Genomic DNA, 72,089 nt, shown 5'->3' with positions numbered 1-72,089 from the left:
CATTTGGGTTCAGTTGGTGACTAATGAGCCCTGATCTTGACACGCATACATGACTGCAGACCAAGCTTTTCCCATTCACTATACTAGCAGTGCGCTTTCAAGCAGCACGCTTAAGTTCTTCATGAGAATATTTGCTCTCTCAAAAGTGTCGAGCCCCTCCTTAACCTGCTTCCTCCATCTGTGGCGATGACAGGCATTGCTCTCCCAGTCAGTCTCCTGCATATCACAGGCCCTTAATGAGAACTAGACACAGTCCTTAAATCGCAGGGGTCTCTTTCCACTAACAAGTTCCCTATAGAACATCTGTTTAGGGATCCTGCTATCCTTCATTCTAATAAGGTGTCCAGTCCAACGAAACTGGTGCTTATGCACTATGGCCTCAATACTCAAGATATCAGCTTTCCTCAGGACCTGTGTGTCTGTAGTTTTTAAGGTTCAGCCAACATTCAGAATGTGTCTTAGACATCTCTGATGGAAGCGTTCAAGAACCCTTTTATGACGTTTGTAAAGGGTCCATGTCTCACATGAGTAGAGGAGTGATTTCAGTACACTCGCACGGTACACAACAATTTTTGTTTGCCTTGTGATGCCATGCTGGGACCAGAGATGAGACTGAAGAGACCGGAAGGAATCAGTTGCTCTCTGCAGCCTGAAAGATATTTCATCATCCAGAGAGCAAGAACGGCTGAGTGTGCTGCCCAGGTAGACAAACTTCTCTACCACTTTCAGTATTGTTCCTTCAACCAAGGTAGCTGGTTCCACATATGGATTTCCTGGTGCAGGCTGGAATATTACAACAGTCTTGTCCAGACTAATGCTGAGTCCAAATGCCTTGCAAGAAGCAGAAATACGATTCCTAAGTATTTGCATGTCACCCACTGTATGAGTGACTAAGTCACAGTCATCTGCATAAATGGGGTCACGAATAAGAGACTGGAAAACTTTTGAATCGGCCGCAAATCAGCGCAGATTAATGAGGCAGCCAGAAGATCGATATCTGACATATATTCCCAGAGTGCTAACCTCAGGAAAAGCATGAGTAAAAGCAACAGCGAAGTACAAAGAAAATAGAGTTGAGACAAACAAGGATGTCACCCTGCTTGACACCATTCTCTACAGGAATGGGTCCCGCCATGCCACAACCAGCATTGACCCAAGCCTCCATCTCCATCTCTCTTTTCTCTCTCTACATTGATATATATATATATATATATATATATATAGAATGGCTAAACTGGCAAAATGACCATTCCGAAATATAGCAAATTATGTATATATATATTATATAATAATAACATACATATATACGCACGCACATATGTGAGTGTATTCTATATATATACTAGCAGTATCGCCCGGCGTTGCTCGGTTTGTAAGGGAAATTATATAAGCATTTTTAGAGATGTAAATTAATAGCCATCTCAATATGGCTAACCAGAAGGGGGAGGGGTGTTACTGTAGCTTTTTACGTTCTGAGATTTAATAATAAATTTTAGAGAGTTACTTCCCTTATATATGTCAAAAATGGATTAAAAATGGGAAAAATTGATGGTAAATTTTTTTTAAATCGTAGACTCATCGTAGACGCGCGCTAATACCCAGACGGTCTCGATATGAATCGACGATAATATACCCGGTTTTGGTTAAACTGCACCGCAAAATGTGGGAGTAGTTAGGAATCTAAATCGTAGGAGACAGACACACAACCTCACTTTTATATATAAAATTTCCTCTATTTACATAATTGAGGTCTCTTTCTTTCTTTGTTGTTATCTTACTGTTTTTACCAATATACATATATATATATATATAAAATATATATAGTTACAGAGATGTACTTGCATAGCAAGTGACTTGATCTGAGATCGTGTGCTGGAACGAAAACAGTTGCAGCGTTGAAGTGTTTATAAGCCATTTAAGAAACACACAAAAACCGTTAGATTCACTTCAACATTTAAATTAAATTTGTCAAAATATTTTCATCGCTTTGAGACCGCGACCTGTTAGCACGATATTTTTGTCAGTGAACAGGTCGCGGTCTCAAAGCGACGAAAATATTTGGCAAATTAATTTAAATGTTGAAGTGAATGTAACGGTTTTTGTGTGTTTCTTAAATGGCTTACAAACACCTTCCACGCTGCAATATATATATACAAACATAATATATATATATGTATGTATGTATGTATGTATGTGTGTATATGTGTATGCATGTATGTGTGTTGTGCGTGTCTGTGCTTGTGATTGTCCTCCACCACTGCTTGACAACGAATGTTGGTTTGTTTACATCCCTGTCACCTAGTGGTTTGACAAAGGAAACAGATAGAATAAGTACAATGCTTACAAAATAAAGAGTTGATTTATTAAACTACACTTCTTCAAGGCATTGCCCCAGCATGGCCACAGACCAATGGCTGGAAAAAGCAGAAGAATAAAAGAATACATTCTCTGCTTTGGTCTTATGTTCAAGGCTGAGAAAGCTTGAGTTTACATGAGAAGGCCTAACAGACCTGTAGAAACAGCAGCCAAATCTCCCTCAAATCACACCTTACTGTCTTATGTATGTATATATATATGAGCCAATGAGGGGGACCTCTACATGGTAGCTAGACCTGTAGAAATAGCAGCCAAATTTCCCCCAAATCACACCTTACTGTCTTATCTATGTATATGTATGTATGAGCCTATGAGGGAGACCCCTACATGGCAGCTAGACCTGGTAGAAATAGCAGCCAAATTTCCCCCAAATCACACCTTACTGTCTTATCTATGTATATATGTATGTATGAGCCTATGAGGGAGAGACCCCTACATGGCAGCTAGACATGGTAGAATAGCAGCCAATAGCAGCCAAATCTCCCTCGAATCACACCTTACTGTCTTATCTTTCTGCTACTACTTGATATAGGTGTTATATTCGTCGTAAAAAACTTTCCTGTCACCACACACGCACGCACACGCACACACACACATACACACGCACCTCACCACACACACACACACCACACGCGCGCACACCCACACCCCCCCACTCACAATCACACACACGCACGTTAGCTTACAATTTTATTTATATATTGCGTGTCTATGTGTTGAAAGAGGAAGTGGGAGGCAGAGTGAAAGAATCACTCACTACAGTAAGTCAATTACTTTCATTTTATTCGTTGCCCACTGTGTGTGTGCGTTTGCGTGTGGTGTAAACCAGACTAAGAAAAGCATTTGACACACACACACCAGAATGTGAGTTTTCTGTAAATTTTGCTTAATTGGAGTTTAAATTTTAAAACTGGACCTGGCATGACGCGATGCATTGTACTCTTAAAATGCAGGTAAATTGTAATTGAAGAAATGCTATATTGTAGATTTGTATAACTCCCAAAGGGAGGCAGATAAAATCTGCCTTTTATAATAAGAGATATATATTATAATATATATATATATATATATATACTATATATATATATATATATATATATATATAATATATATATATATATATATATATATTAATACATACATATATATATACCACATATGTGAGTGTATGTATATATATTATACATATATACATAAACACACACAACACATACATACACGTATAAGCGCAGGTGTGGCTCTGTGGTAAAAAGCTTGTTACCCAACTACATGGTTCGGGCTATTCAAAGCCATGTGAGAGGATTTGGAAGACGGAAACTGAAAGAAGCTCGTCGTGTATATCTATATATATATTATATATATATAATATATATTATAATACTACATATTTGTGTGCGTGCGTGTTTTGTGTGTGTGTGTGTGTGTGTGTTGTGTGTGTGTGTGTGTGTGTGTGTGCGCGTGTGTTTGCGTGGTGTGTGTGTGTGTGTGTGTGTGTGTGTGTGTGTGTGTGTGGTGCGTGCGTGCGTGCGTGTGTGTGTGTGTTTATCCCCCAGCCCCCGCTTCACCACCGATACTGGTGTGTTTACATGTCCGTAACTTAGCGGTTCAGCAAAAGCGACCAATAGAATAAGTAACTGGCTTTTAAAAATTAAGTACTGGGACCGATATATTCGACTGCAAATTCTTCAAGTTGGTGCCCCAGCATAGCTGCAATCTAATGATTGAAACAAGTAAATATACATACATACATACATACATACAAACATGCATATATATATGAGTGTGTGCGTGTGTATGTGTGCGTGTGTGTGTATGTATGTATGTATATGCACGTATATATATATATTATATATATATTATATAATATATATATATATATATACATATATATATTCACATGCAAACATGTATTTAGACGGAAAAATTTACTTAGATGCGTGCACACATTCATTTATATGTACATCTATCTTAATAATACTAAAACTCTAGAGATGTTAGCGTATCTCAGGAATAGTATATTTTATCGCAATATTTTGTTCGCATAATTATTTTCATACTTAACTTCGGAGTGCAGTACAAATTATTGTGATATCTGTACCTCTATTTATTAATGAAAACGATTAAATACAATTTTTGTTTGTTATTTCTTGACGAAAAAAAACATGACTTCCGTGACGTCAACACACATACAGAATACATACACATATAATTAATGTCATGCCGTGTCAATCAACACAAACACACGTCCGCTATCTGTGACATATACACACACATAGTCTTCCCGCTCGTTAAGAAGAATGACATCGACTTTTAGACGTACACAATATTTTAATCATTTAGAAATATTCTTAACTGAATGTGATTTCAAAAATGTAAGTTGTTTGTACAGTGAGTATTTATATTTTAGCATTCTTTAAACAGACAATATTTTTGTTTTTTATTTTTTCATTATTTTCAAGTGAATGGCGATCTTTCGCTTTTCATCTGGAGTTCGTTAATTTCCGTAAAACTGTTTTATATATTTACTTTTGTTTTAAAATGAAAGCGAGAGAAAGTGAAAGATGTATGCACGTGTATATGAAATGGACGTGTGTGTGTGTGAAAGAGAGAGCGAGAGAGAAAGAGAGAAAGAAAGAGAGAGAGAGAAAGAGAAAGAGAGAGTGAGTGAAGGAGTGTGTTGTCATGTATACGTACATACATCAATACATATGCGTATATCTTTGTATGTACGTGTGCATATGTGTGTGAGAGAGAGAGAGAGTGAGTGAGAGAATGAGTGAGTGAGTGAACGTGTGTGTTCTCAAGTATGTGTAAGTGGCTCTCTCTCTCTCTCTCTCTCTCTCTCTCTCTCTTTCTCACACACACACATGCACACACGTCCATTTCATATACACGTTCATACATCTTTCACCTTCTTCTCTCTTTCACTTTAAAACATAAGTAAATACATAAAAAAAACTTTTAGGAAAATTAACGAACAAAACCAGCTGATCTGAACGACAGTTCTGAGAGTCAAAACGAAAGATCACCCCAGGGGAATACTATTACAAAAATGGTTTGGAGTGCAATCAACGTATTTCAGTTCCAAAGATTTAGCTGCTATTTCTAGCACGCCCTGCTACCACGTAACAGCTATTTGCGAAATACTTGTTACGTGGTATCAGAGCATGCAAGAAATAGCGGTGAAATCTTTCTTTTTCTGGAGAAAGGAGCCGCTTACGCGTGATTTCGATGTCAGATTCGTTGAAAGCATGTGAAATAATTTACAAAAGAAAAAAAAAACACAAAACAAAATTCCGTTGCTGGGAAACTCAGACTTTGCAGTTGACCTAACGGGTCACGGGTAATCTAGTATAATATAAAAATTTTACACTTGTATCCATACATAACTCTCTCCTCATCTCTCTCTCCTCATCTCTCTCTCTCCTCATCTCTCTCTCCTCATCTCTCTCTCCTCATCTCTCTCTCCTCATCTCTCTCTCCTCATCTCTCTCTCCTCATCTCTCTCTCCTCATCTCTCTCTCTCCTCATCTCTCTCTCTCCTCATCTCTCTCTCCTCATCTCTCTCTCCTCATCTCTCTCTCCTCATCTCTCTCTCCTCATCTCTCTCTCCTCATCTCTCTCTCCTCATCTCTCTCTCCTCATCTCTCTCTCCTCATCCCTCTCTCCTCATCTCTCTCTCCTCATCCCTCTCTCCTCATCTCTCTCTCCTCATCTCTCTCTCCTCATCTCTCTCTCCTCATCTCTCCTCTCATCTCTCTCTCCTCATCCCTCTCTCCTCATCTCTCTCTCCTCATCTCTCTCTCCTCATCTCTCTCTCCTCATCTCTCTCTCCTCATCCTCTCTCTCTCTCTCATCTCTCTCTCCTCATCTCTCTCTCTCTCTCTCTCTCCTCATCTCTTCTCCTCATCTCTTCTTCCTCATCTCTCTCTCTCCTCATCTCTCTCTCCTCATCTCTCTCTCCTCATCTCTCTCTCCTCGTCTCTCTCTCCTCATTGCCTCTCTTTCTCTCTCTCTCCTTGCCTCTCTTTCTCTCTCTCTCTCTCTTTCCTGTCTCCCTCTCACTCTAGCCCTCACTCCCTCTCTCTCCTTCTCACTCTAGTCCTCTCTCTCTCCCTCTCTTAAGCTTTTGAAAAAGAGTCTTCAACTCGAAATATCAGGACTAATTAAATATTTCGATATCTTTTTTATTGTTATTTCTGATATATATAATGCTCTCTGCCTGCAATTACTTTCTTCTTCTACAACACACTGTTTTTCAAAATACATTATTCTAATTTACATATCAGCAGGTGTATTTCTTTTATAATATCAGTATTTAATTGTTAACATTGAACTTTTGAAAGATGCTACTAAACAACAGAACACCAGTATAAATGGCTTGGAAATTCAATTGTATACTGTTATATTAATTAGAGACACACAAAGTAGTTCTGAATAAAATATAAGTGTGTACAATCAAACAATTTCTGCAGCGTGTGTGTTTTTTCATCTCCGAGTGGACACAAACATGTTAAATATGACTGTATACATTTGTGTCACTGAACGCAGCTTGCTGTGCTTCTAATTAATAAATTCCGGTTTGGAAAAAAAGCTTTGTGCACATTCGTAAATGAATCATCTGCTGTTCTAATACAAGAACAATAAGTTCTTTGTAGCTGTAAACGACGACTCGGTATTCGTAGCTGATGACGCACAACAACGCAGGAACACATACAATTTTAGGATCCACTGACCTCATTCATAGCCTAATGATATATTTTTCACATATATAGTCTATGAGGAGAATTTTTCTGTGGAAACAATTTCTGCAGCGCTTGTCTTTCCATGTCCGAATGTACGCGAACATCTTAAATGCGATTGCCCACACTCATAGTTCATTCAACACAACTTAGAACGTCTCTAATTAAAGAATGGTTTATACCATCGTTTCCCAACCTGTGGTCCGCAAAGGTAGTACTGGGGGCCCATGAACTAAATTCAAATTTTCATATACATATATATATATATATATATATATATTATATATAAATCCTCAGACATAATATATACATACATACATACATACATACATACATACATACATACATACATAAGATAAGCATATTAAAAGGGGTCCGTTGGAAAGGGGGCCTTGATAGTGAAAGAGTTGGGAGCCACTGGTTTATGATATCATTTTTCTTTTGTCTTTAGTTTTGTTTTATATTAGGGCGTTTTTCTTTTTTCTTTTAATTTTATTTCATCAGAGGAAAGATCGGAATGTCCATCACGATGATATTCATACAGTTGGCGTTCATCTAGTTCAGTGGTTCCCATCCTTTTCACTACCAAGGACCCCTTTTATTTAAATTAGTTTTCCCACAGATCCCAGGATATTGAAAGGTGTGTCAGCTTAACATTCTGATGGACCCCTAGTACTACCTTTGCGCACCACACGTTGAGAACCACCGATCTAGTTTAAGGAACATTAATTTCCTTTTTTGTAACGGCACATTTTTCACTTGCTTTACATTATTTATGATTCAGGCGCGTGGAGGCGCAATGGCCCAGTGGTTAGGGCAGCGGACTCGCGGTCATAGGATCGTGGTTTCGATTCCCAGACCGGGCGTTGTGAGTGTTTATTGAGCGAAAACACCTAAAACCTCCACGAGGCTCTGGCAGGGGATGGTGGTGATCCCTGCTGTACTCTTTCACCACAACTTTCTCTCACACTTACTTCCTGTTTCTGTTGTACCTGTATTTCAAAGGGCCGACGTTGTCACTCTCTGTGTCACGCTGAATATCCCCGAGAACTACGTTAAGGGTACACGTGTCTGTGGAGTGCTCAGCCACTTGCACGTTAACTTCACGAGCAGGCTGTTCCGTTGATTTGGATCAACCGGAACCCTCATCGTCGTAACCGACGGAGTGCTTTCCATGATTCAGGCGCCTTTTGTATCATGTCTTAAACATAGAAATAACCCCATCATTTCCATTAAGCAAATAGTAAACAAATTGTGACACAAAAGACTATCTCAGAATCGTGAACTGCTCAATGACCAACAAATGCATAAAATTAATTTTTTTAGAAATTGTATGCGACCACCGGAGGACACCCCATTGATTCAGTTGCAGGCTGCGGCCCATCTTTTGATAACCCCACTGATGCGGCTACTGTTCCCGATGTAGAACCAGATCAGCCGTGATCAGGTAGTCCTATGGTATAGAAGCAGATGGCCAAACGGCCAGATGTTCCTATAGATTTGTTTGTTCTGCACATTTGTTTGTTCTGCTCAACTAAATGCGGTGCTCCAGCATGGCTGCAGTCAAATGACTGAAACAAGTAAAAGAGTAAAAAGAGTATATGAACAATGTCATACATACATACATACATACATACATACATACATACATACATACATGTACACGCATACATACATATATACATACATATACAAACATACATACATACATGCAGAAGAGAAACATACGTGTAGGTAGGCTTGCCTGTGTGGTGAAGAAGCTGCTTGTGTGGGGAAGAAGCTTTGCAACCACGTAGATTCAGGTTCAATCCCACAGTACGGCGGCACTTTGGGCAGGTTTTCTGTTATAGCCCCTGACCAACCAATGTTTTGTGGGTGAATTTAGTTGACGAAAACTGTGAGTGTGTGTGTGTGTGTGTGTGTGTGTGTGTGTGGTGTGTGTGTGTATGTGTGTGTGTGTGTGTATGTGCGTGCGTGCGTGTTTTTCTTTGTGTGAGCAATAGAGTCTGTGTCTTTGTGTTTGTCCCCACTATCACCTCATGACAACCGGTGTTGGTTTGTTTTTATCAGCCTAACCTAGCCGTTCGTCAAAAGAGACCGATAGATTAAGTACCCGACTTTAAAATAATTAGTGCTGAGGCGGAGGGCGATTTGTTTGACTAAACCCTTTTAGACCGTACTCCAGCATGGCCGGATTCAATTGACTAAAACGAATAAAAGAGAAAATATTTAAGTGCTAGTCCTTCATGAAATACCGTTTGAATATATTTCTTGAAGCCTTCACTTTGTAATAAATAGAATTCTTTTCAACTCTAGGCACAAGGTCCGAAATTTTCGGGGAGGGCGCCAGTCGATTAGATCGACCCCAGTACGCAACTGGTACTTAATCTATCGATCCCGAAAGGATGAAAGACAAAGTCGACCTCGGTGGAATTTGAACTCAGAACTTAAGGACAGACGAAATACCTATTTCTTTACTACCCACAAGGGGCTAAACACAGAGGGGACAAACAAGGACAGACAAACGGATTAAGTCGATTAGATCGACCCCCAGTGCGCAACTGATATTGTTTAGGTTCAAATTCTACTCCTGTATCTACTTCATGTACCGCAACTAGGTCCATCCATGCATTCTTTTATTCTTCTACTTGTTTTAGTCATTTGGCTGCGGCCATGCTGAAGCACCGCCTTTAGTCGAATAAATCGACCCTAGTACTTATTCTTTGTAATCCTAGTACTTATTCTACCGCTGGGTTACGGGGACGTAAACACACCAACATCGGTTGTCAAGCAATGGTTTCAGGGCGGGGACAAACACAGACACACAAACACACACACACACGCCGGGCTTCTTTCAGTTTCCGTTAACCAAGCCCACTCGCAAGGCTTTGTCCGGCCCGAGGCTATAGTAAAACGCTTGCCCAAAGTCCCACGTAGTGGGACTGACCTCGGAACTATGTGGTTGGGAATCAAGCATCTTACCACACAGCCTCACCTGATAGGGTTTGAAATATTTCAAATGTTGCTTACGCCAGCTGGTTAAATGTACAGTGTTTATTTTATTTATTTTTATTGTCTTAATCAGAAGACGGGAGACAGTGTCCCATGACCTTCTTCGGAGCTTCTGAAACTAGTGAGAAGACAGAGCATTATTTACTGTATATTCTGGAGACAAGGCAATGTCTCTCACCCTGCACAGAAACTCCGAGATTTGTGGGACGGAAGAAGAAGGTATTCTCAAACTGAAAATTTCATTAAAGGCTTCCAAAGTGCCTGTGATTGTTACTTAACTGGGTAATCTATTATATCCATTTCTTTACAACCCACAAGGGGCTAAACACAGAGAGGACAAACAAGGACAGACAAACGGATTAAGTCAATTATATTGACCCCAGTGCGTAACTGGTACTTATTTAATCGACCCCGAAAGGATGAAAGGCAAAGTCGACCTCGGCGGAATTTGAACTCAGAACGTAAACACAGACGAAATACTTATTTCTTTACTAACCACAAGGGGCTATTCACAGAGAGGTCAAACAAGAACAGACAAACGGATTAAGTCGAGTATATCGACTCCAGTGCGTAACTGGTGCTTTATTTATCGACCCTGAAAGGATGAAACGCAAAGTCGACCTCGACGGAATTTGAACTCAGAACGTAACGGCAGACGAAATACTGCTAAGCATTTCGCCCGGCGTGCTAACGTTTCTGCCAGCTCGCCGCCCTTTAACTATTATATCTGTAATCTATTATATCTGTCACCTATGTAGGCCGTGATGATATTTAAACTCAGAATCCACAAGGCTTGAATGAAAACAGCATGGTATCCAGTCCGACGTTCTAACAACTGCACCAATCTACTTTTTTTTTTATCAACCACAGAAGGATGAAAGTCGAATTTGACCTCAGTGAAATTTGAACTCAGAGAGCAGAAAGTCGCAGCAAAAAGTGGAATTCTATTTGACATTCTGTCGACTCTGCCACTTCGCCGCCAGTACTGTACTGGAAACTGGGCTCAAGTCAGTCAGTTGCCCGCTGACACTCGTTGACGCTATATCGAAGAGGCCAAGGAACAGAAGAAAGAAGACATGCACCCAACACCAGAGCTGAAGACACCTCCGAAAGGAGGGGTGCCCCGCCACGTCAAAACGGTAGAGGAGTAGGGGCCGAAACCTAGACGTGGTTCTTCCTGATAATGTCTTGAGCTAACTGGATCCTAAAAAGGAACTGTTGTGGTAGCAGACCACGAAACACGGTTGAAATTCCCCAATAGTATGTTCTCTGCCAAAAGCACCCAGGAACCAAGTGGTGATTTTTTTAAGACAACAAGTTAAGTTTATCAGCTAAAAATATAACAACGGTACCGCTACAATTGTCGGATTTTGTCTGTACATTCGGGTTATCCTATAAACGCATTTGTCGACATTTATAATCACAAATATTCTGAAAGGTTTTCACTAATTAGAAGATATACAAATCAATTTCATACTCTTTTAATTGTTTTAATCATTTGACTGTGGCCATGCTGGAACACCGCCTTTTAGTCGAGCAAATCGACCCCAGGACTTATTCTTTATAAGCCTAGTATTTATTCTATCGGTGTCTTTTGCCGAACCGCTAAGTTACGGGGACGTAAACACACCAGCATCGGTTATCAAGCGATGTTGGGGGAACAAACACACACACACAGACACACACACATACATATATATACATACACACATATATATATATATAACATACACACACACACACACACACACACATATATATATATATATATATATATATATATATATATATACGACGGGCTTCTTTCAGTTTCCGTCTACCAAATCCACTTACAAGGCTTTGATCGGCCCGAGGCTATAGTTGAAGACACTTGCCCAAGGTGCCATGCAGTGGGACTGAACCCGCAACTATGTGGTTCGTAAGCAAGCTACTTACTACACAGCCACTCCTACACCTATGTTTATCTCTTTTGAGAAAGGAAAACTCAATGCAAATATTATAGGAAGATGTGTCCTTTTTATCAAAAAAACATTCAAGAAATATTACTTATAAATAGCCTTTTCGCTACCATAGTTGCCAAATTTTTCGCTGACTGCATTCAATGTGTTAACGTTGCTCTGAACTAATAGAACAGTTTTTAGTGCAAGGGAAATAACTAGTGTCAACATTTTAATTATCTCCCTTGAATCCTGTACTATCGCACTTTCTCAACAAGTTATATTTTCTTTCGTTTTGGGATTTGGTTTGCAAGATTCTTTATATGAGTTCGTGTGTTGAAGCATATTTTGTTGTATCTGGGGAGAGTCATTTTCTTTTTTGTTCCTTATAATTTAACACACGCACCGGTAAAATTTCCACTTATTTCTAATTTTTATTTTCCTAAAATTTTCGTTGCATCTTGCAACCTTTTCAATAGTCTTGACTCTTTTTCATCTCGTTTATAATAAATAATATCAAATTTATTGTTAGACCACGAAGTTCCAATATCTACTAATAGATCAAAAGAGACCAGGACACATTGTGGATCTTTTCGGTTAGACCGGCAGTTTTTTTTTAATAATTTCCACGTAACTAAACACTTTTAAACTTCGTATACTGGTAGAATGTGTTTATAAAACACCTTTTTCTCTTGGCTCTATTGAGAAAATTCTACAGTTTGTAAGATATTTGTTGTTCTTTTTTTCTTCAATTTCTGCAATTTCAACCAATCAATGACGTCTATTGAGGTGAAAAACATCCAGTGCCGTATGAACATGTCCCTCATTTAAGAAACAGATTGGGTTTATTTACATTTCTGAAGAAAAAAGATACCCTTCCCTCTACTCCTAACCCTAACCCTAAAACAGACTGAAATGCAATAGATCGATACTAGGATCATAATTATGGGTGACAATTTCATATGACACCGCTAGAAAAAACTGCCGTTCAAACCGAAAAGATCCCACTTTGTAACCTCAGATAATGTTCTGTAGGTCCCTTCATAATGTCATGGATCAATAAAAGCTTTGCGAATGGAATTGTTTTGACGAAAATTGTCTTTAATACTGTCGGGTGCTTTGTACTATATATATATTCTTCGATATTAGACCTTATCTGTTGGAAAACATTCAGACCATTCTCATAGCATGTTATCCTTACATGCTAACCCTAACCCTAACAACTTCCTGTTGTCAACAAAAGCGGCCTCGATACTTATTCCCTCGTTTAGTTTCGGAAGCTCTGCAAAAGTCAGGTTAAATCATAATCTTAAAATTATTTTTATTATTATTGTTGTTGTTGTTGTTGAGTGAGTGAGAGAGCAGCACATGCCATCTAAGTGACACTGAGACACAAATATATGAAGCCCAGTATACCCAAGAACACAACACGCAGCCCGATTCGAACTCACAACATCGCGATCGTAAGCTCGACGCTCTAATCACTGAGCCATGCGCCTTCATGTCAATACAATAAGTTCCCTGGGCATGGATACATTGAAACTCCGACGTCTGGCAGCTGACTTGGCAGACACCCATAAAATTATTAACCATCTTACAAACAATAATTCTGAGCACCTTTTCAAACTCCACCCATCTAACACCCGTGGACGTATTTACAAAGTCAGAAAACAGCACAGCTCCCATGACTTCAGGAAACATTTTTTCATGCTGAGAGTTGCTGAAGCATGGAACAAACTGCCAGCATTAGTTGTTAGTTGTCGGAGCACTGCATCCTTCAAAATTTCCATGCTTTCTGAGATTCGCCAACACTACACCTGATCTTTCTCCCCTCCATACACACACGCAAGCATGTATCTGACTCATGCATTGTTCGCTTTCCAGTCATTTGTACATTACTGCATATACTCTGACAAATTGTGGTGCACCTGAGCACTGTATACAATAATTTCATTAGGCCAGTATAAATGGACAAATTCTCAGGTTTCGCCTGTGATGAAAAAAGGTTTTATAAAAGGAGAAAGGGGCTCTCTACCCTCCTTTTGACCAGGCTCCCGTTGGCTTTTATGGGGGTTTTTTTTCCACCAGGAATCTTTCGAAGCGCCTCCCCATATTGGGAGTTTTTCGTTGTTACATTATTTGATTGTTACACTGTTTTTACACGATTTTTTCACAAGCGGACAAAACCCTTTGTAACCTTTCGTCCTATTTTGTCCCTTTATGTTTCCTAATCATGTGTGTCAGCCCTTGTGGCCAATAAAAAAGAATTAATTATTATTATTATTATTATTATTATTATTATTATCATCATCATCATCATTTTTAATATTATTATTATTATTATTATTATCATCATCATTATTATTATTATTATTATTATTATTATTATTATTATCATTATTTTTATCATCATCATCATCATCATCATCATCATCATCATTATTATTATTATTATTATTATTATTATTGAAAAAAATCGTTGTTACACTGTTTTTACACGATTTTTTCACAAACGGACAAAACCCTTTGAAATCTTTCGTCCTATTTTGTCCCTTTATGTTTCCTAATCATGTGTGTCAGCCCTTGTGGCCAATAAAAAGAATTAATTATTATTATTATTATTTAAATTATTAAATTTTTTCTTTCAAGAAAGGTAACTCTTGCAATCTAAAGTAATTTTCGTGTCCGAGTCATAAAACACAAGTGATGTCCCCTTAATGAGAAGCCAAAACCGGACCGGAAGCTGTATGACAAATGTGTCTTCGTTTGTTATGAGAGAGAAGCATTTTGAAATTTTCTGAAAATGGCAACAACGACGGCGGCCAGTCCAACCTCTGAGAATAAAGTCAATGTGAATAGATATGATCGTCAGCTACGGTAAGACATTAATATCTTAATAGCTCCAAATTAAACAAAAGAACTTCCAACTGCCTTTATTTGTCTCACAGAGTATCAAATTATACTTTGGTAGCGGTTTCTTTATAGTATTGAAGTTTCAATTAAATATTTATCTTTTGCCAAACTTCATTGCTTACATATTTATTCTTGGTAATTAATGAGTTGTTGACATTATAGATTTCAAGTGAAAAATGTATATATGTATATATATATATATAGCTATACAAAAAATCTTGGTTTACATTTTTATTTAAGGATTGTATTGCGAAGAATTTACCTTTCGTTTTCGACTCTACCGGTGGAATGATTAGTTTAATGCTAGTAACACAGAATTCACTTAAATGTGATATGATGTAATAGATAGATTGTTAGGTAGACTTCTTTTTTTTATATACATTTTGGTCGAATCGGTCTCATCTTACTCCGAGTTTCGCCTGGAGCTGCACAATGTTTTAATTTCGACTATTGCGGCGAGCTGGCAGAAACGTTAACACGCCGGGCTAAATGCGTAGCCGTATTTCGTCTGCCGTTACGTTCTGAGTTCAAATTCCGCCGTGGTCGACTTTGCCTTTCATCCTTTCGTGATCGATAAATTAAGTACCAGTTATGCACCGGGGTCGATGTAATCGACTTAATCCGTTTGTCTGTCCTTTTTTGTCCCCTCTGTGTTTAGCCCCTTGTGGGTAGTAAAGAAATAGGTATTTCGTCTGCCGTTACGTTCTGAGTTCAAATTCCGCCGAGGTTTACTTTGCCTTTCATCCTTTCGGGATCGATAAATTAAGTACCAGTTACGCACTGGGGTCGATATAATCGACTTAATCCGTTTGTTTGTCCTCTCTGTGTTTAGCCCCTTGTGGGTAGTAAAGAAATAGGTATTTCGTGTGCTGTTACGTTCTGAGTTCAAATTCCGCCGAGGTCGACTTTGCGTTTCATCCCTTCGGGGTCGATAAATTAAGTACCAGTTACGCACTGGGGTCGATATAATCGACTTAATCCCTTTGTCTGTCCTTGTTTGTCCCCTCTGTGTTTAGCCCCTTGTGGGTAGTAAAGAAATAGTTATAGAGTACCGACAGTCACACTAAACTTGTGTGTGTGTGTAAATGACTTGCTGAGTAAGTCAATACATGCAAAATTCGAAGTCCTTGTCAACCTAGTATTTGTAATTTAATTCTGCTAAAGTGTTGAGCCCTTTGATTTGTAAATCTTCGTTGCTTATTATAACCCTAACATTAACACACTCATACATATGTATGTGTGTGTGATGATTTAACATCCAGTTCTCCATGCATGCATGGATCGGAGGAACTTGCTGAGCCGGATTTTCTACAGCTGGATGCCCCTCTAGTCATCAGCCTTTACCTGTTTCCGGTACTACTAGCGAACAGTGGGCCTGGTACGCGCAGTCGCGCATCCGTGCTAGCTAGTCGTAAGTAGTCGATCCTACAACGACTACCTAGCAAAGTAAATAAAACACAAAATAAATAATTTTTTTACACAAAGTAAATAACACAAAAGCACAAAGTAAGGATCAACTAGCCATGACTAGCTAGTGCGGATGTGCGAGTACGCGAGAGCGCGCACCGGGACCACTGTTCTCATGTAGTACCCCTGTTTCCAAGTAAGGTATTATTCCCCAAGACCAGACATGCTTTCATGAAAGATTGAAAACGAAGGACACCAATTGCGTGACAGTGACATTCATTTGCAACTAACACACACATATACAACAGGCTTCTTTCAGTTTCCATCTACCAAATCCACTCACAAGGCTTTAGTCAGCCTTCTTACCACACAACCACACCTGCACAGCCGTCCAACCCATGCCAGCATGGAAAGCAAATACTAAATGATGATGATCTGTGTGTGTGTGTGCATGTCTATGTGTTTTGCATGTGTATATATGGGTTTGTGGAGGCGCAATGGCCCAGTGGTTAGGGCAGCGGACTCCTGGTTGGAAGATCATGGTTTCGATTCCCAGACCAGACGTTGTGTGTGTTTACTGAGCGAAAACACCTAAAAGCTCCACGAGGCTCCGGCAGGGGGTAGTGGTGACCCCTGTTGTACTCTTTCACCACAACTTTCTCTCACTCTCTCTTCTTGTTTCTTGAGTAACGCTGCGATGGACTGGCATCCTGTTCAGCTGGGGGGAACATATATGCCACGGAAACCGGGCCCATGAACCTGGCTAGGCTTGAAAAGGGCAACGTTTATCGTTTTTATACAAGGGCTTGCTTACTAAACTGTTTGTATCTGTGCCCAAAAGTCAAGCTATCAACAATATAATTTGTGTTGTAATTAGTTTACCATATTCATATTTACTAAGTTCACACCTCTTGCTGTTTTCATTTACTTCCCATAACATGCTGGAGCATGCCTTTAGTCGAGCAAATTGACCCCAGGACTTATTCTTTGTAAGCCTAGTACTTGTTCTATCGGTCTCTTTTGCCGAACCGCTAAGTTATGGGGACGTAAACACACCAGCATCGGTTGTCAAGCGATGTTGGAGAGGACAAACACACACACAAATATATCATCATCAGCATCGGTTAACGTCCTCTTTCCATGCTGGCATGGGTAAACAGGCTTCTTTCAGTTTCTGTCTACCAAATCCACTCACAAGGCTTTAATCGGCCCGAGGCTATAGTAGAAGACACTTGCCCAAGGTGCCACGCAGGGAGACTGAACCCGGAACCATGTGGTTGGTAAGCAAGCTACTTACCACACAGCCGCTCAAAGCCATTTTAGGTATTTATTGACCCATTGGATAGCTACATAAATTGCTAGGGATCAATATTAACCACTTTACCAATCCCTGTCTTTGTAAATAGCACCATTCTGTCTTTGTAGTGGAGTGTATCTTTTGGATATAAATATATTCTTCATGGGAAATGTTGCTACTGAGACAGGTGGGGGTTATGTATTTTTTGTATATGTATTTTATTTCTGTTTTTTCTACATTTTTTGTTGTTTTATTTTATTCAGGTTATGGGGTGACCACGGCCAAGCATGTTTGGAAAATGCTAAAGTTTGTCTTATTAATGCAACTGCTACTGGAACAGAAATCCTGAAAAACCTTGTTTTACCAGGTTAGTTACCAGATCATGCTCAGGTTTTAAATGTAATAATGTGTGTGTGTGTTTTATATGGATTCTTGTTTCTGTTTTCATCTTCAACATCCTCTCCTCTTTCCATATGAAAGAGTTCACCCATATGACATGATCTGGATTGACCACTGGGCAATCCATTTTCACTATTAGCCCCTAACTAGCACTTTTCTGTTTCAATGACAAGAGTTCTAGTTGATCTAATCAACGGAACAGGCTCTTTTACTCATTCACTTGTTTCAGTCATTTGACTGTGGCCATGCTGGAGCATCGCTTTTAGTCGAGCAAATTGACCCCAGGACTTATTCTTTTAATCCTAGTACAAACCATCTCCATTCAGAATTTTAATCCTTTTGAATTAAAATCTTGGCACAATGTCAGCAATTTCAAGAAAGGGGGCTAAGTTAATTACATCAGCCCCAGTATTCTGCTGGTACTTATTTTATCAAACACCAAATGGTGGAGGTAGGCAGGCTCCAAAAGGGGTCTCTGGGAGTAGCGTCCCTGCCTTACTGACCTGGTTTTGCACCACAGGCCATGCTGGGGCACCACTTTGAAGGGTTTTAGACAAACAAATTGGTCCCAGGATTTTTTTTTTTTTTCCAGTGTGGGACTTATTCTATCGGTCTCTTTTTCCATATCACTAACTTACAAGGACATAAACAAACCAACACCTGGGGTGTGCAACAATCTAAAGAAATAGATGACTGGTAAAGGTTTAGGCAAGATTTTCAATTTGTAGTGTTTGATGTAAGGAACTCAGAGGTAACAAAAAAAAATAAGGGCTTAATGTCAAAAAAGGGTTTAAATGAAAGTGTGGGAGGTGGGAATATGTTATTTGTTATTTTATTAAATTATTACGTTGGCTTCATTTTACAGGAATTGGTTCTTTCACCATAGTTGATGGAGACAAAGTGACTGGCGCTGATGTTGGCAACAAGTATGTTTTGTCATGTTTTGTTTACTATTTTTATTGATGCCATTATGTTGTTGTTTGGCCCCAAATGAGGTCTTATTGAGCAAACCTGTGGTCAAGGATGTCCCAGCCATGATGATCCTGTCTTTTTTTTTTTTTTCAGACATTATCCAACGCACCCTTAACAGGGTCAATTTGTTCAACTAAAAGCTGGAGCACCACCTTTTAGTCGAACAAATTGACCCCCCAGGACTTATTCTTTGTAAACGTAATACTTATTCTATTGGTCTCTTTTGCCAAACTGCTAATTTACTGGGCTGTAAACACACCAACACCAGCATCAGTTGTTAAGCAGTGATAGGGAGACAAACACAAATACACTAACATACAGACACACACACACACACACACACACACATATATATATATATACAGCAGGCTTCTTTCAGTTTCCATCTTCCAAATCCACTCACAAGGCTTTGGACGGCCCGAAGCTATAGTAGAAGGCAGGCACTTGCCCAAGGTGCCACACAGTGGGACTGAACCTGGAACCATGTGGTTGGTAAGCAAGCTTCTTACCACACAACCATGCAAGATATATATATTTAACTATTTGCCATTGTGTTTAACCCAGTCATCACAGGAACGACTCTGGTGAGACTGCATGGTGGAGGTGTTCATCGTGTGGATGATAGAATGGTACTTATTGCAACTGGTACTTATTTCATTGTAATTGACTTACCACCTTCCCACAAAATTTCAGGTTTTGTGCCTCTCGTAGGAAAAATTATTATCATTAACTATCTTATATTTATTGACTCAGTCGGGATATAATTTGTACTTATCTATCGTCTTTCCTTTATCTTTTCAGCTTCTTCCTTGCTAAAGACACAATTGGCCAGGTATGTTTGTGACATCATCATCATTTAACATCAGCCTTCCATGCTGGCATGGGTTGGATGGTTTGACAGGAGCTGGTCAGGCAGAAGCCTGCGCCAGATTTCTGTGTCTGTTTTGGCAGGGTTTTTTTTATGATTGGAAGCCCTTCCTAGGACCAACCACCCAGCATCACTCAGTTTCACTTTGTTTTCTTTTTAATAATCACCACATTCCGTAGGTAGAATACAAATTCTGACTGGCTATTCAGCTTTTTTCTATTCATCATCATCATCATCTCGTTTAACGTCCGCTTTCCATGCTAGCATGGGTTAGACGATTTTGACTGAGGGCTGGCGAACCAAATGGCTGCACCAGGCTCCAATCTTGATTTGGCAGAGTTTCTACAGCTGGATGCCCTTCCTAATGCCAACCACTCCGAGAGTGTAGTGGGTGCTTTTTACGTGCCACCGGCATGGGGGCCAGTCATGCGGTACTGGCAATGACCTCGCTCGAATCTTTTGACACATGCCACCAGCACAGGTGCCAGTAAGGCGATGTTGGTAACAATCACGCTCGAACGGTGCCCTTTTATGTGCCACTGGCACAGAAGCTGGTTAGCCACTCTGTCAACGATCACGCTCATATGGTGCTCTTTGCACCCTACTAGCACAGGCACAAGTGCCAGTAAGGCAACGCTGGTAACGATCACACTCGAATGGTGCCCTTTTACATGCCACTGGCACAGAAGCCAGTTAGCCACTCTGTCAATGATCACACTCATATGGTGCTCTTTGCACTCCGCTAGTACGGATGCCAGTCATTGAATGTGATTTTGATTTCACTTGCCTCAACAGGTCTTCGCAAGCACAGGTCTTGTTGTTTATTGTTTTTGGACAATGTAAAGCCAGCTGGTGTTTATATTACACACCTTTTTGGGGGGAGTACATCATTCAGCAACTGCCTGTTACTCAAACAGCCGTCAAGCCATCACAGACAAATGATGTACATCAGTCTGAAGGTCAAGTGTTACATGTAATGTCTACATTGAGATAGAAAGGCATGAGTAAAATTGTGCTTCGTTATCAACAAAATATTTGCTATTTACCGAATTTCACACTGAATTCCATGCATTAAATCAGCATTTTCATAATGAGTTGGAAATCATTCATGTTTCATATTTCATAATTAATATTTATTGTATAACTAGCAGCTAAGCCCGGTTTCACCCGGTCTGTTTGGATGATGTGGCTGTGATCGTTTTCGGTTAGGCATAATCTATAACAGCGTTTGTCAACCTTATCATTTCGGGTCCCCTGTTTCGATTGGAGCCTCCAGCTATGAGAAAATTCCCTGACCCCCACCCTGTCAGAAAACAGCTTCTAAGCAACTGATTGTTTTAATGACAGAAGAAAGAGGGAAATTCCATTAGAAAAAGTTTTGATCGATTTTCTCGATTAGTATGGGGGTTAGGAAAAAAATACAAACTGCATTCCAATCTATGCACCTGTCTCCACATGTGTGCCATTTTTCACTCGAATCCACCCAGTCGTTTGGCTGTGAACCTCAAGATAAGAAAGAATACAACAATCGCCCATGTCCAATTTGTATTATAGATTAACACGGATGACAGATTCCTGTTATATTGTTTTTATTACAGCTATCTTTAAACACAGCCTCTATTATTTTATTATTTTCCTTGAATTTCAGTCTCGTGCACATGTAGCAACAAATCTGTTGATGGAACTAAATGAAGAGGTCAGCGGGGATTACGTGGAAGAGGTAAATATCTCTTTGTTCTCATTAATTACCACTAGCACTATGACCTGGCAACGCCTGGTCATAGTGCTAGTGCATACATATACAGCTGTGTGCGTGCGCACATACACGCCAGTACTATCCAAACCTCCAACCAATCACATATAGCTAGCTGGCATTCAATTGGCGTATCAAGTTTCGGGCATTTTGATTGGGTTTTGGATAGAAAATTCACAAAAAAGTCACTCCTATTGATTTTTTTAATGGCTTTGCGGGGTGACTGGGGAAATGTAAAGATGTGCACGACCACCCTTGGATGGTTTTTGAATGACTATAGAAAGTGCGAGCCCTCTAACTGAAAAATTGTGAAATTTGTATAAAGGACACGCGCACACACACACACACATTTTGCCGTTTATATATTTGGAGATTTCTTGCTCATCAAACATATGGATATTCTAATAATTACCTGTATAGCATTTGTGATATATTGACAGACACTGAAATTATAGAAAATATCACTAAATTTTAACCACCTTTCAAAATGCTTGTAGAACTTTTATGAATTAATAGCGCCTGATAGTTTCTACTTTGAGACTTCCAGAGTCAATGGTCGTGCTCAAGGGTAGCATATTGTTCTTGACGCTATGCAAATTTGGTTGGTCTGCACCCTAAAGGTAGCATTCTGTCTATTTGTCCACTGTGTTTCTTGTTGAGTATGAGACATTTATATTTGTATGTATTTTCTCATTTGGATTTTGCAAGTCTTTTAACAAAAACAATGTAAAAGTTAGTGACATCTGCACTGAAAGTATTACTGCTCTGATAGTTAAAAGCAATAGTGACAAAGATACAGACAATATTATTATTATGGCTGGGTTCCACCCTGGGCCAAATGAGGGATTTGGTTTAACCTTGTAAGAAACATACAAGGATAAACCAAATCCCTCGTTTGAAAGCTGCTACAGCAAAGTTATACCCTGTCCATTCAATGGGAAGTCCATAATGTACCATGTATAACAGTCACTAGTGTTGTAAGTTAAGACATCATTAATCAATGGTTATAAGAAAAATTACTTTGGTCTTACAGTAAGTACATTCAGAAACAAAAGTTTGTCCTCACCATCCTAGTATATCTGATGTGTGAAGGAGAAAGGATTCATCAACCAAAAGATATCTCAGTTTGTTGTGGAGACTGTTGTTCCTGTATCAAAGGATCAAAAACATCGTGCCAACTGTCATCATCATCATCATCATCATCGCTTAACGTCCATTTTCCATGCTAGCATGGGTTGGACGGTTCAGCTGGGGTCTGGGAAGCCAGGAGGCTGCACCAGGCTCCAGTCTGATCTGGCAGTGGTTCTACAGCTGGATGCCCTTCCTAACGCCAACCACTCCGTGGGTGTTTTTTTACGTGCCACTGGCACAGGGGACTGACAAACGGCCACGATTGATTGGTGTTTTTACGTGTCACCGACATGGATGCCAGTCAGGCAGTGCTGGCTTCTGCCACGTTCGGACAGTGCTTTTTACGTATCCCTTGCCAAAAAATATACCTTTAAGCCTCTGCTGGAGCATTGAACAAAAATGATGTCAAAGTGTAGCCATTAGAAGAAGCATCTTTAAAAGAACTTACAAATGCGAACTTGAAAACATCTTGCCCATGATGACATCTAACTGTGCCAGATGTCATTATGGACAAGACAACAATCACAGAAGTAATTCTTACCAAACCATAACATTGATCAACAAATTACTACCCACCTCCACAGACCGAGGGGGCTGGCAGAATCGTTAGCACTCCGGGCGAAATGCTTGGTGATATTTTGTCTGTCTTCACATTCTGGGTCCAAATTCCCCCAAGGTCAACTTGGCCTTTCATCCTTTCGAGATCGATAAATTAAGTACCAGTTACACACTGGGGTCGATGTAATTGACATAATCTTTTTGCCTGTCCTTGTTTGTGCCCGTTATGTTTAGCCCCTTGTGGGCAATAAAGAAATAAGATTATATTATATATTTATTTAATTAATTTCTTTATCTTATAGTCACCAGAAAAGCTTTTGGAGAGTAATCCAGAATTTTTTAACCGGTTTACTCTTGTTGTGGCAACAAATCTACATGAAAAGTAAGTTGTTTTTCTTGGTTTTGTTTTTGTTTTTAACTCTTTTTCGCAGACCATTTTAGCTATCATTGCTGTCTTTCTTTACCTGATTATTACTGCTTTTGTCTCCTCTGATGAGTTGTAGTGCACCTGAGCACAATAAACTTATTATTTTCTTTTACTCTTTTATTTGTTTCAGTCATTTGACTGCAGCCATGCTGGAGCACCGCCTTTGTAAGCCTAGTACTTATTCTATCGGTCTCTTTTGCCAAACCGCTAAGTTACGGGGATGTAAACACACCAGCATCGGTTGTCAAGCAATGTTGGGGGGAACAAACACATCATCATCATCATTTAACATCCGCTTTCCATGCTAGCATGGGTTGGACGATTTGACTTAGGTCTGGTGAACAAGACTCCAATCTGATCTGGCAGAGTTTCTACAGCCGAATGCCCTTCCTAACGCCAACCACTCTGAGAGTGTAGTGGGTGCTTTTACGTGCCACCGGCATGAGGGCCAGTTTGATGGTACTGGCAACGGCCACGCCTAAATGGTACTTACAAACACACACACATATATATACATATATACGACGGGCTTCTTTCAGTTTCTGTCTAGCAAATCCACTCACAAGGCTTTGGTCGGCCCAAGGCTATAGCAGAAGACACTTACCCAAGGTGCCACGCAGTGGGACTGAACCCGGAACCATGTGGTTGGTAAGCAAGCTACTTACCACACAGCCACTCCTGTGCCTTAGAAGGTAAAGTTGGAATTAGACTGCCGTGACCAGGATTAATAATAGTTTATGAAATGAGCTGGCAGAATCATCAGCACACCTGACAAAATGCTTTATGGCATTTCTTCCAACTCTTTATGTCCTGAGTTCAAATTCTGCTGAGGTCAACTTTTCAGTTTCGCCAGCCCTCAGTCAAACCATCCAACCCATGCCAGCATGAAAAGTGGACGTTAAACGACGACAATGATGATGTTGGTGAAAATAAGTACCAGTTGAGCATTGGTGGGGTCAATGTAATCAGCTAGCTCCCTCTCTCCAAATTTCAAGCCTATAGTAGAACAGTTGTTATTATTGTTGTTTACACTTCAAAACACAGATAGCATTTTCAAAGTGTTATTGTTTAGTCCCAGGTTACATTGATGTGAATAAATATTTTAGGCTTAGTCCATTAGTAAACATATAGTACTATTAAAAGCACAATTCGAGCATGGTCGATGCCAGTACCAGTGCTGCCTGACTGGCCCCCGTGCTGGTGGCAGACAAAAACCATCCGCTACGCTCTCAGAGTGGTTGGCGTTTGGAAGAGCATCCAGCTATAGAAACCGTTGCCAGATCGAATTGGAGTCTGGTGCAGCCTTCTGGTTTGCCAGTCGTCAGTCAGACTGTCCAACCCATGCCAGCAGGGAAAGTGGACGTTAAATGATGATGATTATTTACTTATAGGTGCAGGAGTGGCTGTGTGATAAGAAAAGTCTGCGAGCTGGCAGAAACATTACATTCTGAGTTCAAATTCTGCTGAGGTCAACTTTGCCTTTCATCCTTTCGGGGTCGATAAATAAAGTAACAGTTATGCACTGGGTCGATGTAATCGACTTAATCCCTTTGTTTGTTCTTGTTTGTCCCTTCTATGTTTAGCCCCTTGTGGGCAATAAAGAAATAAGAAACTTGCTTCCCAACCACATGGTTCTGGGTTCAGTCCCACTGCATGGATCGGCAAAAATGATCAATAGAATAAGCACTGGGCTTACAAAGAATAAGTCCTGGGGTCGATTTGTTCAACTAAAGGCAGTGTTCCGGCATGGCCACAGTCTGATTTCTAAAACAAGTGTTTGACTAAAGGCTGTGCTCCAGCATGGCCGCAGTCAGATGACTGAAACAAGTAAAAGAGTAAAAGAATATGTTAAGGGACAGAATCAGAACCAGTCTGAGATCAAATTCCGCCAAGGCTGGCTTTGCTTTTTTGCCTTTCAGGGTTGATAAAATAAGTACCAGTGGAACACTGGGGTCCATGTTATTGACTTATCCCCTCCCCAACATTGCTGGCCTTGTGTCAAAATCTGAAACCATTATTTACTTATATGTTGTTTTGTTTTAATTTTTACAGGCCACTCTTGCAGCTTGCGGCTAACCTCCGAGAAGCTGATATCCCCCTCTTAATCTGTCGGTCCTACGGCTTTATAGGTTATGCTCGGATTGTTGCGGCAGATCACACAAGTAATTATATTTATTTTCATCGTTGTCCTATTATTTCTATTCTTAGGAGCAGGTGTAGCTGTGTGGTTAAGAAGCTTGCTTCCCAACCATGTGGTCTCAGGTTCAGTCCCACCGCTTGGTACTTTGGGCAAATGTCTTCCACATGGCCCCAGGTAGATTTGATTAAGCACTGGACAGAAGTCTTGAGGCATTTTATTGCCAAGGTGACTGAAACACACACATACATTTTTTATGAGAGTTTTCTATTAATTTTTTTCTAAGTCCACTCACAAGGCTCAGATGAATCCCTTATTATAATAGAAGACACCCAAAGTGCTGTGCAGTGATATTGAACTTGAAACCATGTGTTTAGAAACCAAACTTCTTAACGACACAGATATGCCTACAACCAGTGAGTTCTGCACTGGGCTTCACTTTAATTTTCTTCCCTCCCTTGGTTCGTAAAATTAGTATGAATGTAATGCTGGTGAGAGGTGTGGATTATTAAATTCATTTAGCCCCTAGCCTTCAATCTGGGGGCTTGTGTGTTTGAAATTGCTGCTGTTGTTGTTCTTGTTAAGCAACAAGACGAGTAAGGGTGATTAGGTGATGGTCTAGGGCTTAGGGGCAGGAGACCCCATCCCTTGGAAAAAAAAAACTTTGGTCATCTTGTAGTCGAGGGCTCTTCATTGACGCCTGACACCTGGGAGGTGATCCTCAAAGTTGCTGGAAATGGAGATCTCCAGGTCCAAATTCTTGGATGGCTGTTGTTGTGTCAGTCAGTAGAAGAAACAGTGTAGGGCCAAGCCAAATACTTTTCTGGTTTTTAGTTAAATAACCTCATGTTGTTTGCTCAAACTCCACTCAGGTAAACTTAGCCTAACATCATCGTCATTGTCGTTTAACATCCGCTCACCATGCTGGCATGAGTTGGATAGCTTGACTGGAAACTAGTAAGCTGGGGTGTGAGGGCTGCACCAGGTTCTGATCTGATTTGGCAAGGCCTCTACGGTTGGATGCCTGTCCTAATGCCAACCACTCCAAGAGTATAGTGAGTGCCACAACTACGGTCTCACTTGGCTTCACAGGTCAACACAAGCACAGTATATCTATTTCCTTACTACCCACAAGGGGCCAAACACTGAGAGGACAAACAAGGACATTTCTTTACTACCCACAAGGGGCCAAACACAGGGAGGACAGACAAATGGATCAAGTCGATTATATCGATCCCAGGTGCATAACTGGTACTTAATTTATCAACCCCAAAAGGATGAAAGGCAAAGTCGACCTCGGCAGAATTTGAACTCAGAACGTAACGGCAGACGAAATACGGCTACGCATTTCGCCCGGCGTGCTAACGTTTCTGCCAGCTCGCCGCCTTTAAAGCACAGTATATTGCCAAGGGTCTTGGTCACCTGTCACTGCCTCCATGAGGCCCAATGCATGAACGGTGCTTTTTACATGCCACCAGCAGGCACTGGCATTGCCCACGACAACAATTTCACTCAGTACAACAGGTCTTCACAAGCACAGCATATCACCCAACGATTGAAAGGGGTTTTTAAAGGGCCAGTTATGCGACACTGGCATCGGCCACAACTAAGTTCTCACTTGATTTAATGTCACTGCCTCCATGAAGCCCAATGCACAAACGCTGCTTTTTACGTGACACTGGCAACGATCTTTCTATAGACAATAAAACAAATAGCAACCAATCAAGTACTAAAGGGTTGAGTCACTCAACTTCATCCCTTAACCGTTTAGCATTTGGACTACTCTGACAAATGTAAGGCTTTTGAATTCACATTTGTTTTGAATTAATCAGACGTTATCTTGAAGCTTTGAAATTTGGTGATGTGATTGTTTATTTTTAGAATGACATTGTAGGATTTGAACATAAAACATGATGTCATGGTTAAGAGCATGGGCTACTAACCCCAAGATTCTGAGTTCGATTCCAAGCAATGGCCTGAATAATAATAATAATTAATAATAATAATAATAATAATAATAACAACAACAACATCAAAAAATAGCTTAGGAATGAGAACCCAGGTTCAAAATTTTCCCAAGACACCTGATGAAGGCTGGAGGGTATATCAGCCGAAACGTTGTGTTAACAACAAACAAGATGAGGGCAAATATCCGTCAAATGTAAATAATGTATATTTGGGTCTGATTGTAGGATTTGAACAGATTTGGTGATGTGATTGTTTATTTTTAGAATGATATTGTAAGATTTGAACATAAAACATGACGTAGTGGTTAAGAGCGCAGGCTACTAACCTCAAGATTCTGAGTTCGATTCCAAGCAGTGACTTGAATAATAATAATGATAATAACATTGAAAAATACCTTAGGAATGAGAACCCAGGTTTGAAATTTCCCCAAGACACCTGATGAAGGCTGGAGGGTATATCAGCCGAAACGTTGTGTTAACAACAAACAAGTTGAGGACAAATATCCGTCAATTGTAAATAATATATATTTGGGTTTGATTGTAGGATTTGAACAGATTTGGTGATGTGATTGTTTATTTTTAGAATGATATTGTAGGATTTGAACATAAAACATATTTGGACCCGATTTGGCCAGTTTAAACACTAAAGGGTTAAACTTATAAATGCGTGACCCCTGTATCAATGCAAAAGACAATTATTGGAGTTTATAGCTTTTTTGTTTTGTTTTTTTCTTTCAGTTATTGAATCCCACCCTGATAATTCTCATGAAGATCTCCGACTGGACTGTCCATTCCCTGGGCTGATTGATTTCTGTGATAAGTTAAATTTGAACGACATGGATAAAAAAGTAAATAAAACTTTTCTTTGTCTAAACTCCCCCAAAAAAATGTTTCTCCTTACTCCTTTCATTATTCTGTTTATCTCCTAACATGTTGCTGCCTATCACTCTCTCACTTCCATTACTTGCTCACCTACTGCCTTACTCCTCCTATCAATCTCTCTCTTCCAGTCTCACTCATGCTCTCTCTTTCGTTTGTCACATTTATCTTGAATGGATAGAGACCACTTAAGAGTAAAGGTAACTCTTTAGTTTTGCCGCGAACAGGGCAACGCCTCCAGTGCTGGGGCCATAACAAAATGTACTCATTTCATACTCTAAAGTGGTTGGTGATAGGAAGAGCACCCAGCCATAAAAACTTTGCCAAAACTGGAACATCCAAGATCTGGTCATCTAACCTGTTCCAAGAGGGTGGTGGCTCTGAATAAGAACTGACAAAAGCCATTGACAATATGTCCAATCCATGCCAGCATGGAAAGCAGAGGCACAAAATATCATTGATGGTGATGTGTATTTTATATATCATCATCATCATCTCATGTCTGTTTTTCATACTGTTGTGGGTTGGATGGTTTGAGAAGATCAGGCAGACTGCAGCCCTGCATAGAGCTCCAGTGTCAGGGTTTGTTATTTGTTATGGTTTCTAATTTTGCCAATGGTTATGAGACCTGCTTTGCAACCACATGATTTTGGGTTCAGTCCCACTGCACAACACCTTGAGCAAGTGTTTTCTGCTATATCCCCAGACTGACCAATACTGTGTGAGTGGATTTGTTGGGCAGAAACTGTGTGGAAGCCTGCCATATATATGTATATATATCAGTATATTTGTATGTGTGTGTGTGTGTTTGCATTTGTGTCTGTCACCTGCCATTGTTTGACAACCAGTGTTGGTTTGTTTACATCCCCATAACATAGTGGTTCAACAAAACTGACTGATGAAATAATTACCACTTTAAAATAAGTATGGAGGAGGATTTATTTGACTAAACTCTTCAAAGTGGTGCCCCAGCATGGCCACAGTCCACTCACTGAAACAAGTAAAAAAAATGGCAAAATAAAATTTTCTATGCAGTGGCTGTGTGGTAAGTAGCTTGCTTACCAACCACATGGTTCCGGATTCAACCCCACTGCATGGCACCTTGAGCAAGTGTCTTCTACTATATCCTTGGGCTAATCAAAGTCTTGTGAGTGGATTTGGTGGATGGAAACTGAAAGAAGCCCATCGTATATATGTATATATATATATATTATATATATATATATATATAATATATATATATACGAGGGTGAGTCAAAAAGTAATGCCATTTTTTTTAGGACAGGTATAATTACCAACACAGGAGTATGTATCAAACATCAGAACGAAGCTGGTCTTCTGTGGATCACATCCCTACTTCTCAACATAGTCACCGTTTCTCTCAATAGCAATGTTCCACCTTCGAATGAGAACATGTATCCTTGCCCCATAAAATTCTGTTGACTGTGCTTTGAGCCACTTCTTCACTACAGTTTTCACTTCCTCGTCACTGGACTATCATCTCTTCGGCCCCATGAAAGAAGGTTTGAGAAGCAGTGACAAGGAAGTGAAAACTGTAGTGAAGATGTGGCTCAAACAACAGTCAACAGAAATTTACAGGGCAGGGATACATGCTCTAATTCAAAGGTAAGACATTGCTACTGAGAGAAATGGTGACTACGTTGAGTAGTAGGGATGTGATCCACAGAGGACCAGCTTCATTTTGATGTATGATACATGTTCCTGTGTTGGTAATTATACCTGTCTTAGGCAAAATGGCATTACTTTTTGACTCACCCTCATATATGTGTGTGTGTGTGTGTGTGTGTGTGTGTGCTTGGTTCTACTTCACTTCATTTTTTATTTGATAATCGATTAACTATTCAACCAATTGACTGATCAGTTGTTTGCTTAATCATTTAGTCAGTCAGTCACTCGGGTTTATCAAAGTCCTTTCATTGCCATTCACAATCTCGTTAATAACATGCCGTCTCTACTCATTATTTTCATTATTTGCCAGGAACACAGTCATGTACCTTGGTTGGTCATCATATATAAATATTTGCAGAAATGGAAAGAAGAGGTCAGTAAGTTTTAAAATATTTATCTTATCAAACAGTTATCCTCATGTAACAAATAGCTTTCTGTCATATTTACTTCATGTAACCATAGCAACCCATGTTGCATAAGATGTAGCCTATCTATATGTTGTGTAAGATGAATCTTCATGGAATAGTTACTTGAGTTTTTTTGGTGGAGTTTTTTTGCTCAGAAAATTATATAACTTCTAACTAGCTTGTCACCTTGCTAAACCCCTTTTGTTATCCACTTGCTGTTACTTCAATGTTGATTATAATGGCCGCAAGAAACACAGGCAGGGCTACATGGTTAAGAAGCTTACTGCCCAAACATGTTATCATGGGTTGGACGATTGGAGAGTTAATGATATCAAATTCAAAAACTGACATCCGTGCAAGTGGAGTGCTAAGAGTACCAAACGAGTGAGATCGTTGCCAGAGCAACAAGCTGCCAGATCAGATTGGAGTCTGGTTCACCAGCCCACAGTCAAATCGTCCAACCCATGCTAGCATTAAACAATGATGACGACGGCGGCGGCTGATGATGATGATGAGGAGGAAGACAAAATCTCTGGAAGGAGTTGAAACCTACATACAGTTGCTCCCTCTTTTTATATCAACTTATATATTGTACAGAGAAATTGTTTACAATCATTGAAACACAGTATTGGCTAAAAAAGAAGCCTACAAATATGTTCTAGGTTACATTAAAACAATGAAAGACCTTCAACATATCATTAATTTCTTGTTTGCTCAAGATTAAATATATTATCATGTATAAAAATTTAAATATATTTCAGGAAATGTATCAACAAGGTAAGAGTTTTTTTTTTTTCTGCTTCAATTGATTAATGTATTTGTAATAAAATTTTGAAATTAATATTCTTTTATCCTCAGCATAATGGCGAACCACCTAAAAATTACAAAGAGAAAACCCTTATGAAAGAAACGATCAGAAATGGTAAGTAAAAATTTATTTGATTGGCAAAGTTTAATTAACGATATAACTGGCATTAGGAAGGGCATCAAGCAGTAGAAACTCTGCCAGATCAAGATTGAAGCCTGGTTGCGTCATCTGGTTCGCCAGCCCTCAGTCAAATCATCCAACCCATGCTAGCATGGAAAGCGGACGTTAAACGATGATAATTAGCATTCTGGATGTAGTTGTTTGAGAGTTGGAACTGATAAGAAAGAGTATGTATCATCATACAGGTCAGCTGTCTTGCTGATGTAAATATCTCTTCGAAACTCAGAAAGAAAGAAGATACCTGTAGACATCATCATCATCATCATCATCATCGTTTAGCGTCCATTTTCCATGCTAGCATGGGTTGGACGGTTCTACTGGGGTCTGTGAAGCCAGAAGGCTTCATCAGGCCCAGTCAAATCTGGCAGTGTTTCTACGGCTGGATGCCCTTCCTAACGCCAACCACTCCGTGAGTGTAGTGGGTGCTTTTTACGTGCCACCCGCACAGGTGCCAGACAGAGCTGGCAAACGGCCACGAACGGATGGTGCTTTTTATGTGCCACCGGCACAAGGGCCAGGCGAGGCTGGCAACGGACACGAAACGGGGCGGTGCTGGCAACGGTCGCGAAACGGAAGGTTCTCTTACATGCCACCAGCACTGGTAACACATCTGCAATTTCCATTGATCGATTTCCATTCTGATCCTCACTTGCCTCAACGGGTCTTCACAAGTAGAGTTTCGACATGCCACCGGCACTGGTAACACATCTGCAATTTCCATTGATCGATTTCCATTTCTGATCCTCACTTGCCTCAACGGGTCTTCACAAGTAGAGTATCGACATGCCACCGGCACTGGTAACACATCTGCAATTTCCATTGATCGATTTCGATTCTGATCCTCAGTTGCCTCGACAGGTCTTCACAAGTAGAGTTTTGTGTCCCAAGAAGGGAAGGTATGCATACGTAGGCTGGCTCCATCCCAAGTAGAAGGCCATCTGCACCAAAACCTCCAACTCCTATATCATCATCGTTTAACATCCACCTTTTATGCTGGCATGAGTGGAATGGTTTGACAGGAGCCAGCCAGACAGAAGCCTGCACCTGACCTCTGTGTCTGTTTTGGCACAGTTTTTAAAACTGGATGCCCTTCCTTACACCAACCACCCAGGAGAGTGAACCAAATGCTTTTTACATAACACAAGCACAGACGAGGTATCCAGATTATAAATTAACATGTATACCATCAGTGCTCTTGGTTTTGTGAATAAATGTCTAAATGATGATCTGGATAAGCTGGGGTCTCCAGACAAAGAAATCAACCAACAAACTCACACATCTGTAAGTGGAACAATTAAAATATGTAAAACTTTTCTCTAGTTCAAAATGTGATTCTGTCTTTGTTATCTACATTACAATAATGGAGCTTTGAATCTTTGTTAGAAACCAGTTCCTTCCTCACAGAATGACTTCAGATTGAAAATAAAAGAGAACATGTATAGCTACTTTATAAATAATCTTTTCTACTATAGGCACAAGGCCTGAAATTATGGGGGAGGGGCCTAGTCGATTACATCGACCCCATTGCTTCATTGGTACTTAATTTATCGATCACGAAAGGATGAAAGGCAAAGTCGACCTTGGAGGAATTTGAACTCAGAACATACCGACAGGCGAAATGCTGCAAGCATTTCATCCAGCATGCTAACAATTTTGCCTGCTCACTGCCTTGCTACTTTATAAATAATGGCAACCATTCAGATGGGCCTCTGTTGCAGCTTTATGCTGTGGTGATAAAACTGTCAGCTATCACTCGGCCTTGAACTTTTGTCTGATACATAAGCTTATTCACTCTACAGAAGTAGTGCATTTAAAATTTTTGTCTACCTGCACCAGCTTCACATAGCAGCCCCAGCCCATCCAAAGTACCTTGGTTTGCAGGGCGGCCTGCTGTGCTTGAGGAGACCTATTGAATCAAGTACATCAACATCAAAATCAAATGGAAATTGTAGTTGTGATACCCGTGCCAGTGACACGTAAAAAGCACCATCCGAATGTGGCCGATGCCAGCCCCGCCTTGACTGGCTTCCGTGCCGGTGGCACGTAAAAAGCACCAACCGATCGTGGCCATTGCCAGCCTCCCCTGGCACCTGCGCTGGTGGCACGTAAAAAGCACCCACTATACTCATGGAATGGTTGGTGTTAGGAAGGGCATCCAGCTGTAGAAACACTGCCAGATCAGACTGGAGCCTGGTGCAGCCTCCTGGCTTCCCAGACCCCAGCCAAACCGTCCAACCCATGCTAGCACGGAAAACGGACGTTAAACAATGATGATGATGTACACACACACACACACACACACACACATCCTGCCTTTTATATATACAGATGGCAACCATTCAGATAGGCCTCTGTTGCAGCTTTATGCTGTGGTGATAAAACTGTCAGCTATCACTCGGCCTTGAACTTTTGTTTTATGCATAAGCTTATTCACTCTACAGAATTAGTGCATTTTAAATTTTTGTCTACAATCATTTGTTGATTACATTATAATATACTAGCAGTATCGCCCGGTGTTGCTCGGGTTTGTAAGGGAAATAACTATATAAGCATTTTTAGAGAGTTATAGCCAAAAAATAGCAAAAAAATTATGGTAATTTTTTTTTTAAATCGTTGACTTATCGTAGATATTTTTAGAGAGTTACTTCCCTTATATAATAGCGAAAAAATGCATTGAAATGGAAAAAAATTATGGTAAATTTTTTTTTAAATCGTAGACTCATCGTAGACGTGCGCTAATACCCAGAAGGGCTCGATATGAATCACAACTATAAGATACCCAGTTTTGGTTAAACTGCACCACAAAATGTGGGAGTAGTTAGGAATCTAAATCGTAGGAGACAGACACACAACTTGACTTTTATATATAAAGATATTGTTTTGGTTTAAAGGTGTTTTAATAAATGAAAATGGAAATCCCGAAGAAGAGCAGAATTTTGATGAGGCAGTTGAAAACTTGAACACATCCTTAGTGAGGACTCATGTGAGTATATATATTATGATGTTTGAATTGATGTAGCTTCATTGCCCTCTCTTCTATTTACCTTGAATGATTGAATACATGATAGAGTGGATGGGGGCTCTAACTCTGTGAGGTACAAAGCAGCCTTACTAGTGTTGGTGCTATGATGCAATGCATCCAGTACATTCTGTGAAGTGGTTGGTGAACAGAGTAAATCTGGGGTCAAGTCGAACCCTTGGTCTTGTTGAGGACAGGACAACCTCTTTTGTTCTGGTACAGTCTGTGAAGTGGATGATGACATGAAGTGCACCAAATAGTAAAAAATGAGCTGAAAGTTATACATATGAGACATGAGCCTCTGACCCATCAAGGAGTGTGGTTGGTTAGTCCACATCACTCTGTAGGGAACATAGGGCTGGCTCCCTGATTTCTCTGGCATATATACGTTCCTCCTTTTTTTCCAGCTGAGTGGAACTGGAGCAACATGAAATGAAGTGTTTTACTCAAGAACGCAATGCATCGCCCAGTCAAGAATTGAAACTGCAATCTTACGATCATGAGTAAGATCATGACCCTAGATTCAGACTGTGACAACTCATTCAACCAATGCCAGCATGGAATTACTTTTTCTTTCTTTTTTTTTATTAATGACTGTGTGGTAAGTAGCTTGCTTACCAACCACATGGTTCCGGGTTCAGTCCCACTGCATGGCACATTGGGCAAGTGTCTTCTACTATAGCCTTGGGCTGACCAAAACCTTGTGAGTGGATTTGGTAGACAGAAACTGAAAGGAAGCCGTCATATATATGTATATATATGTATATATATATATATATATATATATATATATATATATATATATATATATATATATATATATGTGTGTGTGTGTGTGTGTCTGTGTTTGTCCCCGTAACTTAGTGGTTCAGCAAAAAGAGACCGATAGAATAAGTACTAGACTTACAAAGAATAGGTCCTGGGGTTGATTTGCTCGACTAAAGGCAGTGCTCCAGCATGGCCACAGTCAAATGACTGAAACGAGTAAAAAGAGTGTAAGAAAGGCAGTGCCCATGACTTATAACAGTGCCTCCAAGTACAAAGTAAATAGGGTCCTAAAAGCATATTGTTTAATTCTATACCCCTGCACCCAATCTCTCCCTGTCAAGCCTTCCCCACAACTCATCTGCCTAATACCCATCCCTCCATCATTCTCCTAACTACACTACTATTTACTCAGCTGCTGTAATCATTCCTCCCCACCTTTGTACTGCTAATTAATTACCCTTCTCCTTGGAACCACTTCCACTTCTCAACCTATACTGCATTCTCAGTATTATCCCTTACCACTTCATCTTCCATTGAACACCCCTTTTCTTTGAACCCTTCATTATGGACCATCATCACCCTCTGCACCCACCTATTTTTATTCGTCCCTCTCTATATACACCCCTACATACTTCTGACCTCCATCTCTGCCACTGTGCTTCCCTCCCTTATCCGCACCCAAACGCTTCACATCTTTTTCCTCATTTATTATAATTTTACTATACTGTTGCTTTCCACCACCACCCTTTATGTAATGCCACTTATCACCTCCTCCTCCTCCTCCTCCCTGAACCATTCCTATTTTCGTTTACCTCCCCACCCAAACTGAGATTCATCATTGACCACAGATCCACCTGTGTTAACCATTCACTGCATTCACCTCTGTCCCATCTCGGCAGCCCTGGAAAATTTGTGTCCGTAACGATTCGCAGCTCTCGAGTTGATCCATACCTACCATCTGCAGCAGGTCTCCAAGGTGTATAGCCTCTCGTCGATAGCGCCAATGTAGGTAAGGGAAGTCGGCAAAATGGATCCATACCTTCGGAAGAAGGATTGGCTCCGAGGACCGGATCAGTTGGGCTGTGTGTTGCCACGTCGCCGTACACTTGGCGTCACACTGCCAGGTGCCAGAACACATCTTCACGCGAAGCAGCGGACTAGTACGGGGCTGTAGCGTTGGCGTCGGCCTCACAAACCTACTCATCCATCCAGCATCAATCTTCTGTTCCTCTTCTTTCTCTTACCCATCTTCTTGTGCCTTGAGGATACACTCTAACATCTCATTTCCACCATCTTGTATCCCTTTCTAATTGAAGGAGCCATGTACAGCAAGATGCCAATTCCTGTCCTTCTGTCATACTTTAACCCCCTGACACCTGACACAAAGCCACCTCCCTCAACATTGCATTCTTTCTCAGTCGAGGTGTCATCTCTTGTGACTTGGTTCTGTTACTAGTGACAGTGCCACAAAACATGTCACCTTGTTCTCTCTGTAAAGTGGCTGGCATTATGAAGGGCACCCTGCCGATGAAACCATACCAAATCAAATATTGGTACACAACACAGTCCTCCAGCTCATTGGATCCTATTAAACTGCCTAAGAATTCCATCTGTCCTATTAGCATGGACCAATGGAATTCACTGAAGCAGATTTTGCATGGCTGGGATGCCTTTCCTGTCACCAACCTTTACCTCTTTCCAAGCAAGATAATATTTTACCATAGTTAGACTTGCTTTTCATGAAACACTGGAAACAAACAACATTGCTTGTGTGATGATGATGCTCGTTTACAACCATCACATGTGTGTTACATAGACATATCATCATCATCTTCTATGCATGCATGGGTAAGGGACCACCTCAAATGTAGGAGACCACTTCAGGCTACTGAGTCTGTTTTGGCAGGATTTTTACGGCTGGATGCCCTTCCAAATGCCAACCACTTTGCCAACTGATGGCACATAAAAAGCACCCTCTACACTCTGGGAGTGGTTGGCGTTAGGAAGGGCATCTGGCTGTAGAAATTCTGCCAGATCAAGATTGGAGCCTGGTGCAGCCATCTGGTTCGCCAGCCCTCAGTCAAAATCGTCCAACCCATGCTAGCATGGAAAGCAGTCATTAAACGATGATGATTTACAGTGTGGGCTGGATACTTTTTACGTGGCACCAGCACTGGCAGGGTAACCAAGTAAGTAACAAGACAAGGAATTTTGAGAGAAGTCAGAGCATTTGAGGAGGGAACTCATGTCAGAGCATGAAAGGTTAGAGTATGACAGAGAGGCAGAAACAGATGTCTTGCTATAGCAGAGGGGCCATTGGAAGAGGTGATCCAGTATCAGATGATGACGGTTAGAGTGTAACAGAGAAATAGAGGCAGAAACAAGTATCTTGCTATAGAGGAAATACATGGTTACCCAGTGAGGGAGAAAGAGAGATGATGATGATAGTATAAGACTCTTTCTGTCTACCAAATTCATTCACAGACTTTGTTAGGTCCAGGGCTATACTAGGAGACATTTGCCGAATCTTTTCGGTTTGAACGGCAGTTTTTTCTAGCAGTGTCATATGAAATTGTCACCCATAATTATGACCCTAGTATCGATCTATTGCATTTCAATCTGTTTTAGGGTTAGGGTGGGGGGAAGGGTATCTTTTTTTCTTCACAAATGTAAATAAACTCAATCTGTTTCTTAAACAAAGGACATATTCATACGGCACAGAATGTTTTTACCTCAATAGACATCATTGATTGGTTGAAATTGCAGAAATTGAAGAAGAAAAAAACAACAAATATCTTACAAACTATAGAATTTTCTCAATAAAGCCAAGAGAAAAAGATGTTTTATAAACACATTCTACCAGTATACGAAGTTTAAAAGTGTTTAGTTACCTAGAAATTATTTTTTTTAAACTGCCGTTCAAACTGAAAAGATCCCATTTGCCAAAGATGCCACACTGTAGGACTGAACCCAAGACCAAATGGTTGGGAAACAAGCTTCTAAGTCACACAGCCACACCAACACCTATATTATATCTTATGTATATGTTTTTCATTGTCCCTTATTTATGTTTTTTTTGTTCTTTGCCAGATCCCTGAAACTGTACAGAAGATTTTCAACGATCCATCTTGCACACAGATGCATGCAGATGTAAGATTATTTTTATTGTTTTTTTTTATTTTAGAAAGTTATTTAACCCTTGGTCAGCTCTGATGGAGCAGACATATAATCAGAAACGTTCCAAGTGGCACTGGATTAACCATTAAGTAAAATAAGCTCATGCTTAAGGTATTAAGAGAAGGGGTGGTGCCACAGAAATGGTAAATGGTCTACAGCACAAAAGAAATCACTTTAAACTTAATAAAATAATATTCAAAGTGGTTTATATGATTGGAAATATAATTTCAAAGTGTTCATGGTGTCATGGGGAGGATCTGATCAAAGACTTTGCAATTAATAAAATAGGAGAAAACTTTTCAAATATAAATAAAGATGGTAAATAAATATTATTTTCCATCTTACTGTTAATTTTTGTTTCATTTTAAAAAATAAAATTAATTTTATGTTTATAATTGTTTATTTTTTGAATTACATACACATGGGGTCACTAAAATCTTTTAAGTGCTTAGGTCACTAAAATCTTTTAAGTGTCGAAGAGTATCCACTCCAGAAGTTATAATGCCGGAGATGGTGGAGGTGGTGGCAGAGTGATGACAGCATTGTAGTAATTTAAACTTGTTGAAAATATATTTTTTTTTAAGAGGCATCTCAGAAATATTTTATTTGTGCTTTATTTTGTTTCTTTTCAATTTTGAAGAGCAAAAACTTCTGGATCATGCTGCACGCCATGAAAGAATTTACTGAGAACGAAGGCAAAAGTAAGTCAGTTCCTTTGTCTCCATTACTACTTATTGACATTAGTTTCAATATATAAAATAATGAGCAAAATGCCCCTTCCCCCCCGTCCAATGGACGGTGCTGAGTTGTCAAACATTTAAACCAAATTTTCTCAAAACAACTTGTCCGATCGTCCCATAGACCTCCCCTTTGAGAAACACTGATTTAACCTAAATTTGAGACACCAGCAAAAGAAGAAATAAAGATAGACTTTTTTTCAATTCCAAGAAAAACGATTTTACAAATGCACGTTCCCACGGCTTTATCGATCGCATTCTCACCTGGAATCGATTTTTGTAATGTTTTCAAGACTTATACATGCCCTGATACTATCGGTATCTACATATCAAATTTGAGCGCAATCGGATGGAAGATGCCCGAGATCCTAGAAAACACACACACAGACAGACAGACGACGGATTTTATATAATAGATTTCTCAATATTACTACATATATATACAACCATTTCTTACTCTCTCCTCACATTCTTATAACCCCTATCTCACTCCTCTCCCCTACTAATCAACCATCTCTATCATATCTTACCCCTTGAGGGTCTGCTCTAGCAACTTATCACATATCTTCCTCCCAGCTGTTCTCAACCACGCTTCTATAATGCAGGGTAGCTATGTACCTTTTCTGTAGCAAGACACATTTGCTTGTCCCTCTATCATACTTTAACTCCCAGCATCTGGCATAAAGCTACCTCTTCTCCCTCTAAAATATACTCTTCCTTCCACCACCTGTCCCATTTTTTCCCAAGCATTGTGTATCAAGTCTACATTGGCCAGTGTGCCTTTCATTTTTAAGGTACAAAGGCATTAAAAAAGGACATCCAGCTGTAGAAACCTTACCAAAACAGACATTGGGGCGTGGTGCAGTCCTGCAGCACAGTAGCTCCTGTCAAACTGCCCAATGCATGCCAGCATCGAAAATGAAAAATGGACATTAGACAATGATGATAATGTATCTAATAAAACCATTGTTTTGTATTTGTTCACTTGAGAATTTGGTCGATATTTCTATTTTACAGGTGCTCTACCTTTGAGAGGTACGATTCCTGATATGACAGCAGATTCTAACCGTTATATTCAGTTGCAGAACATCTACAGAGAGCAAGCACATAAAGATGTTACTAATATCCTCCATCGTGTCCAGAACATTCTGCAGAAAATTGGAAAGGTCATTATCAGTTTTTTCAGGGGTTTTTTTTCTTAGTTTTGTTTTGTTTTTTCTTGTGTATTGGAGTTAATGTCATATTACTTTTTCACTCTTGAACTTTATATTTACCATATTTTAACATGTATAAGGAACCCTTTTTTGTCAAAAATTCAGTTAAAAAAATATGGGAGTTTCTTATACATGGATAGTATTATGATCCCTTGCAAAACCTTTTTTCCAAATTTTAAGCCCCAAAAATTAGAGGGTTCCTTATACATGTTAAAATATGATACTTTTGGTGGGGGGACAAACACTGACACACAAACATATATATATATATATATATACGACAAGCTTCTTTCAGTTTCTGTCTCTGAAATCCACTCACAAGGCTTTGGTTGGCCCAAGGCTATAGTAGAAGACACTTGCCCAAGATGCCACACAGTGAGATTGAACCTGGAACCATGTGGTTGAAAAGCAAGCTTCTTATTACACAACCATGACTGTGCCTATATGTTTAAACATACATTACACTTGAACTTTGTATTTACCATATTTTAATATGTATAAGAAACCCTTTTTTGTCAAAAATTCGGTTAAAAAAAATATGGGAGTTTCTTATACATGGATAGTATTATGATCCCTTACAAAACCTTTTTTCCAAATTTTAAGCCCCAAAAATTAGGGGGCTCCTTATACACGTTAAAATACGATACTTTTTGTTTTGTGAACTTCTTCAAGTGAAAGCATGTGGTATAGTTTGGGTGTTGGTTTCAGTCATTAGGATGTGGGTTCAATTCTCAGGTCAGGCAGTGTTTTATGTCCTTGAGCAAAACATTTGATTTCATTTTGTTTCAGTTGAATTTAAACCACACTTCTTCTTTTTTAATCTCTTTAATAAATGTTTATCTTTTTCTTTCCTTTTGTAGCCATATTGCAGCATCACTGAACAAGATGTAAAATTATTTTGTAAGTATTTAAAAATACTTTGCTCATCTCTGTCTACTTCGACTCTCAGCAAATAATTTTTTCTTTCATTTGTTTTCCACTTCCATTTTTGTGTGCTTGCATGGATTAGATGAACATATTAGTGAGGCCTTTCCTGTCACTCACCCTTACATTTTTTTCCAAGTAAGGAATATCTTATTCCACATGTTTTCAAAAGTGCACAGCCAGCAGACTACCTATCAACCAGGAGAATAACAGCAATGTCACTGCCTGTAGTTGGATCAATTTTCATCATCATCATCATCATGGTTTAACGTCCACTTTCCATGCTAGCATGGGTTGGACGATTTGACTGGGGACTGGCGAACCAGACGGCTGCACCAGGCCTCAATCTTGATCTGGCATAGTTTCTACGGCTGGATGCCCTTTCTAATGCCAACCACTCTGAGAGTGGCACATAAAAAGCACGTTTTGAGTGCTGGGCCTCATGGAGGCAATGATCAGAACCTTTAGCATTATGTAGTGCTTGAGAAGTTGGACGATGATGATGATGATGAATTATTACATGTATTTGTGATGGATTTGGCCTTATTGATGTTGCTTCTCTGAATTAGACAAACAAATATAAGTATCTTTATAATACCCTTAATGACCAACCTATCACTGTAAATGTTTCAGGTAAAAACGGAAGCTTTTTACGAGTGATTCACTGCAGAAGTTTGGCAGAAGAATATGATCCCAAAAGTGCACAGATTCAAGAAGGTATCAAAATTATTAACATTTTTAACTAAGCAAAAAACTTTTTTGTTTTCTTTAAGGCTAGAAGAGATATCTGCTCTTAATCTTTAATCCTTTTGACATCAGCCCGGCTTAGACTATCCTTGGTTTGATGAAAAAATTTTCCTAGTTTAAAGGGATCTTAATTAAGAGTCGCCATGATAGATCGTTAGCCACTACACACATTTTTTTCTCTCCTTGTTTTTTCTGTGTCCCTTTCTGTAGAAGAGCGGAGGCTCGAAACGTAAAAGACTTTTTCTATTCCTGAGCGTTATACTAATACATCTGTTTGTTTTGTACACCACCTGTCTTCGGCTTTAAATATATATATATATATATATATATATATATATATATATATGGAGCCTGGTGCAACCATCTGGTTCGCCAGCCCTCAATCAAAATCGTCCAACCCATGCTAGCATGAAAAGTGCACGTTAAACGATGATGATGATATATATATATAGGGAGAGTTTACAAAAAAAATACAAAAGCCGAAGACAGGTGGTGTACAAAACAAACAGATGTATTAGTATAACGCTCAGGAATAGAAAAAGTCTTTTATGTTTCGAGCTTACGCTCTTCTACAGAAAAGGACACAGAAAAAATAAGGAGAGAAAAAAATGTGTGTAGTGGCTAACGATCTATCATGGCGACGTGGCATATGGTTGTTCTTGTATTGGGTGTGCTGCCACATGCGATAACAAAAGTTTTGCACTGAGATTTGAGATTAAATTAACAAGGAGGGTTGATATTTATAATGACTTTGCCCCTGACATTTGTATGTATTTCCAGGACTCCAGCTTGGAGATGAAGAAGACAGTGATATCGTGTTTTATCTCATGCTGCGAGCTGCCGAACGTTTCTTTGAAGAGTACAGCCGCTACCCAGGCTGGTATGATGATCAAGTAGAAGGGGACGTTTTTAAATTAAAGGTAATATTTGCTATATTAATTAATTAGTCACTTTTCACTTGTTAATCATATTCTGTATTTAATTTCAGCCTTTACAACTTTCTCACATTTATTATCATCTCCTTCCTTTCTTATTGTTAAAGTCATCCCAGTGTGGGATCCACTTCATGTTCAAGGGATCTGCAAGAAATACAAGTCAAATTCCATCAATTCAGACTTTATCATCTTTAAAAACAAAGAGACACATCATCATCATTATCATCAACTTCCTCATTGTTTAACTCTTTCGCTACCAACCTGGTTGGAGCCAGCTCTGGCTCTCAGTACAAATGTCTTGTTTTCATAAGTTTTGAATTAAAATCTTCCACCAAACCTTGGTCACAATTAATGCTCCTAACACTAGCTTAATGATAACTAGAGGTTGTTGCCAGTGCTGCTGGACTGGCTCCTTCGCAGGTGGCACGTAAAAAAACACCATTTCAGCGTGGCCGTTGCCAGTACCGCCTGACTGGCCCTCGTGCCGGTGGCACATAAAAGCACCCACTACATTCTCGGAGTGATTGGCGTTAGGAAGAGCATCCAGCTGTAGAAACTCTGCCAGATCAAGATTGGAGCCTGGTGCAACCATCTAGTTCACCTGTCCTCAGTCAAATCGTCCAACCCATGCTAGCATGGAAAGCGGGCGTTAAACGATGATGATGAAGTTATTTTACTAAATTCTTTGTAATATTTAAAGTAATTGAAAGAAACACAGAGCATCACAAAATAAATACAGTAACAAAAGGGTTAATATCTGCTTCTCCAGTCTTGCATGGGTCTTATACAAGAGTATGTTGGGGCAGAGCTTTTGACAGCCAGATGCCATGTTCCTAACACTAATCCCCACTTGTTTCCAAGCAAGGTAATGGTCTCCCGGTCTATCGAATAACAAACAACCTGGACATGTCTTATGCACAGAACTGGAAGCAAGTGACACCATATACTCTCTTTTACTCTTTTACTTGTTTCAGTCACGTAACTGTGGTTATGCTGGAGCACCGCCTTTAGTCGAGCAAATCGACCCCGGGACTTATTCTTTGTAAGCCTAGTACTTATTCTATCGGTCTCTTTTGCCGAACCGCTAAGTGACGGGCACGTAAACACACCAGCATCGGTTGTCAAACAATGCTAGGGGGACAAATACAGACACACAAACACACACACACACACACATATATATATATATATATATATATATATATATATATATTATATATATATATATATATATATATACATATATACGACGGGCTTCTTTCAGTTTCTGTCTACCAAATCCACTCACAAGGCATTGGTCGGCCCGGGGCTATAGCAGAAGACACTTGCCCAAGATGCCACACAGTGGGACTGAACCTAGAACCATGTGGTTGGTTAGCAAGCTACTTACCACACAGCCACTCCTGTGCCATATGACTACAAAAGATCGGATGGACACAGCTGGAATGTTTTTTATCATTAGTTTACTCAGTCAATGACTCACACAATGACTTTATGCTGATTGATTACCAAACAGACCGATTGCCTGAAACAATTGTGTTTTGCTCATGATGTCCGATTGCATATCCCAGGGTTCCATTTCAAATCCCTCACTACAAGATCAAGGGCAGATAAATTGTTAGAATTGTTTGAGCATCAAATAAAATGCCTTGCAATATTTTTTCCAGTTCTTTACATTTTACATTAAAATCCCACAGAGGTCAACTTTACCCTTCTTCCCTCTGAGGTTCATAAAATAAGGTACCAGTCAAGTACTGGGGTTCAATGCTGTCTACTAAACCGCTTCTCTCCAAAATTGCTGATTTTGTCCCAGAATTAGAAACATTTATTATTATTCTAACTTACGTTTTTTTTTATTTAATTTTGTTCCAGACACACGTTAGCAAGCTCCTCATGGAATTAGGCCTCTCATCTACTTTGATCAAAGATGATTATATTCACGAAATGTAAGTCAATCAATTATTTTTACCTGTCAAAACGATTCCATCAAATAACAAATGGTTGCATGTTCTACAGTGGAGAAGTCAAATCTTTTACTTGTTTCAGTCATTTGGTTGCGGCCATGCTGGAGCACTGCCTTTAGTTGAGCAAACCGACCCCAGGATTTATTCTTTGGAAGCCTAATACTTATTCTATTGGTTTCTGTTGAAATCAACTGCTTTTGTTTCATTTAATTTTTAAGATAATGAAGAATTATTATATTTACTCATGTATAAATCACACCCCTAATTTGGGGTCAAATCTTGATACAAAATACTTTTAGCTCTGCCCTCCCACCAGTTTTCCAGTTAAAATCAACTATATAATAATATACAATTTATAGATGAGTTAATACAGTAAGTAAAACATATACGTGTGTGTATATGTTTGTGTGTCTGTGCTTGTCCCCGCAACATCGCTTGACAACCGATGCTGGTGTGTTTACGTCCCCGTAACTTAGCGGTTAAACAAAAGAGACCGATAGAATAAGTACTAGGCTTCCAAAGAATAAGTCCTGGGGTCGATTTGCTCGATTAGAGGCGGTGCTCCAGCATGGCCGCAGTCAAATGACTGAAAAGAGTAAAAGAGTGTGGCTATGTTCCTTTTTTTTACTTTCTTTCAGTTTAGTTTTATTCTTCTTATTAATCATAATGTTTCTTATTTTTCTAATTATTTAGGTGCCGCTACGGTGCATCAGAGCTGCATTCTATTGCTGCATACATGGGTGGAGTAATGTCTCAAGAAGCCATCAAAATAATTACTGGACAATTCGTGCCTTTCAACAATACTCTGATATATAATGCTATGAAACAGTGCACCACCACACTAGAGTTATGAGTTATTACCAATATCAGGTCTGAATAATATTACACACACATACACCACGTATATACATATGCACTCATACAAACTAACAGCTTTAAATTTTATACAGTACAAAAAAAAAATTTTTTGAACACATAAAATTTAGAATATTTAAAGCCAGAGCTTTTCAGCCCAATGCAACTATTTTGAAAGGTGATACATATATGAATGAACTCAATCAGGTTATTCTTAATAAATTAAAAATATATTTTTAAGTTGATGATTAATGTTGATATAAACTCACATGCATACACACATACAACAATTAAAACTATCAACTAGTTTATGAATTACTATGTAATATTTCTTTGCAAATATTTTAAATTCTTCTTCATTGAAGTACATGGCAAACAGTGTTATCTACTTCACACTTAACGATGTATTTTGCTTTGGATTTTTCACCATTTTACATTCCTACATCTTGATTTTCTCATGCTTAGATTAATTAAATAAATTGCTTCATCCGTTTAGCCATCTGCCTTGTAATTTTTTTTTGTGTGTGAGTGGAGAAAAATATATTCAAGGAAACTAGTTCTATGTTTTGAATTCTTAAATTTTGTGATGTAACATTCATCATCATCATCATCATCGTTTAACATCCGTTTTCCATGCTAGCATGGCCTGGATGGTTCGACTGGGGTCTGGGAAGCCAGGAGGCTGCACCAGGCTCCAGTCTGATTTGGCAGTGTTTCTACAGCTGGATGCCCTTCCTAATGCCAACCACTCAGTGAGTGTAGTGGGTGCTTTTTACGTGCCAGGTGAGGCTAGCAACGGCCACAATTGGTTGGTGCTTTTTATGTGCCACCGGCACGGAGGCCAGTTGGGGTGGCGCTGGCAACGGCCACGTTCAGATGGTTCTTTTACGTGCCAGTTCTTTTACGTGCCAGTTCTTTTACGTGCCACTGGCACTGGTATCACAACATTGTTGTTTAAAAATACAATAACTTTTAGATTTTTGATTGAATGTGTAAAGGCATGGGCATGGCTGTGTGGTTAGGAAGCTTGCTTCCTGCTCACATGGTTTCAGGTTCAATCCCACTGTGTGGCAACTTGGGCAAGAGTCTTCTGCTGACCAAAACTTTGCAATTGAATTCAGTAGGCAGAAGTTACCACTGAGTGTGTAAGTACTTGTGCCACCTAACAGAGAGTGTAACTTCATAGTCAATTATATATATATATATATATATATATATATATATATATATGCCAGGAGCGTAACCAGCCCACTTATGCATACCTTTTCCTTCTTTGGACACTAAACTCTGCTTGCGAAGACCTGTTGAGGCAAGTGAAATCAAATCAAAATCAAATTTGATGACTGGCATCCATGCTAGCGGGGTGCAAAGAGCACCGTACGAGTGTGATTGTTGACAGAGCGGCTAACCAGCTTCCATGCCAGTGGCACATAAAAGGCATCATTTGAGTGTGATCATTACCAGCATCGCCTTACTGGCGCTTGTGCCCGTGCTAGTAGGGTGCCAAGAGCACCATCCGAGCGTGATCGTTGCCAGAGCAGCCAACTGGCTTCCGTGCCGGTGGCACGTAAAAGGGCACCATTCAGGCATGATCATTACCAACATCACCTTACTGCCACCTGAGCCGGTGGCATGTGTAAAAAGATTTGAGCAAGGTCATTGCCAGTACCACCTGACTGGCCCCCGTGCCAGTGGCATGTAAAAAGCACCCACTACACTCTCGGAGTGGTTGGTGTTAGGAAGGGCATCCAGCTGTAGAAACTCTGCCAGATAAAGATTGGAGCCTGGTGCAGCCGTCTGGTTTGCCAGCCCTCAGTCAAAATCGTCCAATCCATGCTAGCATGGAAAGCGGACGTTAAACGATGATGATATATATATATGTGCACATATAGACACTCACATATACACATATCTCTCTATGATAATAGCTGATATAAAGGTTGGTTGGTTGATTTCTCCAGTTATACTTTACATTGTATAGAGTGAAGTACAGAGACAGTTAATGTAAGTGGGGCTGGATGAGTGCACATACTATGCTTAAAGGAATGCTAGACACACACACACATGTATGCATGGTAAGAAAGAAAGAATCAGAGACAACTGAGAAGTAGGAAGGGAGGAAGTACATAACAGTAGTTTTGGGGCAATTTTTCAAATGTGAAATTTGTTTTATTGAGCTTTATTTTAAGGTAATAAACAATTTTCTTTTGAAACTTAGAATTAACTTCATAATTTTGTATAATCACTACGAAATTTGTATGTAAGCCATATTTCTTGATATTATGTCACAAAGTATTTTTGAAACTTTACCTGTCATTTGATAGTCAACCCTCTTGTATATATATATATATATATATATAATGTTGTTGATGACTTACAACTGTGGAACTGTGGTGCTTAACCCTTTCGTTACCAAGCCAACCGAAAAAATCTTGGCTCAAATGACCAGCCCAGCCAAAGCCAGCCAAGTGAACCTAATTGATATTTAAATGTGAAAACACTTGATTTCATTTTGTAAATAGTCAAGTTACAGTATCTGACATTGATGTGATATCTGAGCTGTACGAAGTTTGGGAGATTTTTTTTCCACATTTTTTCTTTGGTGATTTTTTTTTCAACTTTTAAAATAGATAACAGTTTCATGCTATTAAGCTGTGATTCTGATTTTGAGTTCTTTTCAACAGAAAATATGGAGAAATCAAGCAAATGTAAGCTTGTTTGAAGTGATTACTACGGAAGCAAACTGAGGAAAAAGATAGCTTGTGGTTTACCTGTATTTACCTGTAATTAGAGTCACTTTGAGACAAAAGTTATGCAATAGAATTGATTAAGAACCTTTTCTTCAATTGTGTTCCAGAAATCACATTAATATGTCAATAAATAAAGTAGTTACAGTTTAATGAAACCAGTCTAAATTTGTGATTTTAGAATTTAATTGAAACTCATAAGGGGTGTGTTTTGCTTAGAAATATAGTAACGAAAGGGTTAATCCATATGTCAGGACATGTATAATTCTTCGGGTTCTGCAAGTGGTGCCCTGAAAATGGATTCTTCTTCCATTATCCTGATCTTCACTCTTTGTGGATCAAATCTTTCTCCATTATAATCACTTGTCATGAAACAAGCCCTTGCCTTCATCAGGGACGCATTCACAGCAAACAGATTGTCATAAAGAATGCCCCCTAAAATTCCACCGAAAATGGGTCCCAGCCAGTATATCTGCACCAAAAAGAAAAAAGAAAGAGAGAATTAAATTTTTAAATCTTTAAAATGTTTCCGCTTCAAAGCTACTGTCGATATTTATTTCCAAACAACAAAGTCTCTTACTCCATGTTTACCTTTTTGATTGAACCAGGAACAAAATATACAGGTGCAATATTGATTTTTCTAGAACCTTTTATTCCAAGGCTACTTCAGATCACTGATTTTTCCAAACCAGAAGTGGTCACTTCTAAATGAAACTAATATTAAATTTATTTAAGTTAAATGAAATACAGGTACCTGTACATTGGTACAAATGAAGCAAATTTATTAAACCTTGTGATGTTATGAGCCAAGTTGCGTTGTAGGGGAGGACTGGAAGTGAGGCATATGGGTCCCACCAGAAGGGCTGCGGTGGGCATGCGGGGTCAGTGAGGCGCAAGCAGCAGTCGAGGCAAAGAGCAGGTGCGTTAGACAGACAGCACACATGGACATTGAGTGAATCTTGCAGATTGAGACATAGTACATGGACATTGAGAACAACCCTTTTCCGGACCAACAGTTAAGACTACCGCAATTCTCTCTTTGCTTCTGTCTTTTTTCTTCTTCACATCACAAAACTGTACTATCCACGGTACAGTGAAACAGCACCACCAAGTCAACTAGCATAGCAGATGCAGGAATTTGAAGTTCTAATCTGTAAATTAGTGTGGGTTATAAGAGGTTCTGAACCATCGGTGCCTGGAAAGTTGGTCTCATACCTGTAGTTGTAAAGTAAATCTTTTAACAATGTAGCCCTTGTCTGCACCCAATAAAATAACATAAAAGTAACTATACTGACCCAATGGTGTTCCCAAACTCCTCCAACAACAGCTGGCCCAAGGGATCTTACAGGATTGATTGAAGCTCCAGTAAATTTTGCCTGAAAATAGATTCAATACACAGATATATATATATATATATATATATACATACATATATAATAAAATTTTAGAATTATGAGTTTAATTATAATTAGGGTTCATGCAGGTGGGTTGTTGAGTATTGCTAGCTGGGAGATTTACTTATAGTAGTGAAATAGTTAGTTTTAACTGCTACTTCTAAATTTCGGTATGTGGTGAAGTAAATTTTTGCTAAACCCTTATTATAATTATACTCATAATTATAAAATTTTATGTATAAGTTTACCGATAATGGTTCTTTTAACATACTGAACTACTTGGTTTAATTATTAATTAATTAATTAATTAATTAATTTTACCCTTTATTATTATGGATTATATATATATATATATATCTGTAACAGATACAGATGGTATTGGTATGTTTTTCATAGAATAATCTATGTAATAGGCGTCCATATTAAATTCTTCTGTGTGTTAGAGTCCTGAACCGATGTCTGGCGATTATCCAAAAAAGCCGTATAAGCTCTTAGTGAAGAAAGCGTCATTCGGAAGGTAATTTATTGGTAAAAACAGTATATATATATATATATATATATATATATATAGCCATTAGCATTTGGTTATTTTGATGACATCAAAGAATGGAGTAACAACAGGAGTCTGGCTGATTGTATGCATACAGCATAAGACAGGGGGAATTGGGGGAGTCTTGGTAAGCCAACATCTAGACTCAGTGGGGCATCTAGCTGATGATAAATAACCCAACTTAGATGGGAACAAGGTCACAAAGACATAATTTTGAGTAAAATTATTTTACTGATTGCAATGGTGATAGTATTATTACTATGATATATACTTACTCCCATTAAAATACAGGCCGTTATAACAATGCCGATCGTAAGTGGGAATGGTCCTTTGTGGTCTGTGCGTCTTGTGTCAGAAGTGGCATACACAGTCATCACAAGGAAGAAAGCCAAGAAGCTCTCGACTAACATTCCTTGAAAAACACCTACATCTTCTGCCAGAACAGTGGGACACAAATCTACTGTCTTATTCTTAGGAAGAACCGACAGTAAAAGAGCAGCACCTGTAATTCCACCAACTGATTGAAATATCAGGTAAAATACAGCACGGACAAAACTGATCTTACGAGTTATCATCAGAGCCAATGTCACGGAAGGGTTGAAATGAGCACCACTGGTCTGTCCAAAAATCCACACCAAAGTCACAATTGTGAAGCCGAAACCAAATGATACCTAGATTAAAAAGAAAATATGTTTAGTATGATCACTGCATATGGAAATACATTTATGGTTGCTTTTAGAAAGAACATAGAATATATATTCTGTTACATCTGGGGAGAGTCATTTTCTTTTTGTGCCTTATAATGTAACACACTCACCGGTAAAATTTCCACTTAATTCTTATTTTTATTTTCCTGAAATTTTCGTTGCGTCTTGCAACCTTTTCAATAGTCTTTTAAGATGCAACGAAAGTTTTAGGAAAATAAAAATAAGAAAAAAAGTGGAAATTTTACCAGTGAGTGTGTTACATAATAAGGCACAAAAAGAAAATGACTCTCCCCAGACAACAGAATATGCTTCAACACACGAAATCATATAAAGAATCTTGCAAACCAAATCCCAAAACAAAATAAAAATCGAATATATATTTCAGATATGTACTTGCCAGGAATGTGATTTTATCTTCAGTTGAAACTAAAACGATTACAATGTAGAAGACACACATTTAACTCTCTTTACACTTTAACTCTCTCTTTTACTTGTTTCAGTCATTTGGCTGTGGCCATGCTGGAGCACCATCTTTAGTCAAGCAAATCGACCCCAGGACTTATTCTTTGTAAGCCTAGTACTTATTCTATCAGTCTATTTTGCCGACATAAACACACCAGCATCAGCTGTCAAGCGATGTTGAGGGGACAAACACAGACACACAAACATATACACACACACATACATACATACATATACATATATATATATATATGATGAGCTTCTTTCAGTTTCCTATTTCTTTACTGCTGACAAGGGGCTACACAGAGGGTACAGACAAACAGATTAAGTCGATTATATCAACCCCAGTGCATAACTGGTACTTACTTAATCAACCCCGAAAGGATGAAATGCAAATTTGACCTCGGCAGAATTTGAACTCAGAACGTAGCGGCAGACAAAATACCACTAAGCATTTCGCCCGGCGTAATAACGTTTCTGCTGGCCCGCCACCTTTCAGCTTCCATCTACCAAATCCACTCACAAATCTTTGGTCGGTTCGAGGCTATGCTGAAGATGCCATGCAGTGGAACTGAACCCGGAACCATGTGGTTCGTAACCAAGCAACTTACCACACAGCCACTCCTACGCCTATTCAAAAACTATTCAAAAAGAAAACACAAAAACTATTAACTTCTCTAGCGGCACTTATTATTTGCTGTCAAAATTTTTGCTCCACTAACTGAATTGATCACTGATCTGATTTCAAGTATTTCATGAATTAGAATTGCATCTTTGATCAGATTGCAGTTGGTGCAATGAAATTTTTAACACCACATAAATGTGGGAGTCGTAGGAAAGGGCACGCTGGGGAAGCAGAAGGAACAGAATTCTTCTTTCTTCTTCTTCCTGCCCAACTAGCTTGTGCCACTCAATCCTCTGTCTCCTGCCATGCCAGACCATCACAGCCATGGCAGATACCAGTGGCATGTAAAAACACTCATTACACTCTTGGAGTGGCTGGCATTAGGAAGGCCATCCAGCCATAGAAATCTTTACGAATCTTTTCTAAAATTTTTCTTAAAGAAACACTCAACTCCCCTCTTCCAATCTCCACCCATCATCTCCCCACTTTCAAAAAACTAAAAACTCTGAATGTTTTACTTTTTGCTTTTTTGAAAGTGAGTAAGTTTTTTTCAGAAAAATTTCTTTTAGCTGTTGTTTCTAGTATGTCGGATTTTCTGGTGGTGGTGGTCAGATATTTTTGCTGTCTGCTATTTCAGTAGAATTCTACACATGTGTTGAAACAGTAGGTGAAAGTGAAACATTCAGAGTTTTTAGCTTTTTGAAAGCGGGAAGAGGGTGGGCGGGTGGGTGAGGTGGGGAGATGATGGGTGGAGATTGGAGGAGGGGAGTTGAGTGTTTCTTTGAGAAAAATTTTAGAAAAGATTCGTAAAGATTCATAATCTCTGTATTTTTCTATAAAGATTATAAAAAAATTTTGGGAAAAAGTTTAAAATTTGAATGGCAGGAGGAAAATTTAAATTTTGAAAGCGTGGTTCTGGGGTAAAATCCTGATCTTCTATATTGAAAACATAGGAATCAAAAAAAATTTTGGAAAAAAGTTAGAAATTTAAAAATTGGGGTGGGGAGGGGGAAAATTAAAATTTTGAAAGCGTGGTTCTGGGGCAAAATCCTAATCTTCTATATTGAAAACATAGGAATCAAAAAAAATTTGAGAAAAAAAAGGTGGGGCGCAAATGTTACACATACACAATTTTGATTATGCAAAAATTTCTGTATTAGTGAATTTTAGTTTTTGATATTTGATTATCTGAGATTATCCCTAGCACTATAATAAAAACTTCCTGTTTTAACCTTTTGTTGCCATATTTCTGTTGAGATGCTCTGTGTTACTTTCAATTAATTTTAGATATAACAAAGAATTTATGAAATGACTTAGTTATCATTAAGCTAGTGTTAGGAACATAAATTATGATTAAGGTTTGTGGAAGATTTTAATTCAGAACTTATGAAAACAAGATATTTGTACTACAGAACCAGAAGCAGTTTCAGTCGGGTTGGTATTGAAAGGGTTAAAGTGATCTAAGTTAGGTCCTTCCATCAACATTTCAAGTCAATTTATGTTCAAGAGACAAGTTTAATAATGTCAAAGTTATTTTAATAAATTCTTTGTTATTTTCAAAATAGACTGAAAGAAACACAGTAAATTTCAATAACTATATAGTAACAAATGGGTTAAAATAGAGCTTACCTCAATCACAGAAGGTGTGGTCTCTTTGCTCCACTGAGAACATGATCCACAACCCATAAGGACTAATAAGGCGGAACCCAAAAATTCAGCAACATTTGCCCTCCAGAAACGTAAGGATTTAACATCATCCAAGCTGGTTACCATCCTGGATTTTCTTAAGCAACTGCAGCTGATTTTCTGATATTTTAAAGATCCCAAACTTGAATTTGATAAAACCTTCATATAGATATAACACCAACTTCAGAGGTTTTATATTGTTGTATTTCTTGGAGATGCAGATTTCACAAAGCAGGGACGACGTGTTTAAAATTACTTGAGACTTCTCTCATCTCAACCAATATGCTGCTCTTTAGAGTTCGACTAGTCCATTCTTCCAATCCCACAGGGGTGTCAATGACTCTCACCACAACAAGAAGAGAAAGAAAATACTTTCTTATGCAAGTTTTATCTTTAATTCTTGACTGAAGCAAATTTTATTTCTGCTTAAAATAATATAATAATTAGCTTATACAGTGCTCAGATGCACTACAACTTGTCAGAAAAATGCATGAACTGTACACAGAATATGCATAGGAAGTGAACCATGAATGAGTTCTTTACAAAAAAAGTGGGGGGTGCATCAGGTGTAATGTCAGTGAATTTTAAGAAGCATGGAACTTTTGAAGGATGTAGAATCCCAACATCAGCTCCTTTGAGTTTTAGGCAGTGTTTAGTAATTATTTAATGAAGATACTAATTAAATACAAAACAAGAAATTAACCTTTATTTTTCACATTTCTGAGTGGAAACTAACTTCAGCTCCTTTGAGTTTTAGGCAGTGTTTATTAATTATTTAATGAAGATATTAATTAAATACAAAACAAGAAATTAACCTTTATTTTTCACATTTCTGAGTGGAAACTAACTTCATTTGTTATTTAATCATATACAATCTGACAGGACAGCTGGAAGCATTTTTATAAAGCATAACTATGTTTGAAACAATCTAAATAACTTGTTTATTTACTGTAAGCAAATCACTTAAAATATTATTCTATAAATATTAACCTAACAAGAATGAAAATGCCAAGACAATGCAAAGATTTATATAAGCCTTCATCACAAAGTTAATGAATAATGAAACAGTGTGTTTATGTATTAAGCAGTGTTACGTGTAAAGTTAATTTCATCATCCTTTGTTCTCTACAAACAACTGGACCTTTGTATTTCATATGTCAGCGATTTGATATTTCTAAATGGTTACTCTTGATGATGCGTGTCTGTGTATGTGTGTGTGTGTGCATAACTATCTCTCTATCTATCTTTCTATATATGTGTGTGCATATCTATCTGTCTATCTATCTATCTTTCTATATGTGTATGTGTGTGTGCATATCTATCTATCTTTCTATATGTGTGTGTGTGTGTATGCATATTTATCTCTCTATCTATCTGTCTATCTAACTTTCTATATGTGTGTGTGTGTGCATATCTATCTCTCTATCTATCTATCTTTATATATATGTGTCTGTATATATAATAGAGTTTGTGTGTATATGCATATGTTCCTGCCGATTTTGACATATGAGGTATCAAAAGATTCAGTAATCTTTCGGCTACCAAATTAAGTATATTTTTTGCACAACTCTTTTTTACATAAAAATAACCTCAAAAACGAGGTTGGGTCACACAATTTTGCGGTTTCTAAGGGGGACAACTCTGCTTGAACAGTCTTTAAGTCTTAGATAGGACATAATGAGAAAATGTTTAAAATACATGGAGTTTTACCAGGTAATGAAACATCAAAGATATACCGTCAACTCTACAAGTATTTTTTAGTAGATAATCTTTTAATGTGAAGTATGTTTGTCTGTGCTTTGTTTGGCCCAGAGTTACCTTTGCTACATCAGAGGCAAACCTATTGCATAGTTTTTTGGGGTTTTTTTTTTCATCCTGAAATACCATGAATTTGTGTCTTTCTTTTGATGAAGAAGGTGTGTTTTAAGAGAAATTTTCTGCTATTTGCAGTAGCTCAAGTTACCACAGTCACACCTCTGTGTGTGTCTTTTGTTATGATGAAGAACTATTTAGAGAGAGAGAGAGACAAAGGATTTTAGGTTGAACCCTTATTCGCATAATCACCAAACCTGGAACTTAACTATGGTCTATCTATAGCACTTATTCAGCATTACCTGACACCTTTGGGTCTCAATGACACCATTACCTCTCATAAACTTCCTATACCCTGGCACCTAAAAAGCACCATCCGTATGTGGCCAATGCATCTGTGCCGGTGGTATATAAAAAGCACCAACCGATCGTAGCCGTTGCCAGCCTCCCCTGGCACATAAAAAGCACCCACTACACTCTCAGAGTGGTTGGCGTTAGGAAGGGCATTCAGCTGTAGAAACATTGCCAGATCAGACTGGGCCTGGTGCAGCCTCCTGGCTTCCCAGACCCCAGTCAAACTGTCCAACCCATGCTAGCATGGCAAGCGGACGTTAAACGACGATGATGATATATATATATATATAAAGAGAAAACTAATTCTCACCTCCACTACTTTGACAACCTAATCTTCAGGAAACTCGAATGTTTGGTCAATGTCAAACTCTCCCCAGACACCAGTGACCAAGATGCTTTGCCCAAATGGTTTGGAGGTCTGGGTCTGTGCAAGTACTTGTCTTTATCTCTTCCCTGTTTTCTTTCCTCCATTCACGCTCCCCCCCCCTTGGTAGGCAACACCCTCTCCTCTCCAACATGGACTAATTCTAACAGGGAGATGGATGAAGCTCTATCTCAGTGGAGAGAACTGGGTTTGTCAGTTCCAGTTACAGTGGAGGACAGATGGAGACAGAGCACATGGAACAATCTGCGTTCAGGTGTCACTTTCAACTCTCTCCTTGATCAATCTGATTGATTTTCAAGGTGTTGCCTACTTTCAGCAAGTGCAAAATTCTCAGGGGACTGGATTGGTGCCAACATTGGAGGTCTACTCAGCCTAGCTGAACTCCACATCTCCATCACACTCAGAGTGGGAGGTGAAGTCTGTAGGGCACTGAGATGCTGCTGTGATAAGCCCCTGGACCCAGCAGGTTTTCACGGTCTGTCTTGCTGCCTAAATGCTGGTCGCTTCACTCATCCCACCGAGCTAAATCTAATCATTAAGTAGGCCCCTGGCTCAGATTAATATCTCCTCAATTCTGGAGCTGTTGGGGTTATCTAGAAGAGATGGAAGGAGACCATATGATCTTATCCTCTGTCCCTGAGTTAGAGGTGGGTGCCTCATTTGGGACGCCACAGTCTGCAACACCTTTGCTTCCTCCCACATCCTGCATGCGGCGGTTAGTAGGAAGGTCACTGTTTCCAAAGCCGAATGGGAAAAAACCCTGAAGTATTGGGGCCTGACAGTAAACTATCTCTTCCAGCCTGTGATGTTTGAGATGTTCGGAGGGACTGGGCCACTAACCGCAAAGTTCTTGTCAATGTTGGCAGCTTACCTCACCGAGGTATCAGGTGATGCCGGTGATGGCGCTTGGCTTTCCCAATGTCTTAGCCTCGCCATCGTCGTGATAATGCTACGAGCATGCTGGCTTGTTTCAATAGGGTCCTTTAAACCTTGTGGTGTGCGACCAGTTGCTGTGATAAAAATTTTTTAAATTCTCAAAAATTTTACCGATGAGTGTGTTAGATTATAAGGCACCAAAAGAGAATGACTCTCCCCAGACACAACAGAATATGTTTTCAATGCTGTTTTAACAGAAAGATTTGGAAGAATTAGATGAAAGACCTTCGGTAATTTTCTTTCGTGTTAATAAATGTTTATATTAATTAAAGAATTTGCCAGCAAAATCTCATAAAATGACAACGTTTTAAAAGATGTACAGGTATATATGTTATATATGAAAATAAAAAATCAAGACTGCTGCATCTGATTTTTTCTCATTAAGTGATTTATTGCCTAACCAACAATTAATATACCAACAAAGAAACCAACAATTAATATACATGGGTTTTCTATTTGCCTTCTTCAATTATAATTTTGTTTACATAGGCGCAGGAGTGGCTGTGTGGTAAGTAGCTTGTTTACCAACCACATGGTTCCGGGTTCAGTCCCACTGAATGGCACCTTGGGTAAATGTCTTCTACTATAGCCTCGGGCCGACCAGAGCCTTGTGAGTGGATTTGGTAGACGGAAACTGAAAGAAGCCCATCGTATATCTGCCTGTATATATATATATATATATGTGTGTATATATATCTGCCAAATCTGACTGGCCTGGCTTGCCAGACCCCAGTTGAACCGTCCAACCCATGCTAGCATGGAAAGCGGACGTTAAACGATGATGATGATGATGATGATGATGATGATATGTGTGTATATATGTTTGTGTGTCTGTGTTTGTCCCCTCAACATCGCTTGACAACCGATGCTGGTGTGTTTACGTCCCCGTAACTTAGCGGTTCAATAAAAGAGACCGATAGAATAAGAACTAGGCTTCCAAAGAATAAGTCCTGGAATCGATTTGCTCAACAAAAGGCGGTGCTCAAGCCTGGTCGCAGTCAAATGACTGAAACAAGTAAAAGAATAAAAGAATATAAGGTGCTTTATATCAATATTAAGGTAATCTTTCAGTTTAGAGTGTTTAAAAAAGTAAATAACAATGACGCCTAAATGGTGGCACCTTCACTCAGAAAGTGATTGTACACCAGAACTTTGTAGATCCCACAAATGAGGACCTCCACACGTAAAATATGGAGAGTATGTGGATGCGGATGAAAAGAAAATTGCGGCGAGTTTGGAACATCGGACAATTTATTTGTCATGTTTACACGAATTCATAAGGAGGAATTCTATTCCAGAAAAAAAAAAGACTTTCTTTCATTTTTTGGTGGCTATAGCCGGGGTCTATCTACGTTGTACAACAGTTGACTTATTTATCCCCACTTCGTATTTCCCCCTTCATTTTTATTTACTTTTTTAAGCACCCTAAACTGAAAGATTACCCAATATTAAATCTATAGTTATTTCACTGATTTTTTTTTTTTTTGACCCTGAAAAAATGGAAGGCAAAGTTGACTTCAGCGGGATTTGAAACCACAACATAAACGTTAATGAATGTATAAAATACCAAATATAAATATGTATTTCTTTACTGCCCACAAGGGGCTAAACATAGAGGGGACAAACAAAGGGATTAAGTCGATTACATCGACCCGTGCGAACTAGTACTTTATTTATCGACCCCGAAAGGATGAAAGGTAAAGTCGTCCTCAGCGGAATTTGAACTCAGAACGTAACGACAGACAAAATACCTATTTCTTTACTACCCACAAGGGGCTAAACACAGAGGGGACAAACAAGGACAGACAAAGGGATTAAGTCGATTACATTGACCCCAGTGCGAAACTGGTACTTAATTTATCGACCCTGAAAGGATGAAAGGCAAAGTCGACCTCGGCGGAATTTGAACTCAGAACGTAACGACAGACAAAATACCTATTTCTTTATTACCTACAATGGTCTAAACACAGAGGACAAACAAGGATAGACAACGGGATTAAGTCGATTACATCGACCTCAGTGCCAAACTGGTACTTTATTTATCGACCCCAAAAAGATGAAAGGCAAAGTCGGCCTGGGCGGAATTTGAACTCAGAACGTAACGACAACCGAAAAAAAAAATACCAAATATAAATATGTTCGATAGTCTTGAAAGCAATTTAGAATTTAGAATCCCATTTATATGTAAATTAGAAAAAAATAAAAATCATCAGTTTCATGTATATATAAATCAAGCACCTTGTTGCCCAAGGAGGGTTTCTGAAAAAGTTTCAAATGAATGGAGAGCAAAAGAACAAAAAAAGAACAAGTTTGTTCGCACAAAATGTTTACGTCATCAAAATGTGAGGAAAATTTACCACATTCCTCGTCTGTTTTGGTTTGTGATTCCGTCGAGAACGAATTCCCTCTCACTTTTAACGAAGGTAGGAAATTATATTATAGCTTAAATCAGTGCAAGTAATTGTTTTAAGTTATAGATATAATGTTTAACTTGTATATCCAATGCATTGATTGCTTAATTTTAATTAATTAATTCTAATAATCTAGACTTTTATCGGGTTCTGTCAGCTTCAAATCATGCTCTCATCATTGGTTTCCCCCTTTATTTACATCTTACTACTGCAATGTTATTTTCATCCAAGGGTTTGTGGAAGGCTTTAATTCTCATATTGTATCTCATTTCTTCTCCGACCCATTCTCACTCGCTCTAATTTATCTGAAATTTAGATCGTTAGTATATAAATTCCTTGCAGCAAGCACATGTACCGGCTCTTTACGTTCTGAGTTCAAATACCACCGAGGTCAACTTTCCTTTTCATTCCTCGGGGGGATGAATGTACAGTGAAAGATAATAAAGCACACTCAAGTACTAAGGTCCGTAGTATCGACTAACAGCCACCTTCTTAAAATTGCTGGCCTTATATCTAAAACAAAACCAATTATTTGGAGTTGTTTCCTGTTTCAGTATCTTTTTGAAACTAAAGTAAAAGAATGTAAGTTGTAAAATGGTAACGAAAACTACTAAATGTACTTAGTTTCTGCATTTAAACTGCTACAAGATATATCACATTTATTAATAAATTTTCTTGTGAAAGGTAGAAGAGTCCAGTTTGCTGGACATTGTTGTAGAGCTGAAAAAGAAGTAATTTCTACTCTTCTCCTCTGGAAGCCATCTACTCGCAATACCAGAGGGCGCACACTCTCCTACCCTGATGTAATCTCCAGGGATACAGGCATCCAGCAACAGGACCTCCGTAATGCCATGATGGACCGTGAAGTCTGGCGTAGCATGGTAAATTCCATTGTCTCGACCACGGTCGAACAATGATGATGATGACAATAGAAAATAGCTCGAAAGTTTTCCGGTTGTGACCGACTAGTTGCTTCATCTATTCAAAATGAAATGGGTCTTTAAATTTTTATCTTTAATAAACACATGGGTTTTAAATTGGGCAGCGGTAAAGGACACGCACGCCACTCGTTTTCGGCGTAACAAAAACTCGATACCCTAAACTTAAATTCTAACCTTAAACACCATGTGTGCGTATTCTTCACATTCGCCTTAGCCGGCGCTGTCCCACTATAATCAAGTCTATATATATATATATATATATATATATATATATATATATATACAAATAAGAAAATGGAGAAACAATTTAGTTGGTTCATCAGCTTTCGGATATTAGAATGCTGACTTATTTATTCATTTAACAAAATTGAGAACCTTAATAGCATGCATATATACATTATAATTTAATACATATAAGATAAGAATGCAATTATAAATATATATACACGTACGTCTTTTTGTACACTCGTGTGAGTGTACTATCGAATTGAAGTAGTACTGAATACATAGAGTTGTATCTATTAGCAGGTTGACTTAGCTTAATATATATACTTTTGTTCGTTAGTACACGCACATATATTCGACATTCCTTCGGTATTGGTCTAGAGAGTGACAGTGAAGAGACGTCGTTATTCACCCATTTTCTTCAGTCTAGCCTCATTATCTATATCATGAGGGAAGGTCATGTTGGTTGAATGGCGTGTACCAATACCGAAGGGTTGCCATATGTATATATATATATGTGTGTGTGTGTATTGTGTGCAAGAGAGAAAACTGCGCTGGTTGCAGCATAAAGAAGTGCCGAGCTCTAATTATGGAGGGTACCTGTGGAAAGTGTAGACCCAGGAAGACGTAGGATGAAGTGGTGAGAAAGGATCTTCGGACGCTGGGCCTCATTAAGGAAATGATAAGAGACTGGGAGATGTGACGATTTGCTGTACTTGATAAGATACTTCGAGCTAAGGGAAACCACTGTCTTCCATGCATACAGGGTTGTCCTTTCAGGTGCCGGTACCACTTAAAAAGCACCAGTGCTGGTGCTGTGTTAACACACCTGTGCTGTTGCTATGTAAATGTACCTGTGCTTGTGGCATGTGAAAACCATCACGCACACTCTGTTAAGTGGTTGGCATTAGGAAGGACGTAGAGGTACATGGCCTAGTGGTTAGAGCAGCAGACTTGCAGTTGAGGGACCACAGGTTTGAAACCCAGACTGGGCAATGTGTGTCTTTATGAGTGAAACACCTAAGCACCATGTGGATCATGCTGAGGAGTACACTGGAGGGCACTGCTCCCTCACTATTCAGTGGTATATCCTGAGATTTACAGTGATACACTTGATTTGAAATTCCTCTTTAGCATTATTACAAACTAGCTTAAAAGCTGCACGATAAGATGGCTTTTAAGCTAGCTCCTGTGGAGGGCTCTTCTTTGGGCCTTGGGCCCAACAACGATACTTCATGCATTGAGTACATATTAAATTTTATTAAACTTCACCAATATTTTTAAAGCAATGAACAATTTATATAATTTGTCGACTTAGAACTTATTGCAAAGGTGCACGATAAACGTTTTTTGTCTTCCCATTCAGGGGTCAGTACATTTTTTTTTTTTATCTATCTAACCCCTTTCTTTCTCTCTCTCTCTTTCTGTTGATTGTTTTCATCAATCACCATCACCTGTACCACCACCATTGCCATGACAACTGAAATATACACACCTCCCAGTACCGCCTGAGTGGCACGTAAAAGCACCCTCTACACTCTCGGAGTGGTTGGCGTTAGGAAGAGCATCCAGCTGTAAAAACTCTGCCAGATCAGAGTGGAGCCTGGTGCAGCCATCTGGTTCGCCAGTCCTCAGTCAAATTGTCCAACCCATGCTAGCATGGAAAGCGGACATTAAACAATGATGATGATTCAGACTTCCCCTGCTACCACCATCAATACCTTTGACTTTGCCGCATTCCCTTCCACTACCATTACCACTACCCAGGCACCAAAGTCTGGTGATGGGTCTATTACATACAGATACATGCAATTTTTTTTTTTTTTTACTTGTTTCAGTCATTTGACTGTGGCCATGCTGGAGCACCACCTTTAATCGAGCAACTAGACCCCGGGACTATTCTTTGTAAGCCCAATACTTATTCTATCGGTCTCTTTTGCCGAACCGCTAAGTGACGAGGACATAAACACACCAGCATCGGTTGTCAAACACACACACATACACATACATATATATATATACATATATACGACGGGCTTCTTTCAGTTTCCGTCTACCAAATCCACTCACAAGGCTTTGGTCGGCCCGAGGCTATAGTAGAAGACACTTGCCCAAGGTGCCACGCAGTGGGACTGAACCCAGAACCATGTGATTGGTAAACAAGCTACTTACCACATAGCCACTCCTGCGCCTATATTAATTTTTTTTTTTTTTATTTTATTTTCTAGTACTGGATCCCTTCAATGATTGTCTGAATTCTGATACCGGTTACATCTGTCCTTCTTTTGAACCTCCTGAGCTGACTGACTTCCCTTTTGACGTGTCACCACAGAAACTCACCCTGAATAAGTTACAGAAAAACTGCAACTTCAGTGATGAGTGTTGCAGTAATGACTACATCCCAGAAGGACGAAGATGCAAAGGCATAGATTCCTTGGAAGATTCTATCAAACCGGAATCTTCACAGGAAGCATCTTCCAATCCGGCAAGGGAGCTGGATAAAGATAGCCTCAAGCCAAAACTTGAGCCTCTTCCAAAGTCAGCCAGCAAAATTGGGGAAATTTTACAAAAGAGGCCACTGATGGCTCCTACAGCAGGCAAGAGGTTATATCCTCAATCTCTTCCATATCTTGAGGTGAGTAAACTTCTTTTAAAATTACATATTTTTGTAAACGTTAACAAAACTGATAGAAATTTGTTGATTCTTTTATCTTGACTGTGGCCATGCTGGAGCACTGCCTTTAGTCGTATAAATCAACCCTAGGACTTATTCTTTGTAAGCCTAGTGCTTTTTCTGTCAGCCTCTTTTGCTGAACTGCCAAGTTACGGGGACATAAACACACCAACATGAGTTGTCAAGCAATGGTGTGGAAACAAACCAGACACACACACACATATATGATGGGCTTCTTTCAGTTTCCATTTGCCAAATCCACTTACAAGGCTTTAGTCAGCCCAAGGCTATAGTAGAAGACACTTGCCCAAGGTTCCACTCAGTAGGACCGAACCCGGAATCATGTGGTTGGTAAGCAAGCTATTTACCACGCAGCCACTCCTTACTCAATAAAATATTTTTCACCTCTAAAGATGAGTATAATAGACCCCAAACATTTTGATGTTGATGTATATGTCTTACCTGTATATACAATGGGCTTCTTTCAGTTTCCATTTGCCAAATCCACTTACAAGGCTTTAGTCAGTCCAAGTCTATAGTAGAAGACACTTGCCCAAGGTTCCACACAGTGGGACTGAACCCAGAACCATGTGGTTGGTAAGTAAGCTACTTACCACACAGCCAGTCCTTACTAAATTAAATATTTTTCACTTTTAAAGATGAGTATAATAGACCCCAAACATTTTGATGTTGATGTATGATATTTCTTACCTGTATTGTCTCTTGATGGTGATACCTGTTACTTTTACCTTTACAGCCCATGCAAGTAAATCACATTATTGTGATTCACCCTGGATCACAGAATCTTCGAATCGGACGAGCATCAGATTCCCTTCCTGTCATAATACCACACTGTATTGCCCGCAGGCATAAGGTTCCTGGTCAGAAAAGATATGAAGATCCGTGGCTGGTTAAGAAAGAGTGTCAGGTATTTTGTTTTGTTTCTCCTTCTTTGATAATAATGAGAGTAAGAGAAAGAAATATTCTGTGCTGGTGGAGCCATGCCAAAGCAGTTGGTGGCAAACAAAGTATGATCCCATTGGAGTGGGATGCAGAGGATTTGCAGGTCAATCCCTCTGCAGAGCTTATAACTTGCTTGGCATCACTGGGGCCAGTAGGCAGGAAGCTATCAGGTTGGCTGTGGAGGCAGTAGAGATTGTCTGAAGGTGGCTGCAGATCAAGAGATGCCAGTCCTGGAAGGACAATGTTAAAGGGTTAATCTGAATGCTAAAGGGTTAATGGTATCAATCTCAGCGGCGAGCTGGCAGAAACGTTAGCACGCCGGGCGAAATGCGTAGCCGTATTTCGTCTCCTGTTACGTTCTGAGTTCAAATTCCGCCGAGGTCGACTTTGCCTTTCATCCCCTCGGGGTCGATAAATTAAGTACCAGTTACGCACTGGGGTCGATATAATCGACTTAATCCGTTTGTCTGTCCTTGTTTGTCCTCTCTGTGTTTAGCCCCTTGTGGGTAGTAAAAAAAAAATAGGTATCAATCTCACCAGCCTCAAAGGGCCTGCAGATGCCGTGTGCCTTGCTCCTTCCTCCAGATTCATCATCATCATTGTTTTAATATTTGCTTTTCCATACTGACTTGGATCTGTTGTGAGTACATTGAAGCAGAGATTTCCTACAGTCAGACATGCTTCCTGTCTTTAACCCTTTCGTTACCAACCCGGCCGAAACCGGCTCTGGCTCTGAGTATAAATGTCTTATTTTCATAGATTTTGAATTAAAATCTTCCACCAAACCTTAGTCACAATTTATGTTCCTGACACTAGCTTAATGATAATTAAGTTGTTTTACTAAATCCTTTGTTGTATTTAAAATTAATTGAAAGAAACACAGAGCATCTGAAAATAAATACAGTATCCGTGCCGGTGGTATGCTTTGCTGGTGGCACGTAAAAAGCACCAACTAATTGTGGCCGTTTCCAGCCTCCCCTGGCACCTGTGCTGGTGGCACGTAAAAAGCACCCACTACACTCATGGAGTGGTTGGCGTTAGGAAGGGCATCAAGCTGTAGAAACACTGCCAGATCAGACTGGACCCTGGTGCAGCCTCCTGGCTTCCCAGACCCCGGTCGAACTGTCCAACCCATGCTAGCATGGAAAACGGACGTTAAATGATGATGATGAAAAGGTTAACCTCATCTTGTTTCAGAGTGAGGTAACAATCTCCCATTCTATGAAACGACTAACAGCCTGGACATATTTTATGTGGGTAACTGGAAGCAAAAGGCACTGTTTAAAGTGCCTTTGTTTACAAAGAGTGCACAACATGTCAAGACATGTCACAAAGTGATAAATGCAAAGGAAAATGCTTGGCTAACCTCATTTGATATTATTTGGGTCCCCAAAATATATCCAGTACATTGAATTATTACTGCACTGAGATCCTGTACATTGAATGTTAATTCTATGTTTTTAATCCTTTATTCTCAGCATGCTGAAGCCAAACTACAGCAGCGTCGTGGGTTGAAACAAGCAGAGGAAGCGTTACTTAGCTGGCCAAATAATCTTGGAGAGTATCGATCGGCAACTTCCCAAAAACAGGTAATGCTAAATATACGTAGAACTTTTGATATTCTTCAGTCTTTTGGAATCCCAATTTTCCTAACTCCCATGGTCCATATGGAATATGTTGCAGTATATTTTCTGTAGCTAGATGGCCCTCCTCTTGCCAGCCCTTGCCCGTTTCCAAACATGGTAAATATTTCAGTGCTACTTTGATATGCGATCTATCTACGTAACCAACATGATCTACAAGAGTCAAATTCTACTTTAGTATGTGATCTACATGTTTCATTTATTTATTATATCTTAAATAAAACATTCTTACATTTTTATACATCTATTTAAAAAATTAAAATGATGGGCAAATCGAACAAATGGGCAAATTGAATGAACGGAGTGGTTGGCATTAAGAAGGGCATCTGGCTGTAGAAACACTGCCAGATCAGACTGGAGCCTGATGCAGCCTCCTGGCTTCCCAGAACCCGGTCAAACTGTCCAACCCATGCTAGCATGGAAAACAGACATTAAACGATGATGAAGAGTAAAAAAATAGATAATTAAATTTTTTATACAATTATTAAAAAGTAATTAGTTTCAATTAAATTTTAGTAGTTTCAATTAAATTTTAAAATAACTATGAATTTAGACTGGTTTCATTAAACAGCTGAAACTTTTTAATTTATTGACATATTAATGTGATTTCTGGAACGCAATTGAAGAAAAGGTTCTTAATCAATTCTATTGCATAACTTTTGTCTCAAAGTGACTCTAATTACAGGTAAATACATGTAAACCAAAAGCTATCTTTTTTTCTCAGTTTGTCTATTTTCTGCATAAGTGTTTCTGCAGTGACCACTTCAAACAAGCTTACATTTGCTTGATTTCTCCTTATCTTCCATTGAAAAGCCCTCAAATTCAGAATAACTGCTTGATAGCATAAAACTGTTATCCATTTTAAAAGTTAAAAACAAAAATCACCAAAGAAAGTGGGAAAAAATCTCTCAAAATTCACATAGCTCGGATATCACGTCAAACAATGTCAGATACTGTAACTTAACTATTTACATAATGAAATTACATGTTTTCACAAATGTATTAATGAGATTTGTGCTGAAATTCACATCTAAATATCAATGGGTTCACTCGGCCGACCTCAGATGGGTTGCTCATTTGAGCCAAAAAATTTTTCAACCAGCAGTGGCCGACTTGGTAACAAAAGGGTTAAGACTAGTTTGAGACAACTTCCTCATTCTCTCTTACTAGATACCTGGCCTCAATGCTTATAACAGAGTGATCTCTGCTAAAGGTATCCATGCTCTGTTGACGGATCTTTTCGGTTTGAATGGCAGTTTTTTCTAGCGGTGTCATATGAAATTGTCACCCATAATTATGACCCTAGTATCGATCTATTGCATTTCAATCTGGGTTAGGCTTAAGGTTGGGAGGAAGGGTATCTTTTTTTTCTTCAGAAATGTAAATAACCCAATCTGTTTCTTAAACGATGGACATATTCATACGGCACAATGTTTTCACCTCAATAGATGTCAGTGATTGGTTGAAATTGCAGAAATTGAAGAAAAAAAACAACAAATATCTTACAAACTATAGAATTTTCTCAATAAAGCCAAGAGAAAAAGATGTTTTATAAACACATTCTACCAGTATACGAAGTTTAAAAGTGTTTAGTTACGTGGAAATTATTTTAAAAAACTGCCATTCAAACCGAAAAGATCCCTATTGACTATTCCAATTTGCCGCCTACAGACTACCATTATTCTGACTGACATTTCCCTGTGTCTTTATTATGGTTTCCATTGACTGTCTGGTGACATAATACTTCTATTTTGTTTTTCAGCTTGCAACCTACAACAGCTGTGTTTTAGGCGAATGGACTGATACACATTCTTCGTTGAATTGGACCAGTACAATTGATAAACCAGAGTTCTTGATTGGGGAAGAAGTAAGCAACTACAGACTTATGTATTTCCACTGTTATACTCTTACCAGTATTGATTTCTTTATCTTTTTGTTTATATTTTTCTGAAAGCAATATATATTTCTTTACTACCCACAAGGGGCTAAACACAGAGGGAACAAACAAGGACAGACAAAGGGATTAAGTTGATTACATCGACCCCAGTGCGTAACTGGTACTTAATTTATCGACCCCAAAAGGATGAAAGGCAAAGTCGACCTCGGCGGAATTTGAACTCAGAATGTAACGACAGACGATATAGGTGCTCTCATGAAGTCTGCAGTTAAATGCTGTCACCAGTTACCTCCCTGGCCCCATATATGTCATGTGGCGAACTGGTAGAATTATTAGCACGTCAGGCGAAATGCTTAGCAGTATTTTGTCCTTCCTTACATTCTATGGCCAACTTTGGTTTTCATACTTTCATGGTTGATAAGATAAATACCAGCTGAGCATTGGGGTTGATGTTATTGACTTAACTATTCCTCGGTAAGAGTATAAAAACTGCATGGTTCTGCCAAGCCATGTCAAGCCAGTATGGCAGAGTATGCTCATTAAATCAGTATGATCTCAAGCTCAAATTTACGGCCTCCACACCAGACTGTGGTTGAAGGAGAGAACATGCTAATGCCTTCGTCCTACAGTGGACTGAACGTAGGCAATCTAATCCAATCCATACACACATATATATATATATATATATACACAGTATTTATGTGTCTGTCATCATCATGTTCATGATCATCATCATTGTTTAACGTCCGTTTTCCATGCTAGCATGGGTTGGACGGTTCGATCGGGGTTTGGGAAGCCAAGAGGCTGCACCAGGCTCCAGTCTGAACTGGCAGTGTTTCTACAGCTGGATGCCTTCCTAACGCCAACCACTCCGTAAGTGTAGTGGGTGCTTTTTATGTGCCACCGGCAAAGGTGCCAGGGGAAGCTGGCAACAGCCACGATCGGTTGGTGGTTTTTAACATGCCACCGACACGGAAGCCAGTCAAGGCGGCGCTGGCATCGGCCACGTACGGATGGTGCTTTTTAGGTGCCAGGGTAGGCTGCCAACGGCCACGAACGGTTGGTGCTTTTTACGTCCCACCAGCACGGAAGCCAGTCAAGGCAGCGCTGGCATCCTCTTTCCATACTAGCATTTTTGGATGGGTCATTACATTCTCAAGAGAGCTCCCACTCACAGTTACTGCCCTATTAAAAGTGTCAGACAACCGTATTTCACTCGTATGTTCTGTTTTTGATATGGTTTCTTCAGGATGTCATTCCTAATGCCATCTATTTTACAGAGCATACTGGGTGTTATTTCTTTGTGGAACCAGCATTTAAAGAGGTTGTGATGCCCTTAACAAGACATGACTGAAGGGTCTCTTTGATCTTGTGCTATCTCAATTTATTTATCATGCTCTTTAGAATATATTGGGTACGTTTTATCTTGACATCATCTCCATTGAGGTTGCATTGTACCCCACAAATAAGAGACCCCCCCCCGCGCTCTGTTTTCTCTGTTCATTCAGAGCAATGATATCAGATGAAGAGGGGGTGATTGCAGTAGATGTATGAAGGTGAGAGGGAGAATGGAAAGTAAGAGGTGGGTTAAGGGAGTGCAATCTATATATATAAAACTGAAGTTGTCTGTGCATGGCAGGTTTGGTAGCCTTCAACTAACACTATCTCCTCCGAGACCCTGCGGCGCAAGTTGACCAAAATTGAGAGTATGATAGAAAAAGGCTTGCTCTTCCTTCCGTAGAAGAAAAAATTCAAATCAGACCATGTTAACACCAAATTATTTACATCAAAAAGGTCCCTTTTTTTCTATGAAAATTCCTATTTTTTACGATTTTTTTACTGCTGTGTCGCCATTTTTCGGTGTATTTCAACCAGAAAAATGTTCACTTAAAGAGAATAACAAGCTACATAATGCAAAATTTTTACTTTTCGAAAATCCCAATTCTAAAGGGTCGAAACAAACCCGAGCAACGCCGGGCGATACTGCTAGTAAAGAGTAAGGGAAAAAAAGACAGTAATAGCAGGGATAATTGGGAGAGAGAGACAATAATGGTAGGGAGCAATGGGGAAGTAATGGTAGAATGTAGTGGGAGAGAAGCACTGATATCAGTCACATCTTTGGTAAGAGAGAGAGAGAGAGGACGTGATGGGTTGCCATAGAAATGGTTAGTGGTAGGAGTGGGATGAATCTTACTAACATCATCTGGAGAAAAAGGGTGGTGACTATGAGGAAGGAAAAGGTAGTGATAACAGGTAAGGTGGGGAAGAGAGAGTAATGGATATTCCAGGTGGTAATGGTATAGGAAGACTAGATGTGAAATAATAAAGAATAACTTGAGGAAAAGGAAATGGTGTTTGGCTTTACAGGCGGATGAGGGATTGATGGATGGCTTTCAGGAGGATGAGGGAGTGATGGTGTGTAATTAGGGAGAGTAAATGGAGGGGAGTATCAGACACTAACAGATCAGTTATAATCCCTCATTAGTGAGTCATTTTGATGAAAGAGATTGTTGTATGAGGAGGAATGAGTATGAGTAGGTGTAATACCACCCTTCATCATACCAGTGATGTGGTTTAGGGAATAGATTGAGAAGAAATGATTGAAGGACATGTGGGTATTGAATCAGCTTAAGGGTCAACAATTGGGGACTGGAAGGTTGGCAACTGGAATGGCATCTGGCTGAAGAAATCTGCTTCAGTGCCCTCCATCTAACCCATGCAAGCATGGAAAAGTAGATGTTAAAAACAATGATGATGGGTTTTTATTGCTATTTTTGCAGCTTTACAACAATCTCCAATAATCTTAAATTCCTCAGTGAACTTCAATCTTTATCTTTCCAGGCTTTATATGTCCGAACATCAGATTGTTATAATTTACATTGGCCAATCAGATACAGTCAACTAAACATACATAAAGGACCAGGTGGAACTTTTTCTGCTGTTCTGGCTGATCTTGAAACTATTTGGGCGACAGCTTTAGAAACCAAACTAGGAATTCCTCGTAAAGACATAAGTGTAAGTTTTTTTTCTTTTTTCTTTTCTCTCTGTGAAAGTTTTTTTGTTTATGAGTAAATTTCAAAAATGTCCCAGAACCTAGAAAATTGCACAGACTGGTCTGTTGTTGGGTAATATGCCAGAAGCTAAATGTTTGTTTAATCTACTTTTCATGACTGTTTTTCTTTGATATATTTTATATAATTTATTTGTTTGTTTAAATGTTTGAAGTCTAATCCTCCGTGGTAGAATGGGTTAGATGGTGGAACTTGTTAGGGCAGGATTTTACAGGTAGAGCACGGCGGTTTAGAAGCTTACTTACCATTTGTGAGGTTTTGCTGCATGTCACCTTGGACAGTTGTCTTCTATTATAGCCCTGGGCCAACCCAAATGGGGGGCAGTGGGGCCCAAATTAGGTGGCCCTTAAAAAAAATAGACCCCCTTAGGACATTCTCTGGGATTAGGGGAATTGCTGGCTTGAGTT

General features: G+C 39.2%; 3 protein-coding genes across 4 annotated transcripts in view; 2 read left to right on the top strand and 1 right to left on the bottom strand.

Annotated features, from left to right (window-relative positions):
- Window positions 1-14,788: 14,788 nt before the first annotated feature.
- LOC115212080 (NEDD8-activating enzyme E1 regulatory subunit) lies at window positions 14,789-52,297 on the top strand. 2 transcript variants are annotated; one of them, XR_005001657.1, is made up of 20 exons: window positions 14,789-14,944; window positions 17,948-18,051; window positions 18,949-19,009; window positions 19,857-19,887; window positions 21,572-21,643; window positions 23,668-23,747; window positions 25,845-25,954; window positions 28,635-28,744; window positions 30,775-30,837; window positions 31,730-31,793; window positions 34,751-34,842; window positions 38,737-38,796; window positions 39,464-39,524; window positions 40,578-40,726; window positions 41,635-41,674; window positions 42,332-42,415; window positions 43,226-43,365; window positions 45,253-45,326; window positions 46,038-46,257; window positions 52,255-52,297. XR_005001657.1 is itself a non-coding variant. In XM_029780902.2 (19 exons), exons 1-19 carry the CDS (start codon window positions 14,871-14,873, stop codon window positions 46,195-46,197), a joined length of 1,629 nt encoding a protein of 542 aa, XP_029636762.1. In that variant the 5' UTR covers window positions 14,789-14,870; the 3' UTR covers window positions 46,198-46,694. The 2 variants fall into 2 exon arrangements, 1 of the variants encoding a protein (XP_029636762.1); XM_029780902.2 differs by lacking the exon at window positions 52,255-52,297 and having other exon boundaries at window positions 46,038-46,694.
- Window positions 48,470-55,075, bottom strand: LOC115215852 (aquaporin AQPAe.a). Its single transcript, XM_029785194.2, has 4 exons — window positions 54,314-55,075; window positions 51,166-51,561; window positions 50,242-50,322; window positions 48,470-49,418 (listed from the first exon to the last, which is right to left on the bottom strand). The coding sequence occupies exons 1-4, from the start codon at window positions 54,533-54,535 to the stop codon at window positions 49,197-49,199; spliced, it is 921 nt and encodes a 306-aa protein (XP_029641054.1). The 5' UTR covers window positions 54,536-55,075; the 3' UTR covers window positions 48,470-49,196.
- A 5,050-nt stretch (window positions 55,076-60,125) lies between these two features.
- Window positions 60,126-72,089, top strand: part of LOC115218310 (actin-related protein 8) — a 23,046-nt gene continuing 11,082 nt past the window's right edge. The window contains exons 1-6 of the mRNA XM_029788064.2: window positions 60,126-60,280; window positions 63,663-64,069; window positions 64,866-65,036; window positions 66,550-66,660; window positions 68,477-68,581; window positions 71,453-71,626. Of these exons, the coding sequence (XP_029643924.2) occupies window positions 60,136-60,280; window positions 63,663-64,069; window positions 64,866-65,036; window positions 66,550-66,660; window positions 68,477-68,581; window positions 71,453-71,626 (1,113 nt within the window). The 5' untranslated portion in view covers window positions 60,126-60,135. The remainder of the gene's footprint in view (window positions 60,281-63,662; window positions 64,070-64,865; window positions 65,037-66,549; window positions 66,661-68,476; window positions 68,582-71,452; window positions 71,627-72,089) is intronic.

Source organism: Octopus sinensis, linkage group LG1 (genome assembly GCF_006345805.1).
Source record: "Octopus sinensis linkage group LG1, ASM634580v1, whole genome shotgun sequence".
NCBI lineage: Eukaryota > Metazoa > Mollusca > Cephalopoda > Octopoda > Octopodidae > Octopus > Octopus sinensis.
Note: the sequence above shows the minus strand (reverse complement) of the source record. Positions and strands in the feature narration are given on the sequence as shown.

What these genes read in the sequence shown, in the direction of transcription:
- LOC115212080 (XM_029780902.2), top strand. Translation starts at nt 14,871, where the DNA reads ATGGCAACAACGACGGCGGCCAGTCCAACCTCTGAGAATAAAGTCAAT. An exon ending in AGATATGATCGTCAGCTACG is followed by an intron (nt 14,945 to 17,947) that starts GTAAGACATTAA and finishes TATTTTATTCAG; the next exon opens with GTTATGGGGTGACCACGGCC. An exon ending in CTAAAGACACAATTGGCCAG is followed by an intron (nt 19,888 to 21,571) that starts GTATGTTTGTGA and finishes CTTGAATTTCAG; the next exon opens with TCTCGTGCACATGTAGCAAC.
- LOC115215852 (XM_029785194.2), bottom strand. Translation starts at nt 54,535, where the DNA reads ATGAAGGTTTTATCAAATTCAAGTTTGGGATCTTTAAAATATCAGAAA. An exon ending in CCACACCTTCTGTGATTGAG is followed by an intron (nt 51,562 to 54,313) that starts GTAAGCTCTATT and finishes TTTTTAATCTAG; the next exon opens with GTATCATTTGGTTTCGGCTT. An exon ending in CGGCCTGTATTTTAATGGGA is followed by an intron (nt 50,323 to 51,165) that starts GTAAGTATATAT and finishes ATCTATTTTCAG; the next exon opens with GCAAAATTTACTGGAGCTTC.